The sequence below is a fragment of the Giraffa tippelskirchi genome, chromosome 1 (assembly GCF_054371585.1).
Source record: "Giraffa tippelskirchi isolate mGirTip1 chromosome 1, T2T-mGirTip1v1.2.pri, whole genome shotgun sequence".
Taxonomy (NCBI): domain Eukaryota; kingdom Metazoa; phylum Chordata; class Mammalia; order Artiodactyla; family Giraffidae; genus Giraffa; species Giraffa tippelskirchi.
In genome coordinates, this window is record NC_137275.1 from 69,744,052 (window position 1) to 69,816,140 (window position 72,089).

A 72,089-nucleotide genomic window follows, 5' to 3' on the forward strand; every position below is an offset into this window, starting at 1 on the left:
TAAGATTTGACTGTTTCTATACCAGGTAAAATAAATCCAATATTACTTTCTAAAGCCCCTTATTTATCTTCTATAGTTTCCATTTAATGAGTTAGTTATATCTTTATTATAGGAATGCCATTGCATTCTACTTTGAGTTTAGTAGGTAAAAATCTCATTGCATTGTGATTTTGTTTGTAGCTTGATTCACTCAGTATCTTGACACTGACTTAAAGTCATCTTCCCAGTGTACATTCAGCTGAACTAGCACTGCAAGCGCAGCAGACCATTGCAGCTAAGAGCAAGAGTACACAGCATGACAAATTGCAGATACTTGCTATAGCTAGATTATTAGACTCCTTATCTAAATTGTTTACATGTCAAGTTTCTTTGATAGCCCAGAATAATTTGGATAAATGAACGTCCCAGTCAGTAATTGCATTTCCCTAACAGTATTTTAGCGAATGTACATAAAAGGTAATAATTGCTTCCACCAGCTCTCTGTCCTGCAGCATGTCACAGCCCCGGGTTCTGATAGTGTCTGACACTTATTGTTTAAGTCATATATTTCTAAAAGCAGAGGCCTCTGCAAGGTCTTTTCCCAAATGCTACTGTCTCAAGCTGCAAGGAGTCAAAAACCAGATTATGTCTGCAACTTTCCATGGATGTCATACACATTTATGGGAAAGTCCAAATGTTTGGCCTCAGGAATTATCAAATGGACAACATGAAATAGAATCTCTAGACACTGCGAGGTGGGGAGGGGGAGGGAGCTTTCAACCTTGCGCTTCCTCTCAAGACATCGCCACACCCACCGAGAGGTTGTCTTGCCCTTTCCTGGATGAGAGTCCTGTTCTCCTAAGAGCTTGCTGAAATCCATGGGTATTCATGAGCAGGTGTTGTCTGAGGCAGATGGGGACAGGAAGGGAAGACAGTATGCTACAATTCTTTATGAAAAGAATAAAAAGAAAAATCGTTGTCTTACAGGTTTGTAAAAATTTATAAAAATCGACCTTATTATTCCCCATCAGCAGGCATTGGTTTCAGATTCCTACCATGTAAAATTCAGCAGTATTATAAGTTAAAACCCGTAGTTGTGTCTCCAGAGATGCCCCAACAGAACGCTTCCGTGTGCCAGTGTATGTTTGTGTGCGGCAGGGATTGGGGGGATGGGGGGAGTGTCTATATTAATAGGTTTGTGAAATTCTGTACATCATTTAACCCTTTTAAAAAGTTGCTAACACAGATTAATATACTTTAGAGTCTCTGAGAAATCCTCCAGGAAAAATTGTGTGTGTGTTTATTTAATCTGTTACTTCCCAAACAGGGTCCACTCAGGGAACAAAAATTACCCAGTAATTCACACTAAGAAATTTGATTATTCATGATAACAAGATTGGAGCAAAAATCAGGCTGGCTTCTAAAAAGTAAGGAAAGCTCCAAAGACTGTGTGCATTGCAGATATAAGGAGCGGCCATGGCTGTGGGGATCAAAGTGTTTATAGTAAGCCTCATCCTCCTCCTCAAGGCTGAGATCCAGATTGCATTGGGGGGTTGTGGAGCTGTTGAAAGTTACCCATTTTCTATGAAAAACATATTATCTTTAACATCAATATAGTTTTTTCCTATTTTTGGTTAAATGAAGTCACATAGAAATAGAAATAGAAGAACAATGTGTTGGAATAGAGTATTTTGGGATGGGTTTTTAAAACTTTTTAAGTTCATTTCTCCCGTTGACTATCATATGATATGAATCCTGGTAATAGTCAGAGCAGACGGCAGTAGATGGACTATGACTTTTCAACACTAATGTCCTCCTTCCCTTGATGCCACCTGAAGAGGTGAATATATTGAGGCAACAATGTTGCAGCGGAACAAGGGGAGTGGGGGAAGGTACTTGTTTTTAGGGATGAACTCGGGGAGGTGCCACTGAAGGGCAGGGTACTGCCAAGCTCTGACTTTGGGTGGATCTGGGCTGACTCCCACCTGCTATGAAACAGCTACGGCGACTCTGGGCAGCAGTAAATATTTTACAGCTACTGCGAGGGATAAATTTTAAACAGCAGACCTTCGGAGTAGCCAGAAAGAACGCAATAGGTAACAATCAATACTGTTTCTCTTCCTTCTTACCTCTATGGAATTGAATTTAATAATTAAGGGAAGACAAAACAGCTACTTAGTATGTTTTGAAGTCTGCTTAAAAATATGAAGCTATTATTTGAATAAGTTTCATAGTATTTTCCCTATTGTACATCATTTCATCCTAGAATGTGGCACTGGAAAGGTCTTCAAGTGTAATTTAGTATGATTAATAAATGGAGTTCAGTTGAAGTAGGTTATTTATCTTTCCCTCATATACTATATACATTTTGCATATGCCACAAAGTGAAAAACCAAGAAGTAATTGACAAACTTATGTTGTAACTAAGAACTAAGCCAAGTTTATAAAACCAAGGTTATTCAATTAAATTATGTGTGTGTTTGTGTATGTGTATATATATATATATATATTATATATATGTTATATATATAATATATATATATAACTGGAATTATTAGAACACAGTTGACCCGAACAACACAGGTTTGAACTGTATATGTCCACTTATATGTTATTTTTTTTAGTAGTAAATACTACAGTACTGTGGAGTCCAAGATTGTTTGGATCTTCAGATGTGGAACTGTGGATACAGGGGAATTGCAGATACGGAGGGCTGACTATAAATTACATGTGGACTTTTGATTGCATGGAGCCTCACACCACTAACCCCTACATTGTTCAGGGGTCAACTTTCTATATAAGAAATAAAGAATACTGGTTAACTCTTGATTCTCGAGTTTCTCATTAAGTGCTGAGGTCTGTCCTGCCTCTGAAGTGTGCCAGTACAGGGCTGTCTTATCTTTCTGGGTTTTTTGTTAATGTTTTGACAGAATAAAATGATAATATTGTGATAGTATTGTATCCCATAATAAAGTTGATCATGATTTATGTCCTGGATATCAGAAGACTGTGCAAAGCATTGCTAGTTAGAGATTTGTTCCCATACAGACCTGATAGTTGTTCACATCTTTGAATATTAACTATAAGTAAATGTATACATTTTCTAACATTTAGGGTATCATGGATGAAGGACTGGTATGGTGATCAAAAATGTTGTGGTTCAAGAATAACATAGAAATGAGAATGAAGATGGTATTTGTGGCACATTATTTTTGCCCTTTATCCTTTGAACTTTCTAGCCTACCTAACATGCAGCGTGGTTACCAATAAACTATTCTTCATATCTGCGTTTTACATCCAACTCTTTTCCCTCCCCTTCCTCTACTTCTTCCCTCAGCCTCCCCGATACTGAAAGGATATTTTTATGTCTAAGTGTACAGACAGAGATCTGCTACTTCTCTTAAAAATAGTAGCTCTGTGTGTGTGGTATGTACCTTCTTTTAACATGTGCAGGAGGCTAGCTTATACTAGAAAGATTTATAACAAATAATATTGCCTCACAGTAAGACAGGCTGTCTAAGCAATAATGGGGGGTTCAATCACAAGTTTGTCCGACATCAGGATGTATTTCTAAACTGAGTAGGAAAAAGGCCCAGGTGACATATGTGATTCCTTCCACTTACAAGGTCGTGATTCTGAACAGATGCTAATTTCAAAGCAAATTAGAATCAAAACACAATTTCAGTGAGCAGGTAACTAGACAAAGTTCTCCAGCTGTTCTATGAATCTCTTTGCCCATAGGGTTGGTTATCCTAATATTTTAATTTTTTATTTCTTCCTTCATGCCAAAACTAATTTTTTTTTGAGGTATCTTAATATTTCCAAGACTCTCAGCCTTCCATGCAAAGACTGTAGGCATTATTAGTAAGTATCCTATCTTGTCACTGGTGTGTTAGGGCTCCTCCTGAACCAGTCTAAAAAAGCTACTTGTTGTTGTTTAGTCACTAAGTCTTGTTTGACTCTTGTAACCCATGGACTGTAGCCAGCCAGGGTCCTCTGTCCATGAAAGAGATTTTCCAGGCAAGAATACTGGAGTGAGTTGCCATTTCCTTCTCCAGGGCGGGATCTTCCCAGCCTACGGATTGAACCCGGATCTCCTGCCTTGCAGATGGATTCTTTACTATTTGAGCCACCTGGGAAGCACCTGTATCCATTCATTCCTGAGCACTCAGGGCATATCAGCTGTGTGCCAGCACTGTGCTACGATGGCCATAAAGTTAAACACAAGACAGAATTCTTTCCTTCAAGAAGTTCACTGTCCAGAGAAAAAGATTTTAAGTGGTCAGATGATAATACTAAATGCCAAATGCCAATGAAGAGTTAAAAGATCAATGTAGTTAAGGGTTAGGACTTGAATCTACTTCCTCAATTTAATAACTGAGTGATCTTCAGTAAGGCATCTCTTTTTTCATTTTGAAATAATCTTATGTCCATATTATAAGATTGGATATTTTTGACATCTGCTTCCAGTAAAGATGGAGTAACAGGGACAATATTTACCTCCCAACTGAAACAAGTGAAAAACAAGCTAGACCATAAAATAACTGTTTTCAAAACAGGGCATCAGGCTATAGAGGGAAGTGATCCTGGGAGATGGGAAGTAAACTAGCAATGCTCTGACTCATGCTGGGTTTTCTGAAACAATTTTATCAGCAAACCTTACATTGTATCTAATTTATGATTTATTAAACTTTAATACATTAAATACTTTTCAAACAGTATTTAACTTTTAGAATGTACCAGTATTATCCATAGATGTTTATGTATTAGGAGTGTATTGTATTCAAATGGAAGTAGAAAATTTTAGTGTGTGAAATACATGTATCATTTATAAATAAAACTACTGCCATTTAAATATTTTCTTGGTTAAGATCAAAGTTTTAAAAGCCTTCTGATTTCTCTTATCCTTCCAGGAATTTTTTGGTGGAATGAGCCTTAAAAATCTCTCCAATATTTATCCTATTTGCAGCAGTATTAATGTTTATTTAATCCATTCATTTATTAAAATAGTTTGTTTTTAATTAATAAGCTATACTGTGGCTTCATAGAACACAACCAAAATCTTTAATCTGCTTTAATGTGAGTGGGCATGGTGAAATCTAATCACAGAAGTCTTGAACTTTGCCTTTAAGAAATTCTAGTGGAATAATTATACGCTTCTAATAAATTATATTCCCTGGATTAACACTGGGATCTGAAGATTTACCACAGTATCTCTTCTAAGTGATCATTGTTGTATTCCTTGTTCCTTTCCAATTTAGGCTAAGCATGGCAGATTAAATGCTTAAGTGTCTCTAATAATGAAATTAAGATTGTGTATCTAGTAAGATGCCTTGGTCAAAAGTATGTGACTAAACAAAAGGCAGTCAGGACCCTAATAATTCTTTTCCAGATATAGATCTGCAAGGGTTTGTTTATTTAAAAAGTATTTATTGAGGGCCTCATATGGATTAGGCACCTTACCAGGTGCTCAGCATATAGCTGTAAGCATAGAGATAAGAATTTGTTCACTCAGGAGCTTAGCTTCTAGAGGGGAGAGGCAAATAAATAAAGAAATGCAAGAACCAAGCATGTGTGTGTGTGTGGTGTCATATTACAATAAGCCAGAAATAAAATAAGGCAACAAAGGGGATAGAGAGTGTGCAGTGTGAGGAATTTTTTAATAGGATGGTCTGGGAAAGCCTCATCAAAAAGTTGACTTTTAAGTAGAGATTTAAGGGGATTTAAGTAGAGATTTAAGACAATGAGATCTGCTGCTGCTGCTGCTAAGTCGCTTCAGTCGTGTCCGACTCTGTGCGACTCCATAGACGGCAGCCCACCAGGCTCTGCCATCCCTGGGATTCTCCAGGCAAGAATACTGGAGTGGGTTGCCATTTCCTTCTCCAGTGCATGAAAGGGAAAAGTGAAAGTGAAGTCGCTCAGTCATGTCCAACTCTTAGTGACCCCATGGACTGTAGCCTACCAGGCTCCTCCATCCATGGGATTTTCCAGGCAAGAGTACTGGAGTGGGGTGCCATTGCCTTCTCCGCAATGAGATCTAGACATGTCCTTATCAAGGAGTTCCAGGCAGAGGAAACAGCAGGGGCAGAACTACTGAGGCAAGACATGTTCGTTGTGTTTGTTTGTTTGTTTTAAGGAGTTTCAGCTCTGTGTGAACCAGAGTTAGCCCGGAACCAGTAAGTGAGATGAAGTTCAAGAGGAATTGGAGACAAATGGTGACGGTGGTCTAAAGATTCCGCCTTTACTCTGAATGGGATAGGTAGTCATCGGAGAGACTACAACAGAGGTGTGGCATGATACAGATTTTGTTTTAAAAGGATCACTGAGAGCAGTTAAGAATAGACTGTAGGTATTAGGGTAGATGCAGAGAAATCAGTTAAGAAGCTATTACAATAAACAGGCCAAAAAAAAAAAAAAAAAATCATAGCAGTTTGGACCAAGTGGTAGGAAAGTCTTCAGCTTGTAAACACAGAATCCACATTATTTGCTGAAGGATTAGACGTAGAGTGGGAGGGAAAAGGTTTGATTTTATTTTTAGCTGAGCATATGGGAAAGCGATGTTGTCATTCACAGAGATGGGAAAGACTGCAAGATGTGAACACCTATGCAGCAAGAGATTTGGAGTTTGATTTTGATGACTTTTGAGGTGCCCATTACACAAATAATTAGCTGTGCTAATATATGAGTCTAAAGTACAGGGAAGAGACTTAGCCTTGAGATGTGTATTTGGAACTAGTCAACATTGCCTGGGATGAACTTACCTAGAATGTGAGTGTACACAGTGGAGAGAAGTTCTGAGACTGACTTTGAAAGACCACAGCGTGGGAGACTAAGAAAGTGAAGTTGCTCAGTCGTGTCCGACTCTGCAACCCCATGGACTGTAGCCCACCACCAGGCTCCTCCATCCATGGAATTTTCCAGGCAAGAGTACTGGGGTGGGTTGCCATTTCCTTCTCCAAGGAGACTAAGAAGGTGTGGCTATTTTGAGTAGGAGCAAAACCAGGAATGAAGCAGCATAGACACCAAGTAAAGAAGTATGAGGGTAATGCCTTGGCTCTTTACTGGTAATGTTCAGGATGTGGCTTTTATATAGGCTACCATTCTGCAAAACATGCTGGACAAAAGCAAATGACCATTTTTAACCTAGCATGTGACACATTTTATGTGCTCCAAGTGGTAGAGTGTTGACTGAAGACAAATTTGAGGAAAAAAACATTATCAGCTTACCATATTCTTGGCAATGTGTAGCACCAAACACAATATTTAGATCCTTCTTCCCTAGGCAGATTGAAAGTTTGGCTTGACAGAATTGAGTTTTACTTCTAAATAATGAAGCAATAGGCTTTCCCCAACACTGCAAAGTGGACTTGGAATTTAATAGCAGTGTTCTTATATATGATGAACAAAATCAGGATTGATTCTCTGATTATCTATGTTGTGTCTGGCACTGTGCTTGCCATCAAATGAGCAATGGTGAACAGCATAATCTCTCAGTGTGCAAGCTTTGGGGGAATAGTGTAGTGTGATAAGTGATTTATTTGTGAAAGTAGAAGGAACAAAGGATGCTCATATCAGGGACATGGAATCTAATCTTAAGGTCTAAGCAAAAACTTTCCCCAAAGCAATTCAAACACTGGCATTAAATACCAACATTCCTCAGGACCATTTAAATGCATATATTCCTGCTTTCTTAATTCTTGTCTGATGCTGATTTTCCTTACTTTTGCTCTAGGCCATTCCACAGTTTGGCAAAAATGTTGCTCAACCTCTTTTGCTACATGATAGGCATCTTTATGCCTAGACACTTCCACATTCAGTGTTTCATATGTTCCTTCTTCTTCTTTTTTTTTTTTTAGCTCTTTAAAATTCAGTTTATTAGTAAGCATGAAACATGCTTCTTTGAGACAATGTAAAGGCTGTTGAGTCTGGCTATTGAGGGAACAACTGCTTCATTGCTTGCCCCAGGAGCAAGTCATTTCAGTAGTACCATCATATTATTTATCCAAGAGGAGTCTGAAAGGAGAAGTAAACATCTCCAGGCTAATGGTATAATGATGTCCTAACTTCTTTGGATCTAAGCATCAAAATTAATGAAGTTATGAGACAATAACACCGTTATGCATAGACTTCTTACTCTCTAGTTTGCAGATTTTATGCAAATGCACTTGGTAGGAATCAAACTCTATCCATTTGTGTATTTTTAACCTACACATAGCATTCATTAGCTCTAGATTAAGAAAACACATATTGCCAAAGCAGGAGGAATTCTTTAAATGATTTCTAGAAATGTTCAAACTGGAATTTATTTTCTTCCACTTAAAGCAGGAGCTCCTTTTTAGTACAGCAGATCTTTGATTAATTAATTAGTAAAGTTATTTTGTATAATTTATTACGTGCTTGCTACGTGCCAGGTGCTTTGCTTGGAAATTCACAACTTAGGAAAAACACAGTTTTTGTCAGAATTTAGTGATGTTTATTGTACAGTTTTAAAGTGGAAAAAGATCCTTATGTAGAAGAAAACTATTGCAAAAAAAGTTTTTTTGGTGTTCTCTGCTTTCTCTTTTAGAGAAGATTCAATAAAATATCAAAATGATAAGGTTGTTTGTTTAGGCTATACATATAATCTGTTTACTTCTGATAAAGCAGAGATTGCTGGACTTTGTTCCAAAGTAACCCTCTCCATTTGTCAGAAGGTGGAAGGCTTATGTCTACTACTCTGCCAGAGTGAGGCATGTCAGAGATAGTGATTCTATCTTTGAATGTCTCTTTCTCTTCAAGTGGTCTACTGGACATAGATGATTTCATTTGCCAGCTTTGTAGCTGACTATTTTTCTTGCCTTTTTTTTTTTTTTACATTGAGCATTTTATGGATGACCTCTAGGTGTGAGTCTGAAAAATACAATTTTCCAGCCATACTCCAAAACACCAGTTCCAGATTTTTATTCACAAGTTGTGTGAATGTTGTGACAGTCAGTCTAAGGAAAAAAAAAAAAAGAGCTGGAGTTTTTCTCTGGAGATGGTTTTGAAATATTTACCGAGAAGACTGATTTTTGAATCTGTGTTTTGTTGAAGAGTTGTTGACTTACAAGAAACCTGCAATTCCTTAACAATAATATTAGGCATCAGAGCATTGTGAAGGCAGAGGTGTCAAACAAATAATCACTAAGATTTAGCACGTTTGGAGGCTGAATGGGGTTGAGTAAATACAGAGTTGGAGTGTTTTGATGTCTCACAGGAACTTTTATGAAGCTAAAATGATTACAAAGCAGGTCCAAAAAGGAAGGAATGAGGACTGAGAAGAGGAAACTCAGCAGATAATGTAGAGGAAAAAAGATTAGGCCAGAAATACAAAGTCCTTTCTGTGGCTTTTGGTTATGATGTGGATGGCATACTACCCAAATGCTGAGATGTAAAGCAAGCTGTGCCACTCACTCCTTGGAGATCTCAGATGAGGCTGGTGTGTTGTTTTATTCTTCAATGAGCGGCAGGTATTTACGGCTACCTTGAAGTCTTCATTAGCCCTTCACGCCAGAATAAAAATAACTGGGAGACGTTATGTGTGAGGTGTAATTTTTACTAAAGGAACACAAGCCTGCGTGCTAAATCTAATAATTTAATAGCAATCCTTAGGCCAACAGAAAAGAGTATTTTTTTTCCCTAGAAGTTTGAAGATAACCGGAGATGTAAAATGGGCCTCACAGAGTTTACATGGGGTGGGGACACTGTCAAGTGATGTTTTCTCACAAGCTATATGCAGAAATGCAGCACTTCATTTTATAGTCACAGTTCAGCTAAAGTTTTAGCTGCTGTTTATATAATGAGAATTCATGTATGTTGAATGTCAAGCATGCACTGTTTATCTCACATGCATTATTTATAACTCTTTTCACAGCACTTTAGGGTTATATATAGGTGGTCTTGAGACTGAGAAAGGCCAAGAAAATGTTATTTGGGTAAATAGTATTAATAAGGTGGAAAGCTGGAATTCAAACTCTGGCTTTCATGATTACAAAACCCTTTTTTCCTGTTTCTACATCTCATTGGTTCTCAGGAATCACTTATTACCTGGGCTCTGTAATAGTTGGCTCAGGTATGTCTGATCAAAGAGAAGAGATGCATGGGTACTGAATCCTCAAAACCATTTACCCATCATTTATAGAGGGTAAAGCGTCTGCCTGCAGTGCGGGAGACCTGAGTTCGATCTCTGGGTCGGGAGATTCCCTGGAGAAGGAAATGGCAACCCACTCCAGTATTTTTGCCTGGAGAATCCCATAGACGGAGGAGCCTGGTAAGCTACAGTCCGCAGGGTCGCAAAGAGTCGGACACGACAGAGCGACTTCACTTTCACTTTATACACACTCTATCCCAGTTCAGGACCTCCTTTGAATCTTTTCTCCAACCCATGAGACATTCCCCTATCCTGATGATCTTCCCTACAAGTTGTATCCTTATTCTGGCCCTTGCAGGATTGTTCATTGTTCAGTGGCTTAGTCATGTCCAAGTCTTTGTGACTCCATGGACTGCAGCATGTCAGGCTTCCCTGTCCTTCACTATCTCCTGGAGTTTGCTCAAACTCATGTCCACTGAGTTGATGATGCCATCCAACCATCTCATCCTCTGTCACACCCTTCTCCTCCTGCCATTAATCTTTCCCTGTATCAGGGTGTTTTTCAGTGAGTTGGCTCTTCATATCATGTGCCACAGTATTGCAGCTTCAGCATCAGTCCTTCTAATGAATATTCTGGGTTGATTTCCTTTAGGATTGACTGCTTGCTTGCTCTCCTTGCTGTTCATGGGACTCTGAATAGAGTATTCAACAGCACCACAGTTTGAAAGCATCAATACTTTGGCTCTCAGCCTTTATGGTCCAACTCTGATATCTGTACATGACTACTGGAAAAACCGTAGCTTTGACTATACAGACATTTGTGGGAAAAGTGATGTCTCTGCTTTTTAATACTCACCTAGTTTTGTCACAGCTTTTCTCCCAAGGAACAAGCATCTTTTAATTTCATGGCTTCAGTCACTGTCTGCAGTAATTTTGGAGTCTTAGAAAATAAAGTCTGTCACTGTTTCCATTTTTTTTCCCATCTGTTTGCCATGAAGTGATGGGACTGGATAGCATGATATTAGTTTTTTGAATGTTGAATTTTGAGCCAGCTTTTTCACTGTCCTCTATCACCTTTATCAAGAGGTTCTTTAGTTCCTCTTTGCTTTATGCCATAAGGGTGGTTTTATGCCATAAGGGTGGTTTTATGCCATAAGGGTGGTGTCATCTGCATGTCTGAGGTTATGGATATTTCTCCCAGCAATCTTGATTCCAGCTTGTGCTTCATTCAGTCTGGCATTTCACATGATGTACTCTGCATGTAAGTTAAATAAGCAAGGTGACAATATACAGCCTTGATGTACTCCTTTTCCAATTTTGAAGCAGTCTAGTACAAGGCCTGAATATGAAATTGAGTCAGTGATACCCTTGGCTCCTTTCCTATGGATTGTAATACAATCACAGCACATCAAGGCCTTAACACTATCACAGAGAAAAGGCCTTGAAAATGTAAACTCAAGGGAAGCAGTGTGTTTTTCATAGTGTAGACTCAATATCAAAAGGACCACAACCCAGTAATTTCCCTGGGGAGTCGGTTACATTGAAGTTGATGGAAGAGTCAGGAGGGAAGTCCTGCACTTATCTTGGAGAGTAGATTGTACGTGTGACCAGTAGTTTATATGTGCAAATTCTATAACTATATTTGTGAATTTCCATGTGTTGTGAATTTATGTGTGGTGAATTCTTTTTTTTTTTTCTTTTAACCTTGTCTCCTCCATTTCCCAACATGCTACTTCTCCATAAATAGACCAAGTTAAAGACTTACACCTAATATCACCAGCTGTGGAGTTAAAAACTTGTCAAAAGAGAAATTACTATACAGTAAAGGAGAAGCAGCAGTGACTATTAGCATAATGTTTTCCTGCAGCTCTTGTTTGCTCATTTGGGTCCCACAGACTCTGCCTGAGAAATTTGGGAAATAGATGAATTTTAGCAGCACAGGAAAAAAAAAAAATTTGGTTTTAGTAAAACTTTTTAAGTTTTTTACTAAGTGGGATCTGAATCAGCTTGTTTGAAGAACTTTTATTATCTTTGTGAACTTATGACCCCTGGAAAATAAATGAGATTGGGAACTAAGGCAGCAGATGACCCTTTCGATCTTTCTACATTTGCTTTATGAAATGTATATAAAGTAAAGATGTAGGTAAGTACATAGGTAGGTGAGTAGATACATATTCATACATACATGGACATATAGATGGGTTTCCCAGGTGGCACTAGTGGTAAAGAACTCACCTATCAATACAGGAGATATAGGAGAGGCAGGTTCAATCCCCAGGTCAGGAAGATACCCTAGAGGAGGGCATGGCAACCCACTCCAGTATTCTTGCCTGAAAAATCCCATGGACAGAGGAGCCTAGTGGACTGCAGTCCATAAGGTCCTCGAGAGGTGGACACGACAGAAGCAACTTAGCGCACACACAGACATATTGATGTAATGATCCTTATGGAACTTATTTTGTCTGAAGGTGGCCCTTTTCTTATGTGTTGCTAACACTGAAATCCTTTGGCCTCCTCTCTTTGACATTAGACATACTACAGATGTATTTATAGTTATGATAATTGAAATAATGTTTAATCATCAAGTGGCACAAAAATATTACCATGGGATGTGAAAATAGCAAAATGTGATATACACAGTAAAATGGCCACAGCAGCATATTTTCATGAGACTTCACAGAGATATAACAGCCTACCTGGGGTGGGGGTGAGGTGCATGGGGGTGGTTTCAAGAGAGTCAGACAGCCGTCATCCTCTCTCATATCAGGGAAATGCAGGGCAGCAGCCAGCCATGCAGTCTTGCCAAATTTGCTTTTACAGTTTGAACTGACTTGTGATTTCTCTCTTTTCAATGGAAAATTCTGGTGGTTTCCCAAATGGTATGTGGGATTAAACCTGCATAAGCTACTGAAAAATAAGAGCACTTTTGGCCTCCAGGGAGCTTGTGTCACTCAGTTCCCTTTCCCCTCCAGGTTCACTCATGTCTCTGTGCTATTGAAGTGCTGCTCTTTCCCTCTTCAGAATATGGGGTGTCCTTGCTTTCTCTTTTAACCACTTGCAAAAAGCCTACTCATTTTCCTAAAATTCATTGCAAACTCCTTTTAGTAACACCTACCCTGAACACATGGTCCCTCCTCTCCTCTCTCCATCTCACATCCCCAAATCTTGGATCTAGCCGCCTGTGATGCACTGGAGTAGTTTTCACATCTCTCTTCTCAATTGGACCATGAGAGTCAAAAATTCAGAGCTGGCTTCAATGCATTTTTATAGCTTTTTCAGTGCCTAGCCATAGAATGAATAAAGGAGTGGTATTTCATCAAATATATTTGTGTTTTTTTTTTTTCTGATGAAAGACTGAATAATGAGCTCAATGGAATAGTAATTTTACCGAATATGACATTTATGATCTTAAGAACTCTTTGGTTTTAGTGCAAATCAGAAAATGGATATCTTTGAGATAAAATAATCTGTCTCTTTTTACACCAGTGATGTACTTGCATAAATAAAACACATAGGCCATGCTTAGAGCACCTTCAAAGATAAGCATTATCTAAATGCAAAGTCATGTCTTACGGATATGACATGTAATTGGGAAGAAATTATCTTTAATATGGTCATGAGTATGACTTTATGTTGGTTTATTATTATGGAAGAAGGAAATGATTGTGTAGACCATGTGAATAATAAGTGCTGAGTTTATAACTAGGCTTTATCGGTATGGCAGAAAAACCGTTATTGGATGTATTAGAGTCATATCTGGAAGCTTGAGCTCAACAACATAATGATAAAACCCAAAAAGTGTTTGATAATTAGAAGGTGGGTGAATTTTTATGTGATATTTCTGCCAGTTGATTAATAACTTCAGCTCTGATACTTACTTGCCCCCCAAATTACTTATTTTCAAAAATTGTGTGGCTGAAATATATTTTATTTTAACTGATTAAAATACGCAAACTATGTTGATTAAAACTGACATTGAACTTTGTAAAGTGTATCACTAAAGGTGGTACCTAGTCTAATGCTTCCTTTTTACTTAATGCCTTGTTAATGCTTAGAGTTCCTTTGTTTGTTGTTGGAATCTTAGAATACTGAGAAATAAAAACACAAAGAAGAAAATATAAATCACCATCAATCCCTCAAGTGCAGAAGTGATTGTCCATAATCTTTTGATGCAGAGAAGCTGAGTAATTTGGCCAATGATGCACAGCTAGTAAAGATAAAGATGCATTCCCAGGCATCCATACTTTAAATCATTACACCACACTGCCTTCACTGAACACTTACTTTGTATGTAAACACTGGAATTAGCTTACTGAACAGTTTAAGGAAACATTGAATCAAGGCTTTAAAGTTGTTATATAACTTTGAATCATTCTCTTTTATTGTGAAGCATGATCATTTAAATCTGTGAGAATAACTTGATAATCATGGATAGATTCTTCTAACTGGGAAAAAAAAAAGAAAAACAGGAAAGAAAGGAAGGTTCTAATGAGTGAACAAACAGACATTCCAGCGTTTGGATATGAAAATCAAGATGGGAGAGTCTGGTTTCAATTTAAATTTTCTTGACTTCTATCAGCTGTGAGGCTCCATTTGTCTTTTGAAGTTTGAATACTATCTTTTATTCTCTTGATCCCTTTATTCTACTTATATTCTACATGGGGGCATTAGTGAAATATAGAGAATACTTCATGTGATATTTTATGTCATACTTAGGTGATTTGTGATATTTAATGAAATGTCCTAATGTACATTTCTTGAGAATGAAAGAGTTGTGTTTAAACAGAGCCCTGAATATTAGAAAAGAACTTTTATCACCAGTTGGTGAGTAAACTGGTGTTACAGATACAGAAGAGGTATCAAGTAACTGGCTCTCCTCCTACTGTTTCTTCTTCCTGCCACAAAAGTTTCTTTTCTCCACTGCTGACAAAGGGTCATGGTGCAGTGCTGACCTCTATTGCACCATCGATCCCTAGATGGCTTATGGAAAGTCACATTCATTTATTTATTCCACAAATGTTTGTTGAGCTTTTTGTTCAGTGAACTAGCTCCAAATTACTAGATCCATTGAGCTGGTAATACAAACCTTGGCCTTTATGAAGTACTGTTATTTTCACATTTACATCCATTCTCAAGACCATCACTCCAAGTTCATGCAAGGAGAATTGATAAGCTTTTCTCCCCATAGGTTCTCTAAGGAGCATCTGGTAGCAGCAGCTGCAGTGACAGCAGGCATATAATAAATTTAAATTGACTCCCTTATATGTCTTCATGTTCCTCCGAAATGAATGGGGTTCATTTCAGAGTATCCAGGGTATCTTATATAATTAGGTTTCCCTCTATCTCCTTTCCTTCTCCTCTCTGACTTCCTTATATTCCATCTCCTATATTGAATATGATTCATTGATTTCCAACATTAGGTACCATAATGATTAGTAACTATGGGGTTTCCCTACAAAATATTTCTTCTTTATTGATTCCTTATTAGCTTCCCTGGTAACTGAGATGGTAAAGATTCTGCCTGCAGTGCAGGAGACCCAGGTTCAATCCCTGGAGCGGAAAGATCCCTGGAGAAGGGAATGACAACCCACTCCAGTATTCTTGCCTGGAGAATTCCAGGAACAGAGGAGCCTGGTCGGCTACAATCCATGGGATTGCAAAGAGTCAGACACAACTGAATGAGTTTCACTTTGACTTTAGGATAGCAGTTGTGTTGTGAAACTTAGTATGTATCTTTGGCATGTTTTGTTTGTTAAGTTCTTGATTCTGAGGGCTGTCATCTTGAAAATGACTAATGCAATTTGTATCACTGATGATGCTGCAAGAGATTAGAATCTGAAAAGTGCAAATTCTGACATCTAAAATTAAGATGCACTAACCCAGGCAACAACAAACTGGAAAATTCTGAAAGAGATGGGAATACCAGACCACCTAACCTGCCTCCTGAGAAATCTGTATGTTGGTCAAGAAGCAACAGTTAGAACTGGACATGGAACAACAGACTGGTTCCAAATTGGGAAAGGAGTACGTCAAAGCTGTATATTGTCATCCTGCTTATTTAACTTATATGCAGAGTACATCATGCAAAATGCCGGGCTGGATGAAGCACAAGCTGGAATCAAGATTGCTGGGAGAAGTATCAATAACCTCAGATATGCAGATGACACCACTCTTATGGCAGAAAGTGAAGGAGAACTAGAGCCTCTTGATGAAAGTGAAAGAGGAGAATGAAAAAGTTGGCTTAAAACTCAACATTCAGAAAACTAAGATCATGGCATCTGGTCCCATCACTTCATGGCAAATAGATGGGGAAACAATGGAAACAGTGAAAGACTTGATTGTTTTGGGCTCCAAAATCACTGCAGATGGTGACTGCTGCCATGAAATTAAAAAACACTTGCTCCTTGGAAAAAAAGCTATGACCAACCTAGACAGCATATTAAAAATCAGAGACATTACTTTGCCGACAAAGGTGCATCTAGTCAGAGCTATGGTTTTTCCAGTAGTCATCTATGAATGTGATAGTTGAATCATAAAGAAAGCTGAGCGCTGAAGAATTGATGCTTTTTAGCTGTGGTGTTGGAGAAGATTCTTGAGAGTCCCTTGGATTGCAAGGAGATACAACCAGTCCATCCTAAAGGAAATCAGTCCTGAATATTCATTGGAAGGATTAATGCTGAAGCTGAAACCCCAATACTTTGGCTACTTGATGTGAAGGGCTGACTCATTAGAAAAGACCCTGATGCTGGGAAAGATTAAAGGCAGGAGGAGAAGGGGACGACAGAGGATGAGATGGTTGGATGGCATCACCGACCTGAGGGACATGAGTATGAGCAAGCTCTGGGAATTGGTGATGGACAGGGAGGCCTGGCATGCTTCAGTCCATGGGGTTGCAAAGAGTCGGATCCGACTGAACAAAAGAACTGAACTGAACCCAGGCAAAACTGAAATTTGAGGATTCAGGAAGGGTTCATTGCAAATAGGTTTGCTCATTAACGTAATCGCTTAGTTTTATTTATACCTTGGTTGGAAAGTTTTCAGAGTGATTACACAAACTTCCATCATCATTTAATATTCTTGTGTTCCTGCAATCATAAGAATATCCATGTTCAAAGGCAGAACTTTTTAAATACTTAGCAAAATAGAAGTAAAGTCTTTTCATGAAAGTTTAGATGTGCTTCCTTTGAAGGAAGCTCTCCTAGTTTGTATGAAGTGTTTTCTTGTGTTTCAGAACTTCTTCGAGTTACTTGGGTTGAAAATATAATTATCAATTTTTGCCTGTAAAAATAGCCATTTTATGTGATTCAATCTAATAGATATAAATACAAATTTGATAATAAATATGTTTAGGTCAGGTGGTATTTTAAATAGGTGTATTTTTCAGATAACCAGAGCTCCCTTCTAATGTTATAACTTCTCTGTTAACCAGATGAGATGGAACTCTCTCTAAGCACAGTACCTACTTTCCTCTCTTCCCAAGTAGAATATTCCTAATTTTTTTATCAGAGGCCCCAAATTATTACTACAAATATTCTAATCATAATCTAGTGTGATGATGTTGTATTTTCAAAAGTTTTGAAGTCTGAAGATGTGTATCTGAGAATGTGTTCTTGGTGTTTTACAGTTTTTTTCTTTTTGCCCCACTAGTAAACTTCTCTTACATCTGTGTGTTCTAAGTGTCTCTGTCATACCACAATATGGGAAGATTTAAGACAAAAGAGACAAAAAGATGCCAGAACTAGGAGAAGACTTGAACTGATCCCAAGTCATGTTGATGATACACTGCAAGACAAAGAAGCAATTTGTTAATCACAGATTCAGAGTACAAAACAAACTTGAAATGGAAACTGTATTAAAGAAAGAACTAGAAGCAGAAATAGAGGGCTCATGTATGTGAACACTGATCAAGGGTCTTGAACTCAGAAAACAAAGGAAATAAGGTATCAGGTTAAGTTAATATGTGTAGACTCTCATCAGTTCAACCCAGTCAAGAAAAATAAGCAAGGTAGCAGAAGTTAAGTGAAGTACTGTTGCCTCTCTGTCTCAGTCTTAGGCTTCTGGTAGAGTGCAGGTGGTCAAAAACTTGCAAGGTGGGTTTTCCATCGGGGAGAGTCCCATTGGTTCTGATATAGTTAAACTCTTGCAAAGATAAAGACTCAGCTTTTCTAGAGGGTCATACAATGCTCAGTGCATTTAACTTACTGCTTATCACCTACTAGAGTCTATGGAGCTACTTAGCTAATATATAGTAAATTATGCAATTTTGTTAAAATCAAATGTAAAATCTGAGTCACTAGGGCTCTAAGCAAGAATCCACAGAGATTTCATTAATCAAGTCATAGCCATGAACCAATGGTCCTTCCTCAGGAGGCATGTTGCTTCCCCAGGAGACATTAGGTAATGTCTGGGGACATTTGAGGTTGTCACAATTCGGGGAGTACCTCTGATATTTCATAGGTAGAGGCCAGGGATTCTGATAAATATCATAGAATGCACAGTAAAGTCCCTAACAAAAATTATCTGACCCAAAATAGTATAGTATCAAGATTGAGGAACATTGGCTTAGGAAAACTGAGTATTAGAGAAGAACATGAAATCTGCAAGCACCCTTTGAAGCCTGTAAAACTTCATGGTTTTAGAGGTACAGGGTGACATAAACTAAGTAACTCCAATCTGATGGTTTCACCTTTGGAAGGACAGTAGGCAAACTGACCCAGCACAAAATCTTGCCTCACCACCTTTATCTGGGTTTGTAGAGAAGTGATTTCTTAGAAGATTTTCTAAACTGACTTATTCTGAGCTCTTAATAGTCAGTTACCTGAGAAAGGAGGAATAGCAGTTAGTAACTGAAAGACAGCAATATTTGGTCATAGCTGGTTACTCCCATCAACAAGCCATTTTAGGAAACAGGGATGAGTCAGGACCAACATTGGAGGTAAGGAAATTTGAATGTTAATCAGACTGGGAGGTGGAGGATGTGTTCCCAACTGATTTACTTGTTGAGGTATGTCTGTCAGATCATCTTATGATTAAGTTCCCTAAAGTCACCTAATAATGAATCCTTTAAGGAACCAAATGTCTCTGCCTTTTATCAGAAGCTTGACACTATTCCATGTTGCCCCCATATATGAACTGAATTACTTTGGCTAATAAAGTTGGGGGTCTCTTAGACCACTATCTTACCATCAAATCTGACCAAGAATGATTTGACTTATTCTTAGCCTTAGCTGTTCCCCATAAGGTTGAGGTCATTATAGAAGAGGCTTCTACATGGCTGTGTTAATAAATTTTGCACCCTAATTTCCTCCAGTTTGATGGATCCCTCTACTTTAATGCTGATCTTAAAGAAACCAGAACTATATCAAAGTAACCTGATTTTATAGTTCCTTCCTTAATAAATGTTGGAATGAATGAGTGAATGAATAATGTAAAAGTCACGTGAAATATTTTGTAATGATGGTACCTGAAGCACAAAGAAAATATTAAAAAATACTTATTATGAAAACTGTAAATCTTTTCAAGAGGAAAGCAAATTAATTTTAACACAATAACTTTTTTCCAGTTAGTACTTTTTTGACTGATGCAGTTCACCCTTGACATTTGTAGTCCTATACAATTTCTAGAGCAGATGTAATTCATGCACTTCTTGGGCCTGATATAAGGAAAGCCATATGACCCAATTCACATTTGTTAAACTGAGTGGAAAATAGCTTATATCAGAAATGGCAATGATACACTATCTAAAGTTCTATTAATTCAAAAGAGAAATAACGGAATAGAAGGGATTTTTTTTTCTAGTTCACCAAGGAGAATGGAGAAGGAAATGGCAACCATTCCAGTATTCTTGCCTGGAGAATCCCAAGGACGGGGGATCCTGGTGGGCTGCCATCTATGGGGTTGCACAGAGTCGAACACGACTGAAGTGACTTAGCAGCAGCAGCAGCAGCAGCAGCAAGGAGAATGTGGCCCTCTCATCCATTCTGAAACAAATAACTAGTTTGGCAATAGCTAAAGAAGAAGCACACACTACACTGATGTATGGTATATAGTAGCTTGATACTATAGTATTGTATAGTAACTTGATACTATAAAATATAATACTTTAAACAGGCAAATTATTTTAAAATTGCTGTATTAGTCATAGGTGATTTTAAAATGTCATTCATAGGTAGCTTTAAAAGCTGTAGATCAAATACTTCTTTATCTCAGAGAAAATGTGCTGAGTGGGTAAAGGAGTTGAGGGGTTTGGGAGAGCTGTCTCTCAGAAACCTACTGCCAGAAGCCACCAAGTCATAATCTCTCTTCCCTTTCTTTCTCTCCCTCTCTCTTTCCCTCCCTTCCTTCCCGTCCACTCTTTTTTCCTTCCCTCCTTCTCTTTTTCATCCTCTCCTCCCTCTCTCTTCAACCCTGTGTATGAATCTGGCCTCTCTGTCCCATTTTCCTTCCTTCCCCTTCCTCTTTCTTTCCTTTCCTGTTCATGCCCTAGATGGCTAGTGATCAAGAAGGGCTTATTCTTATGACCTCACGAAGAAGACGGGAGGTCTGAGAAGGGATGGAGATCAATGCCAGGGGAGATTGTATCCAGAAAGGGAGAGAAAGGATCATTTCCAGCCTCTGTGAGTGAGAAACTGCCACTAGGAACCGTCGGTGATACAGTCATTTCAACTACAGTTCATCTTAAGAGGAAGTTTATAATTTTCAGATGTTATCAAAGGGGACAGTCACCCCCTGCCCAAAAGATGACTAAGCATGGCACTCGATTGTATTTTATAGTTTGGTACATTCCTCAGTTGTCTAGAGGGAACAAAATCTGATGACATAAATTTTTACCTCAGTATAACTAGTGTGTAGTAGAATCACATCTTATTTCTAAACTGTTCAAAACTTCTCAGCATTGAATGGAAGCACTAAACTCTTGTCAAAAATGTGTACATACTCATACCATTTTATAATCTTTTGAGGTCCCTCCATGGATCTGTCCATACTCTTGAACTGTGAAGTACAATTGTTTCAGCAAGCTTTTTCCCATCACTGTAGTCAATGTTTAGATGATAGAGAGAATGCAGATATATTCCTATATTGTTTATAAAGTGATATTAACTCCTATTATTATCCAAATGACCTTCATAGCAGTATGTGAGATGGTTCTCCTAAGGTACCTGGAGGAACTTTAGATGCTTCCTCCAACTCTATTTGATATTTGCTTTGAAAGATTTCCTTCTGGATTTTGGATCTAAAAGTAAAAGTACCAGCAGCAACTTCCGCTGATGTGATATCTGCTATATACCAGATACTTTCCAATGTGTTCAATATACATTATGTCATTCAATTCTCATAAGAATTTTATTGGGTAGGCTTATTCTATGGGTGTCATGAATTTCCTTACACATGATTAAAATGAGGCATAGACATTCTAAAGTGACATGGCCAAAATCATGGATAATATGTTCAAGGTGCTGGCATAGGAATCTCAGATGGTCCAAGTCCTTGGTTTTTGTTCTTTACACGATGTCCAGTGATAGAGTAAGTACACGTGTGACCTTCTCTTCTGTGTGAAGAATGCTGACAAATAAAAATAGATGAGAATGAAGACTGAGTTGACTGATGGCTGCTATGGCCAGATTTTTTTTCAGGTTTCTAAATGGAAAAATTGCCCTTAAATCCCACACAATAGCAGCCATCTATAGCACCATATGAAACGTTGTAGAAATGAATCTGTGTTTTGGCAGCAAAATGGAGATTCTGGGCTAATCTCAGAAGAAGGGTATTGAGAGAATTTATCTTGGGAGAAAGCTATATGAGAAAGGTCTCAGGAATCATATTGTAAAAGATAAAATCCATCTGTACTCATAGACGATGAGTGAATTTTCAAAATGTGCCTAAATGCTCATAAACAGTATTTTATTAAAGGAAAAATTATAAAAATATTGAAAACATACTTCTCAGACTGATTAAAGATTGGGGAGAAAAGGTTTTTTCCCGTAAACTTTCTTCACTGACACACAAGTAGTTACTCTATAGGACTAATAGTAGACCTACCTCAGTTGAAATTAAATCCTGTTCAAGGATTTGCCAAGCTCTATCTTATAAAATTCCTTAAGTGTAATATAGTATATAGGTCCCTCTATGAAACTATAGTATCCATTAAAAATATTTCAGAGTAGTAAAGATTATATTATTCAATAATATTTGTTATTTTTCTAAGCAATTTTGTTAACTTTTTCTTTGAGTACTTCTCACACATAGTGTTTGTCTGTTGCATTTCAGCGCTCCCACTGTAGAAAACTGTGGTACTTTTGCTCTAAGTCATAGGAGTGATACATGTGGGTTTGTCAGGCTCCATGGCAGACAGAGAGTTGGACACTGATGTCCCATGATGCTTCAGCACATGGATTTGGGGGTCAGGCAAATGGTAAAATATATTTAGGATATGATACTTGGGCTCCTGGTGGCTCAGTGGGTAAAGAATCTGCCTGCGATGTGGGAGACCTGGGTTCAATCCCTGGTTTGGGAAGATCCCCTGGAGAAGGGAACGGCTGCCCACTCCAGTATTCTGACCTGGAGAATTCCATGGACTGTACAGTCCATTGGATTGCAAACAGATGGACACGACTGAATGACTTTTACTTTGACTTTCTTTCATGGTGCTTAATATCACAGCACATTTAGGAGAGTTAGTGAATCACTGCCTCAGTTCCTCCATCCTTTTTGAGGAGAAAACCTACCTCAGAAGCTTCTTGTGAAGATTAGATAACTGGACAGAATTTTCACAGTGATGGCCTGCCCATAAAAAGTGTTCAATAGATGCCATTGGCATTTTGCAAGCATAGAACCTGTAAGAGAAGTTCATATTACAGATTTATTATTTTCTTCTTTTGTCTATATGTTACTTCTGTCCAAAAACAGTACATAGAAATAGCAGAAAAAATTTGCCTATGTTTCCTATAACTTCATGAAACTAATTTTTCTTTTAATCTACGTATCTTTCTCATATATGTATATTAAAATCTTTCATATTTTCATAAATTCTATAGTGGTATATTCCCAGTGTTAGCACTGTACCATGAGAGCAACTGTTTTGTGACAGTCTCCTTTTTTGTGTGTCTTCTGTTGTCTCCCACCAACAATGTAGGTTGCCATTCTTTGCAAATGATGTAGAATACAATGATATATAGATATACACACATGTAGAGTATGTAGTTTTATTTCACAGAATGGGTCGTATTACATACATGTCTCTGTAACTTGTTTTCTATCTGAACATAATGTAGTAGGCATGCATCTGAGTAAATGATATAAATCTACAGCAATAAAAACTCCATATCATAAGAATGTATCTATAGGGTTATTTATTCTAGTATTGTTTGCAGTAGCATGGAAGGACACCTGAAAAGTCCTGAATAGCTGTCAGTAGGAGTACGGTAAATAGACTGAATTACATTCATATTATGAAACATTGTATGGCTATTAAAATACATATTTTTTAGATCTCTTTGTGTAGACATTAATTTTTTTGAATTAGAAAAGAATACAGGGATTATTTAATCCAGTGCCATTATTTTACACAACAGGGCATTGAGACCTGAAGCAACTCACTCAACTCTGGGCTTTGAGAAATCCAGAATGCCTGCTAACTCTCAGTCCAGAGCTTGTCTCACAACCTCCCACTCTTGCCGCATGAGCTACAGAGTTAAACATGGAGCAGGGGGTCAGCTGTGGATGGATCTGAATATGAATTTGCAGCATGCATTAAAAAGGCTTTTAGTGTGACTACTGCAGTGGAAATTGAATAGTACAGTTACTGTCCTGGAGAGTTTGTTACATGAAAACTGCATTAGGTGGTTTTCGGTTACAGCACACGGTTAGTGTCACCCATTGTCACGTATTTGTTCCCTGACTGATTTTCCTGCAGAAGGTCAGAGTCCTGTGTTACTCTGCTCGACACCACCATGGCAGGATCCTGAATATTTAATTGCGCTGCTCTGATGGGAGGGGGGTCTGGCAGCAAGTTCCAGGGGAGTCTGTGCAGTGTGATCCTCTTCTGACTGCTGTTTGGAAATGAATCCGTGGAGCGCACTCAAGGACATTCAAGAGGCACAGCAGATTCTGAGGCATTCTTCTCCTTCAGCTAGTCAAAACTGAACTTAGAACTGAAGTCCTAAAAAAGTCTTTTTTAGAAAATGTTATTTTATTGTGGTAAACGTCATATAATATCCATCTCCTGAATTTTTCACTGTCCTAAACTGACATTCCATCCCCATTAAACACTAACTCCCTCCCCACTTTCCACCCCTCTGCCTCTGGCCCCTGCCATCTACCAATGTACTTTCTGAGTTTATGAATTTGATGCCTCTAGGTATCTCATATAAGTGGAATCAAACAGTTTTTGTCTGCACCTAATGTATAGTGGAATACATTTTTAAGGTTAACTTAATATATATCCTACAAACAGATTGTACCTTCTTTGTTTTTTTCCCTGTGCTACACAGTAGATTCTCATCAGTTATCTATTGTATACATAGAAGCATGTATATGTAAATCCCAAGCTCCTAATTCAGCCCACCTGCCACGTCGCCCACACCATTTCCTCATTTGGTGTTCATGTTTGTTCTGTCTGTGTCTCTATTTCTGCTTTGCAAGTAGGTTCATCTGTCCCATTTTTTAAAAATTTTGAGTATAATATATTTTGCTTTATGTGAATGAAAGCAGGAATATATAATTTGGAAAGAATAGCATCGATTGTGTTTTGTTGTTGTTACATTGCTTTTCCATAATGGTGTGCCAGTGTGTGCTGTCCTGTCAATTTCATCTGAAAGTTGCATGTCATGGCAGCTCTCGTGGTTATCATGGCATGATGGAAGCAATTATTAGCTTCAGGACTAGAAGATGTGCTCTTTTTTTTTTGGCATTTGGCCTATAGTATTAGTGTAGTTATAAAATCATCAATGGAAACTTTAACAGGAATTTTGCAAAACAGAATCATAAATGTGTTAATGAATAAATATGTTTCAATGATTGTCTAATGCCATTACATATAATATTTCTAGCTGTTTAAATAAGTGAGATGGAGAAGGAAATGGCAACCCACTCCAGTATTCTTGCCTGGAAAATCCCATGGACAGAGAAGCCTGGTGGGCTACTGTCCATGGGCTGGTAAAGAGTCAGACATGACTGAGCGACTTCACTCACTCACTCAATCACTCAAATAAGTGAGAAATCCTTTTTTGTTGAACAAATCAAGAAAATTTCAGATTTACTATCACTTATTTCTCATAATCTTTAGACTAGTTCTTTGTTTTCTTGTTTTTATTCTAAGTTCTTTGATTTTTTTAAGTTTACATCTTTTTTAAAAAGAAACTTTTATAATAAATATATAGTGTAAGGCAATTCAATCTTGAATGAAAAATAGGGCAAAGCCATTTATAACTGAGATGCTGTGACAACAGCCTTGTAGGTCACCTCTGTGTCCTTTAGGAGTTCCATCTGTAGTCAGCTTTAACTGTCACTTCTACATGGATGACTTCCACATGTAACCTTCAACCCTGACCTTTCTTCTGACAGCTAAGCTCACATTTCTAAATGCCCATTATGTACCTTCACATCATTTAAGAGTGAATTACTGACCTCTGCCTGGAAAGTAGTAAAAAGTCAATAATTTCTTTTTTTTTTCTGAATCAGCTGATCATCTGTATGTGTTAGTTGAGAGTTAGGATGAGGCCAATACATTTATTGCTCCTTTCAATTTTTTTAAAATTATGCACTGCCCTTTAGCTTGTTACCTGAGACTCAAAATGATCTTTTATGATATCTCACCTCACAGGAGAATGAAGCAGAAAGTGCTGTGCTTCTTCCGTATGAAACAAAAACAAATATTGACTGGATCAGTTTACTCATAATTATATTCACCAAATTAAAGAAAAACACATGATAATTGGAAAAGAAAGACTAATATTCAAAAAATATAATAGTAGGTGGGAGGGAAGAGAACTAGCATGTTTTATCCTAATCCAAATCATCTTTGCAGCCTAATTGTTTTTAATTACATTGGCCATTCTAATAAATTGTTGTACATAGGCATTTTCACCATGCTTATGTGTGCCCATTAGATTTAGGACAGCTTGTGGTTGACGACTTTTGCTGAAGCAAAAATGAGCAACCTAATTGTGTTAACCCATCCTGTTGATTGTCTCTGATATAAGAAAATGAAGCTTCCTTCACTCACATGTAATTTGTTTTGAAATGAAAAGCAGGGGATGGATTACCAAGACGATATCCAAACCTCTCAACAATTGCAGGTGACTTTAGGCTGCCTGGTGGATTATTGAAACATTCATAGAATCATAATTTTATCATCTTCAAATTGTAATTGACTCTTCTTTGACTTCATTCCAGGGTAGTAGTCGGCTTAAGTTGTTTTGATTATCAAAATTCTGCTTTTGAGGACTCAGGAGATACTAAGTTTGTAAGATTTCCTACCTGAATCCGAGGATTCTAAGTATGTTGAAGGTGGGGGCCAAGAATTCTTTTAAACGGGCATTCCAGCTAGTTCTGATGAAAATAGGCCAAAGACGTACTTTGAGACAAACTGTAGAGGAGTGTGGATAAAATTGAAGTAAATAAGTTCCAGGGATCTCAATAAATAAAAGCATTTATAAATGAACACTTTAAAATTGATATATATTGTAGGGTATTGTTTTATACTCCCAACATATATTTTTTTGGGCCAGAGATTACACAGCTGCTTAATAGTAAAATGAGTTTGAGTAAAAGTAAATAACTTGATATTTAATTCAAGTGCAAAATTAGAACCCAGTTCCTTACTCTGTGGGCTTCCCTGGTGGCTCAGGTGGTAAAGAATCTTCCTACAATGAGGGAGACCCAGGTTCAACCCCTGGGTTGAGAAGATCCCCTGGAGGAGGAAATTGCTACCCACTTCAATATTCTTGTCAAGAAAATCCCATGGACACAGGAACCTGGAGGGCTATAGTCTATAGGGTTGCAAAGAATCAGACATGACTGAGAAATTAAAACTTTCACTTTCCTTACTCTGTATGGCCCATTAGAAGAAACTCTGGGGGTGTGTGTGTGTGTGTGTGTGTGTGTGTGTGTGGTGGTGGAATCTATCGTAAGGAAAAGAAGCTAATATAAATTTTTTCCACCTCGTACTTTTCAGTCTAATTTTTGAAATAATGGGCCTTGGGACTCTTCACGCTGTCCTTTTTATAATCTGGGAGTAAATCTGTGGCTGAGAAAGTGGCAACTTTCATGCAGCTAGCACCTCAGTCTACCAGCCTTCCAAGTTCTACATGCTGACCCAGAAACCCATTTCCATGTCCACACCCTCAACCGTCTCTACTGATGAGGACTCTTCAATGTGCTTTTATTTTCTTTGAAGAATAACACATGCCTCTGACTAGTACTTTCAGGGCTCTCCAACAGCAAAACGCATCTATTCCTAGCTCCCATGACAATAATAATAATCAAGCTTTCAGACAGGGCTCTGGGTAGATGCAGCCCTAGTTAGGGCGTCCTCACTCAGTCCTGGCTGGCACATATTTACAATGGACTGTTTCCCTAAAGTATGTCATAAACAATTTTATACTTACCTCTCAAGTCTCATGTATGAAAAATTATGGCTCTCCCTCTTAAAAACAAGACAAAAAATAGCTGGAAATTCAGCTGTCTGGGTTTTTAAGACAAACCATAATTTGTCTTAAATGCATACTTTTATGGATTTATTTGCATGTCAATATTTGTAGTGTTATCACCTCCTTTATATTCCAGTATAATGCAGAATTCTCATATCTGTTGGTAGTTTTGGTCTCATTGTATGGCGGTAAATTATGTATGCGTGTATGTGTGCTCAGTCGTGTCCGACTCTTTGCTGCCCTATGGCTGTAACCCGCCAGGCTCTTCTGACCATGAAATTTTCCAGGCAACAATACTGGAGTGGGTTGCCATTCCCTTCTCCAGTGGATATTCCCAACCCAGGGATTGAACCTGCATCTCTTATGTTTCCTGCATTGGCAGGCAGGTTCTTTACCACTAGCGCTACCTGGGAAGCCCAAATTATGGATAATTTAGTGTATTATTATATTATCTAGGTATTACCTAGAATACTAATTCATTGTTTTTTTTTTTTCATTGGTTCAGCCCTGGGCATATGTAATGGGTATATTTCTTACCAGCATGTTTGATTTTGGCATGCTTTGTATTCTCAAAGCTGTTTGCAAAGTTGATGCAAAAGTTATAGTGTGTTGATATGCTCTGTATTCATTGAAGTAGGTGAATAGCGATGTTTCTGGAATAATAATGGCCCTGGCATTGGCACAGTCCTCTCTAACAGACAACTAGCTAGTCTGATATTTTATCAAGACCCACTTTCAAAACCTGTGACTTTGCCGCAAGGCTCTGCTCTGCTTCTCTCTGCAGCCCCATGGTGAGCTATTTTTAAGCTGCACATGTTTAATTTGCAACTTGTGACAATTTGAAAAGCATAACAATGTCTATTCCCACTGAGAAACACCGACTACACCAGAATGTATTGAGGGGAGCAGCATTTGGGGAAAAACTTCACTGGGGCAAAAGTCTTCTTGGGAATCATTGGGTTCTCTCTTCCTTGAAGGAAAGCCAACATTTTTCCCTTAACCAATCAATCATGTTTATTTTTCAATTTTAAGGATCAGTGAGGGTCACCCAAGTGTATTTAAGACTTGCTTTGCCTGAACTTGGGCTTCTCAAGAAGAGCTCGTCAGAAAAATAAATAAAATTCCAACATGTAGCTAGGAGAGATGCATCTTGAAATGAGCCTGCATTTTCACATTCCCCTGGAACTTAACAAGACCAGTGGTTGGTTGTGGAGTCATCTGTCATCTTAAGATGTTTGGTTTTTACTACATGATATACCACTTGCCTTTCAATTAAATTTAGCTGTATCTAAACTGCAAGAAGCTTTAGTACCCTCTGTACCACGTGCTATCAGTGTTAACTAGTTTGTTCATCTAGAAAGTCCTTGAGCCCTTGTGAGCAGTTGTAAAGTTTGCTCACATTTCTCTGTAAATAACAGTGGCTTTTACTCAAGCACTTTGGAAACATTAAGGATATCTGTTGTTTTTGAACGTGCAACCTTGGTTATTGATATTGTGGGAGGTAATGGTTTTATTAACCCAAATTAGCTGATAATTAAGAACACTTTTCTTTTTTCCTTTCTAATGCTCTGTGACATTTTGTATTTATTTTCCTAATTATGTTTCGTGTGTTCCTGAGGATAGCAATAAGCAACAATATTTTCGTTACATGCTCCCAGCAGTAAATAGACACAGGCAGTGGATTCACCAACAAAACTGGTGACTTATAGTTGCCTTTCCTAGAGGAAAAGTTGGTCAGATGGTGCTGTGTACTTTAACATCAGAAATGAGACATAAAGGCTGATTTCAAGAAAGTTCCCTAACAGAGTAACTTGCAGAGTATATTAACTGACTGTCCAGAGGTTGCAGAAAGATACATATACTGAGAAGGTACCCATATGTGTACTCTAGGTATTCATGTGGCTCCTTTTTGCACCTCCTTCAAATCTTTGCTCAAATATCACATCAATGAGGATGAAATGATCACCCCATTTTACTTGTACCACCATTCCCTCCCTCCATTCGGCATATTCAATTCTCCTTGCCCAATTCTACTGTCTCCCCTACACCATTATAATATGTGTGTGTGTGTGTGTGTGTGTGTGTATGTGTGTGTGTGTTAGTTGCTCAGTCATGTCCAACTCTTTGTGACCCCATGGACTGTAGTCTGCCAGGCTCTTCTGTCCATGGAATTCTCCAAGCAAGAATACTGGATTGGGTTGCCATTTCCTTCTCCAGGGAATCTTCCTGACCAAGGGATCGAACACCAGTCTCCTGCATTGCAGGCAGATTCTTTACCATTTGAGCCACCAGGGAAGCCCCATTATAATGTAAGCTCCACGAATCACTGGTTTTGTTTGGTTTTGTATATTCAGAACCTAAAATAGTAATGTATAATAGATGTTAAAAAGGTATTTAAAATTTTAAATTTAATGTTTAAGTGAACTATTTAATTTGAGATAATTGTAAATTCGTAGCAATTAATTGTAAGAAGTAATACAGAGAGATCTGTAGCAAAGTAGTTTCTCCCCATGGTAACATCTTATAAAACTCTAGCAGAGTATCATAACTAGGATATTTACATTGACAGTAATCAACGTCTGTTAACATGGTTTCCATCAGCATGTATCATTTGCACATTCACTTTCCTCTGACCCCTACCCTTTTCTTACTCTTTGGAATCCACTAATCTGTCATCCATTTTTATAATTTGTCACTTCAAGAATGTTGCATACATGTAATCATGCAGTATGTAACCTTTTTAGATTGGCTTTTTTTTTTTTTTTTGGTCAGCATAATCTTCTTGAGATTCATCCAGGTTGTGGATACCAATAGTTCATTCCTTTTTTCTTGCTGTGGGTGTTCCACCGTTTGTTTAGAGATTATTTCCAGTTTGGGGCTGGCAAAAATGCTATAAGCATTTATGTAAAGATTTTTGTCTAAACATATATTTTCATTGCTTTGGGATAAATGCTCAGGAGTGCAATTGCTGAGTTAAATGTCTGATATATGTTTAGAATTTTTTTTTAAAAAGCTACCACCATGTTTTTCAGAGTGGCTGTACCATTCTGCATTCCCACCAGCTGTGTGTGAATGGTCCAGTATCTCTGCATCCTCACCAGCCTTTGGTCTTGACAATGGTTTTTCACTGTAGCCATTCCATTACACATCGGATTTGTAATAATGCCTCACTGTAGTTTTGTTTTGCATTTCAGGAATGACTAATGGTATCAAGCATCTCTGCTTGTGCTTCGTTGCCATTCATATATCTTATTTTGATGATGTGTCCTCATGTCTTTTGTTCATGTTCTGTTTTGTGTGCTTCTTACTGTTGAATTTTGTACATTCTTTATATGTTTTGTTTAAATAGTAGTCAGATATTTTGTCAGAAATGTGGTTTGCAAATATCTTCTCCCACTCTGGAGCTTGTGTTTTCATCCTCTTAATGAAATCTTAAATGAGCGAGAGTTTCTAAATTTGATGATATCCAGCTTAGAAATTTTTCTTTTATAGATAATGATTTTAGTGTCAAGCCTAAAAAAGATCTTTGCCTAGTCCCAAACTGTAGATATTTTCTACTTTTCCTTAAGCTTTTATACTTTTACATTTAATTCTGTGATCCATTGTGAGCTAATATTTGTATAAGATGTGAGATCTTGGTGAAGTTTTTGCCTGTAGATGTCCAGTTGCCCCAGCACCACCTGTTGACAAGCTTTCTATCCTACATTGATTTTCTCTTGGCATCTTTGTCAAAAATCGGTTGTGGATAATTGTGTAGATTTATTTCTAGGTTTTCTGTTCTGTCCCATAGGACTATGTGCCCATCTCTCTACCTATACTACAGTCTTGATTAGTGAAACTACATAACTTTTGAAATCAGGTAGAATTATTTCAAGACTTAATCTTCTTTTAAAAATTGTTTCAGCTATTCTAGTTCCTTTTTCTCTTCATATAATCCGTATGATCTATTCTGTATTAAAAATAATCTTGTTCATATTTTATTGAAAATATGTTGAACCTGTGTATGAATTTGGGAAGAATTGGCATCTTTACTATATTAAGTGCTGTAATACATGAACACAGTGTCTCTCTGTTTATTTAAATATTTTATTTCCTTCAGCAGAGGTTTTGTAGTTTTTGGCATACACATTTGCTACATGTTTTGTTAGATTTAAACCTCAGCATTCATTTTTTGAGCCATTGTTAATGGTACCATGTCTTAATTTTCAGCATCCATGTTTATTGCTAGTATAGATGACTTCTCAGTAGTACAGGTAATTTTTAGCTAGCATCCTGTGACCTTGCTAAACTCACTATTCATTCTAGGAGGTTTTTTTTTTCTTTAAGATTTTTTCCAGTATTTTCTATGTAGACAATCATGCCATTCTCCAACAGGATAATTTTATTTCATTCAGTCCCTCATCAGTAAGTATAATGTGACTAGTAGATTTTTGTAGACATATGTGCTTTATCAAGTTAAGAATGCTGCCCTCTATTCCTATTTCACTGAGGTTTTTTTTTTATTATGAATGCGTGTTAAATTTGTTACATATTATTTCTAAATCAATAGATATGACTATGACTTTTTTTCCTTTAGTCTGTTAATGCAGTAAATTATTTTGATTATTTTTTCCTTGTTAACTCTTTCAGTTTCATAGCCTTAGACTGTTCCCTACTTGGTTGTGGCAGATAATTCTTTTTATATATTTTTAAATTAATTTCTTAATGTTTATTAAGGATTTTTGAGTCTATATTAATGATAGATGTTTGTCTCTCATTTCCTTTTTTGGTATTGCCTTTATTAGGCTAATACTGAGTTCATAAAATGAATTAGCAACTGTCACTTCCTTTCTATTTTCTTGAAGATATTTTGGAGAATTGATGTTAATTATTCTTCACATTTTTGGTAGAATTCTCCAAGGAAACCATGCGGTCTGAAGATTTCTTTTCGGGGGACTTTTAAAATTGTACATTCAATTTACTTAACAATTTAGGGCTGTTCAAACTATTTCCTGTTGGGTAGCTTTATTTTTAAAGACTGTCCATTTCACCTACATTTGCAAATTTATGTTTATAGAGTTATATGTAGTATTTTCCTATTATCCTTTGATATCTGAAGGCTCTGTAGTGAAATTCTTCTTTTAAATACGTATGTTTGAGTGAATGAGTTAATTGAAAAATATATCTCAAATTTTGTATACATAATACTCACTTTCTATTTTGTTTGAACAGTCTCCATAGCATTCATTCATATGTGATATTTTCTTATTTACTCTTTGTTAATTTGTTGTTTTCTGATCTGAGGTGTAAACTCTGTATGCAGAAGCTTTGCCTTTCCTTATTACTGCTGTCTCCAGCACCTAGAAATCTAAAACCATGTATAGATCATAACAAGTGCTCAATACAAAACTTCTGTATAAATGAATGAAAGTGCTGTGCTTAATGCCATCTACATTATATCATTTAAAAATATATATTTATTTGATTTATTTAGTTGGCTGTGCCAATGGCAACCCACTCCAGTGTTGTTGCCTAGAGAATCCCAGGGATGGGGGAGTCTGGTGGGCTGCTGTCCGTGGGGTTGCACCGAGTCGGACACGACTGAAGCGACTTAGCAGCAGCAGCAGCAGCCAGGTCTTAGTTGCAGGACTTGGAATCTTGGATCTTCATTGCAGCATGCAGGATCTTTAGTTGTGGCATACGAGCTCCTAGTTGCAGCAGGTGGGATCTTGTTCCCTGACCAGGGATGAAACCTGGGCCCCCTATGTTAAGGGTGTGGAGTCTTAGCCACTGGGCCACCAGGAAAAGTTCCTACCATATCTAACTTTCCAAAAATGAACAAAGTGTCCTATTACCCATTTTATAGATTAAAAAGTGGGGCTTTAAAGTAATTAGCCCCAGCTATAGAACTACAATGGTATATCTCTTCTGCTTCTTTACGATTTTGGGATACTAACACTCATGGGAAATGCTTAGGAGAAAGAACTTTAAATAAAGTATATTGCTAGCTTTTTTGTATAAACCTATCCTTTTTTTAAACAATCTCAGACACTTTCAACTAAAGTTCTGAAAATTCTTGGAAAACATGCTTCATTATCTCATTCAGATGATTCTATCACTGAGTCTTGTGGGACTGTGGGAGAGCTATAGAAGAGAGTGAGTTACTACTAAATCTGGTTATGTCTATGGTTCCAGGACTACTTTATTTATTGTAGAAGGATATCATTTCATGTATAGTATTGTTGTGAAATATTAGTTCCAAGTAGAATTACGACATTGTCAGAAAAAAAATGGCCTGTGTATTTAAAATATAGAGGGTGCACATTCACATATACTAAATACCAAGGAGGTTATATATATACATACATACATACACACACACACACACACACACACACACACAACAAGCAAAAACAAATAAATACGCAAACACCATAAGAATATAAATTAGAGTGCAGAACAAATCCTAGAAACTGCTCGAGCAACCAGGAATGAGAAGCAACAACAACAAAATATCCCCCAAACTGCACATTCAAAGAAGACAAGCCTGTAGTTTTCTAGCTTTAATAGCAACTTCCTACCTTTGTAACACTGTCTTTAATAAAAAAAGTACTTTGTGAGAATTGTGAGCTCTCACAACTGTTCTCACTATTAAGTACAATTGGTAAGGAGCTAGCAAGTTGCATTTTGCCTTTTAGAAATGTGAGGAAACTGAGGCAGTCTTTCTTTTAGGATAATGCAGTAAATTAGTGTTGGAGCTCTGTTGCATGGATGCAAGCATAAGGGCTTAAGAGTTTTGATTTCCAGTCTATTGTATTTTAAATTAAACAGTGATTTTTTCCCCCTAATTTTCAAATCCCTGAGCCTGGACAGTGCAGAAAACACAGCCAAATTTAGGTAACAGCTTATTTTTCAACCCTGTGCCCATGAAATGGAATATGTTTATCGGTGACAAAGGAACTTGGTCTCTGTTTGATGGTAAATCTTCAACTCTGTCTGTTTAGAATCAGGGTCAGCTTCTCGAATGAGCCTTTTCACCATTTAGGCTTTCTGAATCTGGTTAACACTGTATCAGGGGATTGTCTGGTATCTGACCTTGAACAGCATGCTTTCCTAGTTGCCCTTCTGCAGGGAGTGGGGATCATTTTGCAGTCTCGGACTTCAGATCCCTCTCCAGCAGGCTCAATTGCATTAGCAAGCTCCCTTTACTGATATCCAAAGGGTTTCAGCCCCAGTGACCTGTCATCTGTCCCCTCACCTGCTTACATGCTGATTCATTGATGAGCTGGCATCACAGGCCCCGCCTCCCACTGAATGGTCTGTGAGGTTGCGATTGCTGCTGGAGAGGGGATGCTGAGCTGAGCCACAGTGGGTTACTACAAGTGTGAACCGGCAGCCTATCTGTTGCCACAGAAGAACTTGGTGACCAAACCGAGAAGCAGCCCTTTCTTACCACCCTGTTACTGTGCTATCTGTATCCGGCTTCTCTAGCTCTTTAAAGGAATTTCTGATTCAGGCACTAACAGCTAATTCCACAGGAGTTGTAAGGCAGCCTGTGACATAAACTGAGACAGAAGTTTTCCCTCAGAGACTGTCTTTTTTTTTTTTTTTTCCATTGGCAAAGACTTCTGGCTCTTCTCAGAGGAATACCTTGTTGCTTAAGATGAGTGGCTGTAGAAAACGATGTAAACGTGAAATATTGAAATTTGCCCAGTACCTTCTCAGACTATTAACAGGTTCTCTTCATACAGGTAATGACTTTTTTTTTTTTAATAGAGGCTGATAGAGCATGGTACCGAAGTTGAAAGAGGAAAGGCTCACTATTTCTGTGTTGTGTTTATTTTTGATGTTGTCAGTAAAATACAATCGTGAGTGTTTGCTGAGATTCACGTTTCTAAAAATGTGTGCAGTGCAGCTCTGATTTGGGGATAGAACTGGAATCTGTGGATATATCTTTTATGTCTTTTTGGCAGTGTCACTGTTAAATGTGCTTCAATTTAAGGAAGCGGTGTCTGCAGAGTAGGAAGATTTTTTTTTTTTAAAGCATGATTGTGTGAGGGGTTTTTCCCTCTCTCCTGCTTGCTGCAGTTTGCTGAAAAATCACAAAACTGGTGTTCCTGCAGGTATTTAGAAATTCTCTAGAACTCTTTGATCATTATAATCCATAGATCATTTCTAGCATTTGATTGTAGAGCTTAGTAGTGAAAGAGTTAAGGACATTTCTTTTGGATTTCTGAATTCCTTGCAAAATGTGAAAACAGTTGAAGAGTATAATGTCCATGAGAGCTTTGATATTTGTTTCATTGCAGTGGATTTTAATGTTTAACAACTTGCACGATTGAAATAGAAACTCTATTTAAATCCAAGTGTTGATAGAAAATATTTTTAAGATGTTCCAAAATTATTAGCCTAAACCAGCAGTTTTGCTGCCCATGAAATTCCTAGGCAATGCTGTCATTAAGATAGTGACAGGTGGGACCAAAACTACTTTGGCTTTGATAATAGATTTTTTAATGGACCGTCAAACTTATGCGGAGCAAAGCTGGGTTGATATAATACCACTCTTTGATTCCGGCTATGAAGAACTATTGTTAGCTTTATTTTTTCAACTTACATTTATCTTCTTAAATCTAAATCATGAGAAAGAAGAGTTAGTAAAAATACCTATACACCATGGTGCAAGGGTGAGAGATGAACTTGAGCAACATTTTCTTTAGAAAGTACTCCTATGGTGACTAGCAGAACTTCATATAAAATTATGTTGACAATCTGATCAGGAAAAACAGTTTTAAGAGGATAACTGTGAAAATCAAATGATTTCTGAGAGCATTATTAAATATTCATAAATATTTTTAACAGATTTTTATCAGATGCTAATCTTTAAGCAGTGAAAATTGTGTTGGCTTTTGATGCTTTTCAGAATAGTCACTGAGAGTCTGTACCTGCCCTTGGTGAACTGGGAGCTCTGTTGTATTTTTTACCCAGTTTTTACACTTCTATTCTTAGTCGCAATATGACTTTGCTGTATCATGTCTATTGTGATCAATGGTATCAATGTATTTGCTGTGAACATTCAGTTACGGATGGTGTGCGATTTATGAGACCGTGTCTTATTGAACAGTGCTCAATAGGGGGTCTTTCATCTTGCTATAAAATTAGAGAAATATTTTATAAAGAAAGCTTTCCATAGTATGTACTTTGATAAGGTAATTTTAAGATTCTACCTGTTTCTTACTGGATTTGGGTGCAGGGCTCTGCCCTTTCTTGCTCAGTCTGTTTGAGTAGTTTTATGAAACTCTGATTTCAAAGAATTTTATGAAGATGGTAGATGGTTGTGACGTCATAAACGTAAGCATTGAATCCAAAATCTAGTGATTGGCTAATGACTGCGTGGTAATTTATAATATGAAATTTATGGAGAGCTAGTATAGCAGAAATATTTTAAGCCTATTTAATGCATATTTAGAAATCAATATAGGTAGAATTTCTTCTCTTCTTTCTGAGCCACGGGAGAAAAACATAAGAACTTTGAGAAATAGATTATTATAAAGTAGTAAGTTAGATTTATGACCCGGGAAATGTGATTACACCAACTTGTTTCTTGTAAAAATTCTTTTCAGCAGAGTGTCTAGTACTAAACATTGTAAAAATCTAGCTAGAATCTTTACAACTGCTCAAGATGCAACTTGGAAAAGCCAATTTATGCATTTACTAGATGCTGTGATAATATACACTGTTCATATTGCAGAATCTAATGTAAAATTCATTAGAGCACTTCTAAGTCCCTTAGCTAGCAATTAATGAAGAAATAGGAAGCAGAGTTGAATTAGTTTAAAAATTTTGCTTTAAGGTTGAATATGCAAGCAGTTGCTAATTGTATCCTGAACAATCAGCATATGTCTTTGTAGTTATCAAAAATTTTAAAAGATATGAATATGCCATGGATGCTTTTTCTTTTTTTTTCATTTTACAACAAGGCCTTTATCTTCACTTCTTAAATTGAAGATGTGATCTAATGAAATAGTGATTTGGTTTACATTTGGAAATAGGTTACTTCTATAATACATAACCTGTATTGTTGGCAGTTGCCTTTCATTTGATATCAAAATGCCCATTTCCATGCCTTTATACAAACAGAAAATTTGAAGAGCAAGGAAATTTTCATGGACACAAACTCTCCTTTGATGTGTCTTATTAGTGTTATCACAAGTTAGAGGAAAGCCGTTTCCTTTTCTGGGAGATTTTCATACAACTTTGGCAGTGCCTGGGATGGCTTACAAATAAATAATTCAAAATCAGTGAATCATTTTAAAAAGTATTCTTTGTTAAAGAGTGCAATTCAATAATAAAGGTTTGTCCAGATAAAATAAGATGCTTTCACTTTACCAGAAACTTTTTACATATTTTTATCATGGTGAATCATTTGCCAAAGAGTGGATTTTATAAACACATGTATTGGCCTTACCTATTATGAAAAATATAAGAATTTTAAATGATTATTTTGTATATAATAAATCTCAGAAATCTATATGAAAATATTAAAAGTTAGTGGCTACCATGTTCAGTGTAGTAAGGTGTGATACAGGATCAGTTATCCTAATTTGTTTTCAATTTAAGACCTCCATCTTCTTGTACAGTATTATATTCTAATCTAAAAGAGTCTCACAATAACCAATATGTTTCTGTGCATCTAAAGAAGTGGAGATGATTTATGAGGATTTTAGTCTATTAGTATGAGACTTAACTCTATCGATGGGCAATTTGTATACTATAGGAATCCAAAAAACACCCTGTCATATAAATGCTGAACCATTTAAAAGGGTAAATAATGTTACAGATATTGAATTTTAAATTGTTTCTTCTATATGTGTGAAATTTAATATTGGAATGTTTTATGGTTCTTTTAGGGAGGTTGTTTGGGCACATCAACTCTCTGCACGTAGTTTTCTTGAAAACTCAAGACCTGAACACATTTTTCTATTAGCAGGAATTCCCAAAACATATGTGTGAGGTAGCTCTTGCCTGGAGTTCTGTTTCAGGCTTCAAGATGACAGGCTACAGGTGTGATGAAGTTCAACTCTTCACCCGAGGGCAACAAAAGCTTCAAACCAAAACATTCTGTTAAACTTTGAATTGCTGTTTAAGTAGTGGGTTACAGTACTTCAGGTGTAATAAAATTATATTACTAAAAGCATGATATAAGCATTCATCATTTCATCAAACAGAGGACTTTAAAGAGAGAGAGAAAACGGTTTGTTTTACAGATATGCATAGAGCTGCGTCCAGTCTTATCATTGTTGAAGGGACTGTGGATCAAGCCATTCACAAGGCTAGTGATTTAAAGATTTAGATTTTTGCTTTTTTTATGTTACATTTTTAAAGTGTGAAGAGAAAATAAAGGGCGATATTTAGCCAAATAATACACTTAAGAAAACCTGTTTCTAGCTACTATGCACACTTCCTTCTTTTCCCTCCTGATTACAAATCACAGAATCATGTTTTCAGTCCCCTTTGACCTCATTTTTTTTAATCCCTGTTTTCATCTGATGCATATCATGCAAAGGATGCATTGCTGAAAATGTCACAATTAAAAATTCATGAAACTCAAATTTCTTCCTGGCAAGGTGACAAGAGTTTTTATTTCACAGTTCACGTGGCCCTGACATGTGACAGTTGAATAAACAGTTCATATTCACTTGGCCTGCCTGCTTTGAAATTATGCTACTCTTGATTACGTCTGCATTTCTTAATTCATTCAAACTTTGCTGATAAAGGGAGAGTATATTTTTTATAGCACTGTGCAAAATTTGCATTATTGAAATGCACATATAATGCCACCGATTTTTATTGAATTTTCTTCAACTTCTGCTTTTGAAACCTGCACTCAAGTGAGAAGAAAGCAAAGGACAATGTTTTTCTTGACTGTCAAAGAATGTATGTAATTGTGTTGCTTTTCCTAGTTAGGGTTTACATTTTAAACTTTATCAGAAGAAATATTTTGGCCTCTGTTAATAAATTTGATTTTATGGGATATTTTGAAGGCTGCAGCTTCTTGCCTAATCTCAAATTCTGCCGTTCCCACCAGATCTGGTTAGAGGATCCCTATGTTCAATGGGTAAGCCACCCATATATGCAGAATATTGGTTACCCCTTTCATTTCTAAAGAAAATCTGCATATTAATGATAACTTTGTATTTTAGGTTCTTTACCACTTAATTAGTGCATTAGGTAAGACTTGTAGGGCTTGAAGACTTACAAAAAGGAGATTGTTTTGATTATTGTGAGAACTTCAAAGTAGTCAATGATATGATTTTATAGTCATAGTCATGTTAAACTCTTAAAATGCATTTCTTGACTCATGGACAAAATTAATCACGTGGTCTCAAGGGACGAGCTCACATTCATAGAAGGAACTGTATTTGCCCCTATTTTTTAAGGTAATCAGAGATTCCTGAGCCACAACTTTAAAAGTTACACATCAGTGCCTCATTTAAATATGCAAAGAAATATTGAAATTTCACTACACAGGCTGTTGAGGCTATTATACATTGATTATGATATGTATCAGTTATGTTCCTGGCAGGAAAGAGATCTCAAAAAAATAATGTAATGAAGGGGCCATGCGTGTGGGCAGAGTAAGGAAATCAACAAGGGGAGCTGGGGTACTGGAGAAACAATGAGTGGCTGAAGGGCCAAGGGATGGAAAATGTTTCTGAAGCTGGGAGAGGGAATCTGTGGGCAGAAGGCTGCTTGACAGGAGATGTGGCCTTCAGTCCAGGGACACAGCCAACCCGTGCTGACCTGAGAGGAAGAGAACACAGGGGAAAAAAAAAATTGCTGGTCTTTCTCCAATCTTCAGATTGTTGCTTATGCTTTCATTGGCTGACCCCATCCTAGAAGCCAGTGGGAAAACTATTCTAAGTAGGAGAAATATGCTCATGGCCATGTTTATTATTTTATATTCACCCACTAGCACTGACAAGGCTTTCTTTGTTTAAAGTTACTAACACTGGTCATGTTGTTGCCCCACAAAAGATATTGAAAGAGGAGCAAGCAAGCTCATATCCTTGGGGTGACTTGTAAGATTCCTGTGAATCTAACACATCCTTCACTATAGTTGTTTAATATTTACTTTGACCATCTAGCTTCTGTCCAAAATTTCTCTGTGTCTCTTAAACTTTAGAAGTAACATAAACCCACACCTTTAAACAAATGGACTATGTTTTTTGAGGAGATGTCACCATGATCAGCCATGTTAAATGACACATGAAGTCAATGCTATGTTTCCTTTAAAGGTAGATGGCATTACACCCCCAGGATGGTATGGTTATGGTTGGTGCTTGCTGAGCACAATAATGGATTTTCTTTCATAAAGCATGTTTTCGTTCCAAGCTTCTTATTCCAGCATGGGGATACATTGTGGGTTTGCAGGGAAGGGATCAAGCTATGAGGAACGGTGCTTTCTTGAGTAAGAAGGCAAAGTCCAACTGCCCATGGTGGAAATCAACATTGATATATTTTTTTTCAGTGTATGACAAAAAATTTGACAAAGTAGTTTTGATCATTCTTTGCAAACAGTTGCTCTGTGCCTACTATTCTCCACTTCTTCTACCTGATAAAGATAGTTTAATACCATAAAAATGTCTCAAGATGTTCTTTATGTGGGACAAGTGTTCACTTTACTTTTTAAAATTAATTTTTGTTGGAGTATAGTTGATGTACCATATTGTGTTGGTTTCAGATGTATAGGAAAGTGAATCAATTATACACATGTCCATTCTTCTTTAGTTTCTTTTTTGCATATAGATTATTACAGAATGTTGATTAGAATTCCCTGTATGGTAGGTTCTTATTATTTATCTACTTTAGATATATTAGTGTAAATATGTTTAAAAGGTGAATTCATAGGACTCTGCAGCAGATCAACATATATTAATAGGTGAGGAGGGCTGACTAATTATTATTTTCAGGGAAAGTGAGTCAAGAGAACTGAATGAGGGGGCCAAGATAGGAGGAGAAGAACTATGCCAAGTTTTGCTTAGAAGAGTTAACTCGTGGAACGCATTCCATCATTTGACATCCTTCTTCATGTATCTCATGTCTGGCTCACTCTCTGGATCTGTTTTACTTCCTCTAATGTTGTTTCATCATAGTCTTAATGACTATAGTACATTAAAACAAAAAATAATAATTCTTAGAATGTGTTTCCAGGAGAGCTGTTCTCTGGTCAACATCCAGCTGTGCTTCTGGAGAACAGCAGCATGCCTAGGGGAAGAGTTAGGAACCTTGTGTTGGACTTGCAGCTCTCTCCGTATTGCTACAACTGTGAAGGTCATCCAGCTGCTCTGAGCAGGGTCAAATCCCTGTAAAATGGAGATATTCCTACATATATTTCTCTTCCTGGCAAACATTCAATAAATGGGTAGCTTTTCTCATTATCACTAGGCTGATATCCATAGGCTGTTCTGTTTTCAAAATAAATTTTCCCTGAAAGTAATTGGATGCCTAATCATTATTATGCTGCCTGGTAATTAGGAATAAATATAAAGTAACCAATAAAATGACTGCATTTTAAAATATTGCCTTTTATTATGTTAGTTTTCACTGACTATATTTGCAATTTATTGATTCAACTAAAATGTATTAAGTGGTGGTTAGGAGCTTGTGTTTTTGTAAGCTATTTCTTCATGTTTCTTGCCTGCTCCACATTACTCTGCTAGTGCAGCGAATAAATGCAGGACAGTTAACTCCACAAACCCACATGTGCTAAAATTTCCAAAAGAAGAGGGCAGCTTCTTGTCTCTTGAGGTTTTAGCCAAGGAGAGCTGAGGACAATGAGCAACCTAGATGAGGCATTAAGCCTATAAAATATGTTCTGCTGAAAAAATTAGACGGAGAGAAGCCAATGAGAGGAGAATCAAACAAGGAAGGTGAGAAAGCATCTGGGAAGGAGAGAAACTGGGGGATTATTTTCAGAAAGAAGTTTTGCTGTAAAGCTAAATTGCCTACAGTACCAGATTGCTGCAAAAACTACCGGCAAAACCCGTCAGAAGGTTCTGTTCCTTGTCCAGGCAAGTGGTTCTGTGGCTTACTGAGCAATTAGGTAGTGAATCAGTTAAGCACCTGTTCACACGCTGTTTCTCCTCCACCCTCTTAGATCTGTCTTCACTCTCTGATATGCACTGATTTCATTCCCTTTTGAGCTCTCATAGTACAAGTTGTCTCTCCTCCATTGTTTGGCATTTAATTACTCATCAATCTTGTATTATTTTATAGATTCTGGTGTTGGAGTTGTATTTCAAGTAGACCTGAGTCTTCTAAGTGACATAAGATATTTAATTATCTAGCATTTACCTATGCATTTATCTATGCAGTGTTTATTGCATATCTGTTCAAAAATATAGATTTGTGGCAGGATATTATAAATAAGTATCAGTTTCTTTCTCCATATAATTTAATGTGTTCCTTTCTGACTCACATTATCGGACTTAAATGATACCACTTGAGCATCCCATGGGAAACCTAGCCAAATCCAGGATGTGGTGGGACTAAGATAGAAAACTAGATTTGGCAGAATCCAAACTGTATCTCTCTTTCACTATACAGTTCTCTCTCCTCAAACTCATACACATTCTGAAGACCTGTGTGATGACTTTCTCAGCTCAGACATATCTTGTTAAGTCATTTCCTGTTCATCCAATCCAAAATAACCCCTCCTACAATGACTTTCTTTTATATCACCTTTTTGAAATTTCTTTTACAGACAAGATGACCAAAACTGGGGCACTTTGGAGGGTAAAAGGAGGCAGCCTTAATAATCCACAGCAGGAATACCGGCACAAACCAAGGTGGTTCCCGACAAACCGGATATATGGTCATCTTCTCCACAGAAATGATCATTATCTAAAATATTTATTTATAATTGTCTAAAAATATGGGATGTGAACTTCTTTTAAAGGATCCTGTTTATTTTGTTCTTTCTTGCAATCTAGTGTGTAGATCATGCCTGGCACATACTAAATATTTAATAAGTCATTGGGTGTTTGACTAAATTGCATACCAGTACTTTTTAGGGAACAAAGCGCTACAACATCTTAGACCTCTGTTTCACTATGTGTCTTCCCCAAAGTTGCTAGGCTTGTAGTTGTTTGCCTGCATCGCTTCTGATCTCAGCCATGTCAGCTACTCATTCTAATCTCTGGTGTAGTTCTTCTGCTTTCTTATCTCTGCCCCGTACTTCTTCCCATCATAGAAACTGCTATAGATAATCCAGAGCCCGCAAGTCTGGACTCTCTCTAATTGTACACTAAGGAGGTAGAACTACACATTTTAAGATCGGGGCAGGTAATGTATAGTTCTCCATTTGTTTCAAAATCATATATCTTACGAGTGATTTATGTATAAAGTTCTGTGTATTTGTATTTTCTCATATCTACAATGAACATAGTATACATGTAATGATTGCACTTTAATGTTTTTAAAATAATAATATAGATGTTTCTAGATTTTTTCAACCTGAAACTATGATAAACCTCCTAGAACAAAAAAGGATACCACCTTGAATGTACTATAACTAGATAGATAGATATAGATATAAAATCAGGATTTCAGTTGATCTGTTTTGTATCTACAGTTTTCTTCTCCAGTTTGAATATATGTTTGAAAAAGTTTTAAGTTCTCCTAGCTTAGTATTGGGGCTTCCCTGGTGGCTCAGCAGTAAAGAATCCGCCTGTGATCTGCAATGCAAGAGAGGTTATTTAGATCCCTGGGTCAGAAAGATCTCCTGGAGAAGGAAATGGCAACCCACTCTAGTATTCTTACCTGGGAAATCCCATGAACAGAGGAGCCTGGTAGGCTACTGTCCAAGGGGTTGCAAGAGTTGGACATGACTTTGTGACTAAACTACCACCACCAGCTCCGTATTGCCACAATGGAAAGATTTCCATTTTGCACAGTTACCAGGTTAGGATAAGAGATTTAAAACATACCAAATCAGTTATGCTTCTATTCTGTAATACATCCTTGCAATACATACAGCCTATTTTATTTCAAGGTACACATAGAAGAGTTTCCTAACCATTTTATAATTCTCCGAGCCAAACAAAGTCAAAAGCCTTCAAAGAGCTATAAAGCCAGTTCTATAAAAGGCTTTAAAGATCAGTTTTATGCTGTGTCTTGTAAAGATTCCTTAAGGGAAACTATATAGCCTACTGCTGGGCAAATACCTAAATACATGCAAATGTGTCATCCATTGATGCCCTCCTAGCCCATCTCCAAGTAAAGCCTTAGTCTGTGATCTTGAACAGTTAAGAAAGTGAAAGTGAAGTCACTCAGTCGTGTCCGACTTTTTGCGACGCCATGGACTGTAGCCCACCAGGCCCCTCTGTCCATGGAATTTTTCAGGCAAGAATACTGGAGTGGGTTGCCATTTCCTTCTCCAGGTGATCTTAACCCAGGGATCGAACCTGGGTCTCCCGCATTGCGGGGAGACACCTTACCATCTGAGCCACCACAGAAACCCTAAGAAGCTTGTTCAAATTCTATACAGTGAAAAGTACACAACACAATGACAATAATAGAAACATTATGTAGATTATGCTACTTATATAAATAGTTGTGTTGGAATATGCTATTGAATCATTGATGTGTAAAATCTCAGTGGATCATAAAAATGTTTAGGTCTGACTTCTTTATTTTCAGAAGAGAATGTTAAGGTCAGAGTTACTCGAGTGATTTTTATCAAGATTGTGGGAGCTGGTCAGTCCTGTTAGTAGTCCATTACATTACTATTCCAGAAGACATTGTTCTTTTAGCCTTACATCGTGATAAGCGCCTATGGTGATGTCTTGCTCTGATAGAAATACTTGGTCTTGGCAGCCGAAAAGATCTGAACTTAAATCTTAGCACCGTGTTATTTAAGTAGGTGACCTTGAGCAAGTTGACATTCTTCCCATGACACTTGCTTCCTCATCAGAAGAATTGGGTGATCCCAATTCAGGCTGCTAACAGGTACTTTTTAAAGACAGCATTTTCTAGGACAGTAGTTGAGATCAGTACTCAGTCAAGTTGTCTTAAACCCTGTTTTGGATACTGATGTGTGCATGCTAAGTCACTTCAGTCATGTCTGACTCTTAATACCCTATAAACTGTTGTCAGCCAAGCTCCTCTGCCCACGGAATTATCCAGTCAAGAATACTAGAGTGGCTTGCCATGTCCTCCTTCAGGGGATCTTCCCAACCCAAGGATCAAACCCATGTCTCTTATCTCCTGCATTGTCAGTGAGGTTCTTTACTGCTAGCACCACCTGGGAAACCCTTTTGTTGTTGTTCAGTTACTCAGTCATGTCCAACTCTTTGTGACCCCATGGACTGCAGCATACTGGGCTTCCCTGTCCTTCACTATCTCCCAGAGTTTGCTCAGACTCATGTCCATTGAATCGATGATGCCATCCAACTATCTCATTCTCTTTTGCCTCCTCCTCCTGCCCTCAATCTTTCCCAGCATCAGGATCTTTTCCAGTGAGTTGGTTCTTTGCATCAAGTAGCGAGAGTATTGGAGCTTCAGCTTCAGCATCAATCCCACCCCTGTGAATACTGATATATCAGAGCAAAGTATAGCAACTAACATCATTCAGTTGTATTCAATTCCTCAGAAAAGGTCAAAGTGTGTTCCATTCATATCAATTTAAGTTTTTTGAAAAGCAAATAAAATATGTAACTCAAAGACATTCTTCAAAAATAATAAAATGTAAGAGCTGTATACTTGAAGGGTTTTGCTTAATTATGCTTTAGTGTTCTTTTATAAAAAATCTTCTTCTATCTAAAAAGAGTCCACAGCATTTGTGTATTGCTTTAGTATGTGCAACAGAGATATTTTTGCTGAAAATTCATGAGTCTAAAGTCCTTAAATTTTTAAAAATTAGTAAGTAAACCTTTTCTTTCTAACCAAAATTAAGAATTGTATGTATCAATCTTGACTGTTTCCTAGGATATAAAGTATAGTAGAGTTTAAAAACAACAATGGAAAGTAGGACTTGTCTACTTCAGAAGTCAGTATTAAGAACTTGCTGATTTTTAAAATTCTTAATGAAATGTTATAAGGTGATGGGAGGTATGCATAGGTATCAAAATTCTATCTTTAGGAAAGTCATATTTATTTCATACAACCCATTCTTTTATGTTTTAAGACTTCAGTCATTACAAAGAAAATAAGATTAATCTGAAGAGGTATACTATTATGACTTTGAATTTTTAAAATTTGAATTATTATATAAACTTGAGAAGTGCACAGCCACTACTTTCTTAGAATTCAGAAGAAGAAAAGTAGTCACTGGAAATGTGAAGTCAGTTCATTCAAGCCTCTAAGAATTTAGGTAATGACATGCTTTCCTTTGCCTTCATTTCATTTAACATGATACTGAAATTTTTATTTCAATGTAAACATTTTATTTTCCTTTTTGCTTGTGAATCTGTATATTTCCGATCTTGACCTTTATAGACTGTAGACCTGTGTTTGAAATCTGGCTTCACCACTCATTAGCAGGGTGACCTTGGGCAAATTACTTCACCTCTCGTAGGTTCAGTGACATCATCTATAAAAGGGGATGACAGTGCCACCTTCATACAGGTTTGCTAATTTTGCAAATAACTTGAAGACAAGATAGAGCCTGGCACAGTGTTATTGCTCAGTAGCAGGTGTTTCTGTGATAATAATGCATGGAGTAAGCTCACTAAACATTTATTATGCTTCAACTTCATGTGCACACTCAGTGGGTATGGTGAGGAATTTGAAGATGCGTGAGATACCAGCTTGCACCAGAAAGAAGCTTGTAGAGAAGTTAAAACATATATAATAATCTTGTTACAGACTTTAATTGTGAAATAGCAGGAGAGAGGTACAGATTGTGTATTAGAATTCAAAGAGGGAGTCCATTTTTTGCTGATGTCTAGAGAGACACTCTTAGCAGTGGTGGACTTTGAACTGGGTTTTAGTAGCTATGCACTTGGAGATGCTCAATTGGCAATTTGGTCTTTCCAAGAAGAAGACAGAAACAGAGGAAGGAGATATATCAAGATAATGTGTTGTTAGATATCATATATCCAGCAGATATTTGTGAAGTGCTTACCTTTTTGGTAAGCACTATTCTAGGAATTTGGAATACATCAGTAAATGAAAGATCATTGCCCTCAGGTAGCAGGGAGATGATAATAACCATGCTAAGTTGTTTAATTAATAGTATGTTAGTGGGAGATAAGTGTTCTGGGTAAAAACAGAACAAGGTGGGGTAGGTTTGGGAGGGCTGTGTAAGTTAGGGTGTGTGTTAGTTTGCTACAACTTCCATAACAAAATATCACAGATTTGGTGCCTTAAACAAGAGAAATATATTTTCTCACGTATGTGGATCCTGGGGTCTAAGATCAAGGTTTTTGGAGGTTTGGTTTCTTTGGGGACTGTCTCCAGGGCTTGCAGATGGCCACTTTCTCACTCTGTCCTCACATGGCCTTTGTCCTCTGAGGATAAGCCTCTGATATCTTCCTATGTGTCCAGATTTCATCTCCTAAAGATACTAATCAAATTGGATTCGGTTTCACTCCAATGGCCTCATTTAACTGAATCACCTCTGTAAAGATGTTATCTACAAATACAACCACATTCTGAAGTATTAGGCATTAGAACTTCAGTATATCAATTTTTGGAGAACACGGTCAACACACAATAGGTGGTCAAAATTTAAATTGAGTGGTCAGGATAGACTCTTCGAGAGAATGATGTTAGATCAAAATCTCAAAGCATACAAGAGCTCCACGGAAATATATGAGGAAAAACAGATACCAGGCAGAGAGGCCAGCTAGTGCAAAGACCATGGGGCAGGCTTGTGTTGTGTGTATTCAAGAATAAAAAGCAGGGTAGTTAGCTGGAGCAGAGCAAAACCAGAGGGTAGCTAGAGTAATTGGAGATAAAGGCAGAGAAGTAAGATCAGAATATAAAACGTTTTATTTAGGTCATTGTGAAGACCTGGACCTTTGCTCTGAGTGGAACTGGGAGCCATGGCAGAACTGAGTGAAAGTTAAATTTAAACATGCTAACAACTGGTTGCTTTTTTGAGATATACAATAGAATCAGTTCAGTTGCTCAGTCGTGTCCGACTATTTGCGACCCCATGAATCACAGCACGCCAGGCCTGCCTGTCCATCACCAACACCCAGAGTTTACACAAAACCATGTCCATCGAGTCGGTGATGCCATCCAACCATCTCTTCCTCTGTTGTCCCCTTCTGCTCCTGCCCCCAATCCTTCCCAGCATTAGGGTCTTTTCCAATGAGTCAACACTTCACATGAGGTGGCCAAAGTACTGGAGTTTCACCTTCAACATCACTCCTTTCAATGAACACCCAGGACTGATATCCTTTAGGATGGACTGGTTGGATCTCCTTGCAGTCCAAGGGACTCTCAAGAGTCTTCTCCAACACCACAGTTCAAAAGCATCAATTCTTTGGTGCTCACCTTTCTTCACCGTCCAACTCTCACATCCATACATGACCACTGGAAAAACCATAGCCTTGACTAGATGGATCTTTGTTGGCAAAGTAATGTCTCTGCTTTTAAATATGCTATCTAGGTTGGTCATAACTTTCCTTCCAAGGAGTAAGCGTCTTTTGATTTCATGCCTGCAATCACCATCTGCAGTGATTTTGGAGCCCCCAAAAATAAAGTCAGCCACTGTTTCCACTGTTTCCCCATCTATTTCCCATGAAGTGATGGGACCAGATGCCATGATCTTAGTATTTTGAACATTGAGCTTTAAGCCAACTTTTTCACTCTTCTTTCACTTTCATCAAGAGGCTCTTTAGTTCTTCTTCACTTTCTGCCATAGGGTGGTGTCATCTGCATGTCTGAGGTTATTGATATTTCTCCCAGCAATCTTGATTCCAGCTTGTGTTTCTTCCAGCCCAGCATTTCTCATGATGTACTCTGCATATAAGTTAAATAAGCAGGGTGACAATATACAGCCTTGACATACTCCTTTTCCTATCTGGAACCAGTCTGTTGTTCCATGTCCAGTTCTAACTGTTGCTTCCTGACCTGCATACAGGTTTCTCAAGAGACAGGTCAGGTGGTCTGGTATTCCCATCTCTTTCAGAATTTGCCACAGTTTATTGTGATCCACACAGTCAAAGGCTTTGGCATAGTCAATAAAGCAGAAATAGATGTTTTTCTGGAACTCTCTTGCTTTTTTGATGATCCAGTGGATGTTGGCAATTTGATCTCTGGTTCCTCTGCCTTTTCTAAAACCAGCTTGAACATCTGGAAGTTCATGGTTCACGTATTGCTTAAGCCTGGCTTGGAGAATTTTGAGCATTACTTTACTAGCATGTGAGATGAGTGCAATTGTGCGGTAGTTTGAGCATTCTTTGGCATTGCCTTTCTTTGGGATTTGAATGAAAACTGACCTTTTCCAGTCCTGTGGCCACTGCTGAGTTTTCAGATTTGCTGGCATATCGAGTGCAGCACTTTCACAGCATCATTTTTAAGGATTTGAACTAGCTCAACTGGAATTCCATCACCTCCACTAGCTTTGTTCGTAGTGATGCTTTCTAAGGCCCACTTGACTTCCCATTCCAGGATGTCTGGCTCTAGGTGAGTGATCACGCCATCGTGATTATCTGGGTCGTAAAGATCTTTTTTGTACAGTTCTTCTGTGTATCCTTGCCACCTCTTCTTAATATCTTCTGCTTCTGTTAGGTCCATACCATTTCTGTCCTTTATCGAGTCCATCTTTGCATGAAATGTTCCCTTGGTATCTCTAATTTTCTTGAAGAGATCTCTAGTCTTTCCCATTCTGTTGTTTTCCTCTATTTCTTTTCATTGATGATGGTAATCCAAGTCTGTATCACAGTAATCCAAGTCTATGCCCTGACCAATAATGCTGAAGAAGCTGAACTTGAACGGTTCTTTGAAGACCTACAAGACCTTTTAGAACTAACACCCAAAAGACATGTCCTTTTCATTATAGGGGACTGGAATGCAAAAGTATGAAGTCAGGAAACACCTGGTGTAACAGGCAAATTTGGCCTTGGAGTACAGAATGAAGCAGGGAAAAGGCTAATAGAGTTTTGCCAAGAGAATGCACTGGTCATAGCAAACACCCTCTTCCAACAACACAAGAGAAGACTCTACACATGGACATCACCAGATGGTCAACACCGAAATCAGATTGACTATATTCTTTGCAGCCAAAGATGGAGAAGCTCTATACAGTCAGCAAAAACAAGACCAGGAGCAGACTGTGGCTCAGATCATGAACTCCTTATTGCCAAATTCAGACTTAAATTGAAGAAAGTAGAGAAAACCACCAGACCTTTCAGGTATGACCTAAATCAAATCCCTTATAATTATACAGTGGAAGTGAGAAATAGATTTAAGGGACTAGATCTGATAGACAGAGTGCCTGATGAACTCTGGACAGAGGTTCGTAACATTGTACAGGAGACAAGGATCAAGACCATCCCCATGGAAAAGAAATGCAAAAAAGCAAAATGGCTGTCTGAGGAGGCCTTACAATAGCTGTGAAAAGAAGATTAGTGAAAAGCAAAGGAGAAAAGGAAAGATATTCCCATACAATAGAATAGGAGTTGGTGAACTCCAGTCCACAGATCAATCTAGCCCATTGCCTGTTTTTGTATGGTCCATTAACTAAGAAGTGTTTCTGCATTAAGTCATTGAAAAGAAGACATCACAAGAATAGTATTTCATGACTCAGGAAAACTATGTGAAATTCAAATTTAGTATCCAAAAATAAAGATATAGTGGAATTTTGCTCATTCATTACACACTCCCTAAGGCTGATTTTTACGTTATAATGGTAGAGTTGAGTGGTTGTAAGGGAAACTGCTAGGGCTTCCCAGGTGGCCCAGTGATAAGGAATGCACCTGCCAATGCAGAAGATGTGATTCAAACCCTGGGTCAGAAAGATCTCCTATAGAAGGAAATGGCAACCTACTCCAGTATTCTTGCTTGGAGAATCCCATGGACAGAGGAGTCTGGTGGGCTATAGTCCATGGAGTCGCAAAGAGTGGGACAGGATTGAGTGGCTGAGCAAACACACAGATAAGGGAAAGTGCTAGGCCTGCAAAGCCTCCAGTATTTGCTCTGTGACCCATCCAGAGTAGTCTCTGACTACTGCTAGGGAGAGTCAAGAAAAGAAATAGGTGGAATGTGGTCAAGAATATAAACAGAGTGATTGCTTCAATCAGGATTATAGCAGTGGAAGCCAAAGTGGGAGTTGGACAGCATTGTTAGTGAAGCAAAGTGTTCGGGAGAAATTATTGGATATGCACTGGGGAGAAGTTTTAAGGTTTGAACATATTACAGTGAAACAGAGTATCCTGCAGTCCTTTGAATAGAGATGTACCACCATGTAGCAGTGTTTTAAGAAGCCTACTTGGCAGCAGATAGCTACAGATGACTGTGATGGTAAAGTCAAGAGATCCTGATGGCCTGGAAATGCAGAGACCAGGGCAATCAAAAGGTAGATTCAAGAGCACTATGAACACATTGAGCAGCTTTGCCATTTTCTGTGCCAGAAAGGAACCTTCTGTGATAATATAGTAGTTTTCAAACAGCTTTAAAAATGTATTGAAGTGCTAAAATACTAGTATTCTAATTATATATTCTTTGAGTTAAAATAGAGTTCTTCAAGTGAGTCAGGCCGGATGCGTTTTACAATTTAAGCCTTTGGACGAGTGATGTTGAGAATATGGATTCGAAAGAGAAAATGATCGATCAGTAATCTGTTAGTGGCCTGAGAAACTCCCAACCTGCATTTCTAACATATTTGATTATTTACTGGTTCAAAGAAAAATCTTTATCTTTATTTTTCTGTTTTGTTCTATGAGTTACTTTCATAATTGAATTCTTAACTGTATTTTTAAAGTACTTTTATAGATATCCATTATCTTTGCTAAGCCTACTTGAGTCTTTTTTTTTCCAATATGTATTTTGGAAGATTGATAGGTAAAAAGACATTTAACTCAATCTTATGTGTCCCTTGAATCATCTCAATCATATATATTCACAGAGAAATTTGCTTCTTCCTTAAAAATAATCATTTATTGTTATAAAGTATGATTGCAATATTAATTATATAATCCCATCTGGAATATTTAAAGAAATGTTAGTATTTCATGCACTATGTCCAAAGTTATGCAAGTTTGCTCTCTAACATATATATTCCCAGTTTATTGAGCCCCATCTTCCCAAATGCAAGTGATGATAAGTAAGGCCAAATCTGAAACACTCAAATAGAATAGAGTGCGATAACACCTTATAAATCTTCTTTAAGAAATAAAAAGTTACAAAGCATAAAATAGACCTCAGACTCAGAGATGATTTATTTATAAGTGAAGGAGTATAACATTCCTTGAATGAATATATTTCTGTTGACAGAATTTCTTACAGATAGCTATATTCTGAGTTTGGACTAGTTGAAAGAAGCATGAAATATCTCCTCAGCAATGAGGAAAGGATAGGAGGATCTCCTGTTCATCTAAAATAATCGTTGTTTACAAAAAACACAGAGGTACTTAAGGGTCCTTACTAGGATTTCCAAGAGAAGAGTCATTTTCCAGACAAGATTTGAGGATGACTTCTCCAGGTTATGATGTGATTTTGGAAATGCCACTCTTAAGCTTATAAGCAGATGTTTGAATTAGGAAGATGATAGAATTCATTTCACATGCCCTGGTTTATCTTTGTGTAAAGGGGGGTTCTTATGTGTTAGAAGTTCCCACACTCTGGGAACTAATAGACAGAAGTGTCACAGATGATGATAATGAAATGAGACAGTGAAGACAATGAATTCCAGAGCCCAGAAATGAGGGGCAGTGACTTTCTGATCCATTCCCTTCATTTGGCAGAGGAACCTGAGGTCCCAGGAGGCCAAGTTCATTGAGGCCCTTGATTCTTGGCATAGTTGTCTCAGTATATCTTTGTTGTTGGACCAAATTTACCTAACAATTTAGTGTTCATACTCAGGATAAAATTCCATTCTCAGGCTAGGAACCCCTTTCTCTATCTGTAGAGTCTGGTTTACATGTCCTTCAAGTGTGTGTTACTTACATTGGTAGATGTAAGCTGACTTTACATGACTCTCAAACTTGGCATTAAAATGCACTTGGAACACATAATAAGGAATCTGATCTTTTTTGTTTTATATTTCAGTCTTTTTATATCATCAGTGGACATCTTTGAGTTAACTGCAAATATGTCTTTATTACCATGCCAAAACTTATTACTCTACAATTTTAACAAGAGAACAAGACAATAAGATAAATCTAAATTTTGAGAATGTACTTTCATTTTGTTTAGAAGATATTTTATGGATTTCTTCCATTTGTGGCAAAATAATAATTTTATGAGAATTAAATTTGTATTTTATAATACATTTATGTAACTAAAAATAATTTATCTTTGAAACATCAATCCAGAGGCTACACAGATACAGTAAAACTCATGAAGGAGATAGTAGGTAGAAAACAGATCTATACAACTCTGAATGGGGTCCACAGATAACCAAGCATTAGAGACATTTTTCCAGACATGACCAAGGCTCTCATATCTAGAGATACAAGTGGTACAGGATAGGGTGAAAACCTATGGGATAAGAGCAAGAAGACATGTTCTAATTTTTGATTTATTAGTTAAGAATGCACAATCCAAGCTTCATTTCTCAGAGGTACAATAATGGAGATTACGGTTGGGAAGAGCTAAGTAAACTGCTGTTCTGCATTCTAAAATAATTTCCAAAAGTGATAACACCACTTTTTTTTTCAAGATGTAATATTCAAAACAATTAGGTAACATTAATCACTCATCATAACCATTAGGGACTAAATTGCCCCAATAATCACAATACACTATTACTGCTTCAAAGTTACTTTTACTCAGAAGTATACAGATCAATTTAACCCTCCAGAAAGCTTATATGAATTACATGTAGAAAAAACTAGCATCCATGATCTTCTAGGGGCTTCCCTCATAGCTCAGTTGGTAAAGAATCTGCCTACAATGCAGGAGACCAAGGTTCGATTCCTGGGTTAAGAAGATCCTCTGGAGAAGGAAATGAAAACCCACTCCAGTATTCTCGCCTGGAGAATACCATGGACAGAGGAGCCTGGCAGGCTGCAGTCCGTGGGATCCTGAGAGTCAGACACGACTTAACAACTACACCACAACCACCCACATGATCCTCTAGAAAAGGTAGAAAAGTACACAGGTGTGCATACACACACACACACACACACACACACACACACACACACACACTAAATCTTGCTTGATCTGTGAGCTTCCATGTCTCCCAGGGCCACGTTTCTGGTTACTACTCTAAGAAAAGATTTAGATGTGGATTTAACTCAATGAGTATAACAAAAAGCTGTATTACTTGACCTCTGCTGACAAGTCATTAATATTCTTCATTCTAAATCTGATATGTTGGTAGAATTTTCATGCTAAAGTGTTTGAAAGATTCAGTCTATTTTGATAGGACACAAAGAGTCGGACATGATTGAGCAACTGAACTGGAGTTTTATCTTCATTTCTGTCTGTTTTCGAGCACTTCCTGCAAGGCATAGAATAGATGCTAGTGCCTTTCAATCTGAAAATGAGCTGAGAATTTGTTGGTTAACTTTCATGAAAACTTAATTCTTCTGTGACATTGACTACAACTCAGTAAAGTAGAAATGATGGACTATCTAATCAAGTAATAATTAGATAGTGCTTAATACTTATGCTAAAATCAGCTGTTTAAAAAAACTGTTTAAAGTTGGCTATTTCCTTGGAATAATGTAAGGGGATAGTTCATTATCTATTATCATTAGCTAGTTCAGTATATACAGTATTTTAGTACTATACTAATTGCTAACTCAAGATTAGAAAAATGGTTTTAAAGAGAGTGCACTTCTCAAATATAAAATTGTTTAAATATGTTTAAAAATTTTTGTCAGAGGTGTAAGTTAAATTTTTAGAATGTAGGATTGGAATAAAGTCCAATAATATTGTTATATTAAAGAATTCTCTTTTTTTCTTTAAAATCTTTCATTAAAAAAAAAAAACCCAGCATTCTTATCATTATACTCCATTTTAATTAACTTACATTGTTTTTATTTCAAAAGTCACCTGCCCCTCCCTCTTACCCTTGTAAGAAACCTTACAGTATCTGAACTAGACAGAAACAAATTAGAAAGGCTTCCCTGGTGGCTCAGAGGGTAAAGAATCTGCCTGCAATGCGGGAGACCCAGGTTCAGTTCCTGGGTTGGGAAAATCTCCTACACAACGGAATGACAACCCACTCCAGTATTCTTGCCCAGAGAATCCCAGGGACAGAGGAGCCTGGAGGTCACAAAGCATCAGACATGACTGAGAAAACAGTTATCCCTATCCACAGATGTATGCTAGGCTGATTAAAAACAAAACTGTATTTAATATATACTGACCATTTTTTTCCTCTCCAAGTGATAAGTAAATTGTGATCAGAAGGTTATTACCTCAATTAAAGTCCCCGAGCATTCTAGGAATAGATTCTTTTATCCCCCTTCTCAAAAGAGGAAGCCAGAGCTGGCAGAGGTTAAGGAATGATCACAGGGCAGAGTTGGTCTACATGCTGCTGCTGCTGCTGCTAAGTCGCTTCAGTCGTGTCCGACTCTGTGCGACCCCATAGATGGCAGCCCACCAGGCTCTGCCATCCCTGGGATTCTCCAGGCAAGAATACTGGAGTGGGTTGCCATTTCCTTCTCCAGTGCATGAAAGGGAAAAGTGAAAGTGAAGTCGCTCAGTCATGTCCAACTCTTTGTGACCCCATGGACTGTAGCCTACCAGGCTCCTCTGTCCATGGGATTTTCCAGGCAAGAGTACTGGAGTAGGGTGCCATTGCCTTCTCCGGTTGGTCTACATACAGTGTCCTAAATCACCTCTCTCTCCTATGGCTACTTTGTATGTTAAGTAAGCATCAGTCAGGCTCTAAGAGGTCAGCCAATTACACAGCTTTATTGTAAGGTTCTTAGTACATCCAAAAGAATTTACTTCAAGCTTCAGATCTGGGCCCCAAGGGAATGTGTTTGCTCGAAGTCTGGCCTTTGAGTAAGAGGGGCATTACTGGGGTATCACTCAATTTTGCAAGTATCTAACTTTCTTTCTGGAAATCATTAGACTTTTAAAATGAATGCTTACTTTTGCAAGCTATCTGGGTTTTTTCCCTGTCCTTCCTCTCCAACTTGTGCATTACAGTGTTAAGTACCAGGCTTAGTACTCTGGTGTAGAGTTCAAAGTACTGCAACACGCCTGCTTCTGAGTAATGTAAACAGAAGGGGAACCATAAATCATATAGACCCATTAATAGCAATGAAAAAATGATGAAGTATAGCCAAGTGAACAAGTAGATTCTGTTGACAGTTAAGATGTGATGAAGATTCTGTGACAGACATAATATAGGAAGAACATCCATGTAAAAAATAACTCAAAATGGGCCAGTGGTGGGAACTTTCCACACACTTACTTGATCTCCATTATAATTCTAAAGTAGACCCCAATGACTTTGTGATGGGAATTATATCAGGCACCCATGCAGAAGGAAAAGTCTTCCAAAAGCATGTTATTGGCTTCTGAAAAACTGGCATGGTAACAGTTATGGCAGTTCAGAATCTTCTTGATCCCTGTAAGAGTTTCTTAAATGTGGCTGGCTATAGCTAAAGATTATTTGTTTGCTTTCATAGCCAACTATCCTTGTTAGATTTGGGAAATTCAGTAAGCTCTGACTAGTCATAATTCAAAATCTTAGTGACACATTTTTAGGTTTCTAAATTAGTTTTATGAGGCATGTGATAAAAATAAAATCAAAGTCTGTTGAACACTTATGGTGCTCAGTCAGCTCTGAATATGACCTGTAAGAAACAGTAGAAACAGAATGACATCGAGTAACCCATTTTTATTTCATTTTTATTAAAAGAAAAAGAATGATTAAACCGATGGCAAACATAACAAGCCACTAAAATTTTTTAAAGAACTTTTTATTCATGAAGTTATGTCTACTTATTTTATCAGATGTGGTTGAGGTGCTAAATTTAGATTAAATGAAATTGATTTTCTTTTACATTAAGAAATACATTTACTATGTTGCAGTTTGCTTTCAGATGTGTACCTTGTTTGTCTTGATAGCACATCCTAAGTGAGGATTATTTTACTACCAATGAGGAGAAAAATGGAATCTTATCAGTTATGCCGAATTGTTATAGAAAACTAACAAATATTTTAGCGTAGACAAATTCTATCATGGAATATTATAACTCTCACTTACTGAACATAATACATATTTCCCCTTGCATCCATGCCTTCATATAGCAGGTATTAAAAGTCCATCCACATCACACATTTAGGGTGAAGTTCATTTTTTAGATACAGAATGTAACTCTAATATCCGCAGCATCTTTTTTTAAGATGTATTTATTTTTATTTATGGATGTGCTGGGTCTTCATTGCTTCATGCAAGCTTTCTCTAGTTGCAGAAAACAAGGGCTACTCTCTAGTTGTGCATGGGTTTCTCATTGTGGTGGCTTCTCCTGTTTCAGAACATGGGCTCTGGGGCACATGGGCTTCAGTAGTTGTGGCTCTCAGGCTCTTGAGTGCAGGTTCAGTAGTTGTGGGGTCTGGACCTGGTTGTGCTGAGGAATGTGGGATCTTCCTACAGCAAGGATAGAACTGATGTCCCTTACACTGGCAGGTGGATTCTTAACCTCTGGACCAGCAGGGAAACCGTATCCATCAGTCTCAGTTGTGTCCAACTCTTCACAACCCCATGGACTGCAGCATGCCAGGCTTCCCTGTCCATCACCAACTCCTGGAGTTTACTCAAACTCATGTCTGTTGAGTTGATGATGCCATCCCACCATCTCATCCTCTGTCGTCCCCTTCTCCTCCCACCTTCAATCTTTCCCAACATCAGGGTCTTTTCCAAGGAGTCAGTTCTTTGCATAAGATGGCCAAAGTATTGGCGTTTCAGCTTCAGCCTCAGTCCTTCCAATGAATATTCAGGACTGATTTCCTTTAGGATGGACTGGTTGGATCTCCTTGCAGTCCAAGGGACTCTCAAGGGTCTTCTCCAACACCACAGTTCAAAAGCATTAATTCTTCAGCACTCAGTTTTCTTTATAGTCCAACTCTCACATCCATACATGACTTGATAATGTCACATTATTAGGCGTTCATGCCTGATCTGAATAAATCATTCATTTTCCTTGCCATCTAACTGAAAGCAATATCTTGCCAGGTAGCAGAAAAGTAACCTTGGCCGTGTTCTTGTTCTGCATGTGCAGGAAGAGTATTGTTTGTAATCCAAGCTTCTATCTACAGACCATTTATTTCTCTCTGTCTCTTTTGTGAGTGTGAATTGGAATGTAATAACATTGAATAGTGTGATATATAAACCTTGCCTAACCAGGCACACACAGATGAGCAGACTTGCAGTAAGAGGGTGTCTCACTGCACAGCCTGTGCCACTGTAGAATTTTCTCTCCTATCAGGTACTTCTGTGCTTTACTGACATACAGTCAATGTGCCCACTAAGGGTTAATGCAATTTCATTCTCTTTTTAAAAATAAAACATTTTTCGTAATGTTATTTAATAATATTTTCCTTCTACACCCATTGTGGAGACAACCAAGTTATAGAATAAAGAAGCAGTTAATTGTCATCTCATCTTTTTCCAGAATAAGCTTTACTTGTGTTGTGCACATAAGGAATCATCATGGATTTGAAAACTTAATACAAAAACATAAAATCATATCTGGGCACATGGTTACTGAGTGGAATAGCACAGCACCCTGTGCAAACTCGTATTATAGTACTGCTTTTCTATTTTTTTTTTTTTTATCCCTGGCTGTTTTTCCAGCATCTGCAGTGTAAGGTGTCCCTCATCCTCCCTCATGCAACCCAACCCCAAGATCCAGAGTCCAGTAAGGGTAGTGATTCCATTATTTATATACTGTGTCTTTAATTCTAGCAGAGCATATTATACATTTCCAGTAGATCATTTTTTAATTACTGAACATGTGCAATCAAGAATAGAAGTAATTGAGACTCCAGAGAAATATGTACCTTCCCTCTGGACAAGTGTGAAAAGGAGAATTGGAAAGCTCAAGAGAGATGAACAGCAATTATATGAAGGTGTCACTGAGGTCTGAATGTTAGTGTCCCTGCCAAATATGTGTTGAAATCTTAGTGCCTAATGAGATGGTATTAAGAGGTAGGCCTTTGGAGGAAGTTTAGATCTTCAGGAAGGAGTGGGATTAATATTCTTATCAAAGAGACCTCAGAAAGCTCCCTAGCCCTTTCCATGTGAAGCACCATCTATGAACCAGGAGGTAAGCCCTTGCCAGCTGCCACAGCCAATCTGCCAGTGCCATCATTTTAAGACTTCCCGGCTTCTAGAATGTGAGAAATAAATATATATTGTTTATAAGCTACCCAGTTTGTGGTATTTTGTTACAGAAGCTCAAAATGACTAAGACAGGCCTATGAAATCATGGAAGCTTTCTGCAGCTTTTCCCTTTCATGTCTTACCACCTCTTTATTCTATGAAAGACCTGAAGGAATGTCGAAAGGAGTTTCCATTTTCGTTTTTTATCTAAAAGACAGCTTTGGCATTTTCACTTAATGTCTATAAAAGTGCTCTGGAGAAGTACCATGTGAAACACAGAGACTAGTATTGTTAATTTAATGCAGTGAGCTTAGAGTCTTTATAAGATCATCTCCTTTTGAACTTTATGTTTAAATCAGTAGAGACCAGAACAGAATTTTTTTCCCAAAGAATATTAACTTTGCTACTTCATATGTCAAGCAAACAGAAAAGCCAAAGAAAATACAAACACTTGGGCTCTAACATTGGCATAAATTACACTGATATATGGGAAAGGAGGCCTTTTTTGATTTGTTTTTTCTCATAAACTGCTGGGGAAATTGGATGAACTTGCTCTATGGATAATGGATACAGTAATTCGGAGAGATGATCTGTTGCAGTGATACATATGCAAATGTTCTAATGAGGTAAAGACTCAGCTCAATTGATGACATGAAGAAAACAAAAGTTATTATGGACAAAATACCGTATATCTTATCGTCAAGCTGTTCCTCTGAATCAGAGAGAGGCAGTGTTACCTCAGTGCATTATGCTCTCATCTTAAACAAGTAACAAAGCTGAGACATTCCAGTTTTATTTTTATGCATTCCCTTTGAAAAGTACTCTCTTGTTTTGGCTCCAAGAAAATGTTTGAAAAGACTGTGATATTCTCCTGGAGGTAGGAATGAGTGCCATGTAGGTACAGTCAGAGAAATGCTTTGAGCAAAATGTCGGCCAAAGAAAATAATGAGGCTTTTTTGTCAATGATCGTTTTGACTTGTGAGTATCTTTTACTACATACATTTTAATAAATTATCTTTTATTTACATTTTGCTACAGCTGATGCTAAAGTTAGTTTTTACCCTCCTCATTTACAATAATTGAAAATGATAACAAAGGGACTCCATGTGTGGTTAGGGGCCAGATCAGGACTTCAAGGCATATACATAATTTGCTGCAACTGAGCTTATACGTAGGAAATAAAGACCTGGATAACTAAGGTCTTCTGCATTCAGCATCCCTGCACAAGTTTTGCAATGTGGTTAATCCGCCTTTATGATTTACCTTCTTGCCCATTGTAAACAGCAATTCACAATGCCCCTAAAAGAAATTTCATTATATGAAGGGTCATTAGTTAAGAGCCTGTTTGTCTAGTGGATACTCCACTTTGAATTTCCATATCTGTGATTCTTCTTGGTGTCATGAAGTGTTTTTGGCTTTCATTCCAATGAAAGGTGAAAGTGAAAGTGTTAGTTGCTCAGTTGTGTCAGACTCTTTGCAACCCAATGGACTGTAGCACACCAGGCTCCTCTGTCTATGGAATCCTCCAGGCAAGAATACTGGAGTGGGTAGCCATTCCCTTCTCCAGGGGATCTTCCCTACCCAGGGATCAATAAACTTCTACTGAGAAAGTGTGTATAATTATTTAAAACATGGGAGTGAGGGAGGGGCAAGACTGTGATGGAAAAAGCAGTAGTGACCATTCTGCAGCTTTTCCTGACTTCTTTCCAAGTTTGCAATTTTTTTTGTACACCCATGGTGGATTCATGTCAGTGTATAGCAAAACAAATACAATACTGTAAAGTTAAAAAATAGAAAATAAACTAATTAAAAAAAAAAAGAGGTTTATAACTGTACTACCTACTGTAATATGTTTAGTCCCACACTCTTGTTTTTTATGCTTTCTCTTTCCACTGTTCCTAGTACTGAGGAAAAAAGAGAGTTAGTGTTGCTCTATCTTAACCAGAGAGGCACAGGACATGGAAGAGTCTGTGGAAGTTTATAAAATTCTCACTTCAGATCCTTTACCTTAAATTTGACAGTACATTGGCTAATCAAAGAACCAGTAATAGACTCTTAAAAGAGTGATTTTTCCTTGCTGAAAAAATAACAATGGCAGTGATTGATCGAGGTCCTTTATATTTTATTTAATATTCACCAAAAAATACTATATGGTAATCATTAATAGCCAGCCCATGCTATAGATGAAGAAAGTAAGCATCAGTGTGTTTAAGTCAGGATCTTCCAAGGACTAGAAAGCTGTGTCATGTTCATCTGTTTTGTTTTTTTTTTGAAATATTAAAAATTTAAGAAATACCAAATAAAGTCGCAAAAGATTTTGAAACTATTTATGTTACAAAATAAAAATTTTAACAGTGAAACAACGCAAAAAAGTTTCTAATGCACAAAATCTTCACAATAGGCATATCTAAAAAAATTAATCCATAGTATATTATACATGGCATGGTTGGATAAAGGAACAGGACTTACGTTTATATTATAAATGTCCTTTTTTAATCTCTTATGTGTATCTCTGAGAAGCAACTAAGATACAGGGGATTAAGTAAGCTGCCCTTAGTCACACAGCTAGTAAATAACAAAGCCCAAAGATGAACTGAGGTGTCTGACCCCAGAGTCTATGCTTTTAACAGCTCTGCTAGACTGTTTCCCTAGGTAGGTTTACATCTGAACATTTTTATTCACCATAAGATTATTCAAGCTTTTAGATAGCGAGAAGATGAAAATAAGTATTTTTTTGGATTAAATATATTATGAGAATAAGTATGTTCTCAGTTTCGTACCATGTCTGTGACTGTTTAAGTATTAGATTATAGAGGACATTTCTTTTGCTTAATGACCTCTGTTTCTTATTTACAGGTAGACACACCAAAGAGCATTTGTGGGGTAGTTTACATGTCACCAGTGTGGTTTAGGGGCACTAACCAATGGATAGAGATCCAGAGAATCTGGGTTCAAATATCATTCTGATGTTCTGTGCCTTGGATTTCTTACCTGCAAAATAGTGGTGTTGTGGGGAGATTTCAGAAGCTGAGTAAATGTTTCTATCAATAACACAGAGACATCAGTGTATTAGATGTCAAACTCTTCTAGAATGGATTTGGTCAGAGGTGGTCCCAAAGTATGTGTACAAGTATCTGCAGGAAGATTGGTGGATTCTAAAGGATCTTTCAGAAATGAAGGAGTGTTAATCTCAACTCAAAGGTATTAGACCTTAGCACAAGCAAGGTCATGATCACAGGTTCGAGACCTGTATGGCTCAATTAACAACAACACCTAGAAGCTATTTATAAGACCAGTCCTGTGCCACTGAAGGCATACAGAAAGCAGGTGCAATAGCTTGGATGTAATCCTGGCTGCCACTGAGTAGACAGGAGATAGCAGCCATCTCAGTGCTCCCAAATTCTCATACCTCCCCTCTCCCCTATTCCCTACTGTGGGCCAGGGTCAGCTTTTCATAATTAGGAGACTGTCATGAAACTCCACCTTACATTTAACCAAAAGGGTTTTAAAAAAGAAGGTGGCAGGCTCCATGGTAGGATATATATTTTTAATGTCACCCGTGTATACTTTATTTTTTAAAAAGGATCAAGAATGAAAATGAGTTTCAAACTACTATTGGCAAGGACACTTTAACAGTTTAAAAAACTCATTAAAATCATTTTATAAGTCTTGATGAGAAGAATTGCTTTATCTTTTTCACTGATATTTCTAAAATGGCCCTCACTCTAGGTCTTAACTTTCGCCCACTTGCCTGCCTCAAATAAGATTGTTTTGAAACAGTTCCTTGGTAAATAGCTATTATAGCAACATTTAAAAAATAGTCAATATGTCTCTTTTTCACATTGTGTTAATTATCAATTTAAAATATATCTACTTTGTGTTTGGCGGCTGCACGGTGCTGGAGTGGTGGCTCCGCTGTGCGGGAGCGGGGAACGGTGGTCATAGCAAACACCCTCTTTCAACAACGCAAGAGAAAACTATCCATGGACATCACCAGATAGTCAACACCAAAATCAGGTTGATTATATTCTTTGCAGCCAAAAATGGAGAAGCTCTATACAGTCAGCAAAAACAAGACCAGGAACTGACTGTGGCTCAGATCATGAAAGCCTTATTGCCAAATTCAGACTTAATGAAGAAAGTAGGGAAAACCACTAGACCATTCAGGTATGACCTCAATCAAATCCCTTATGATTATACAGCAGAAGTGAGAAATTGATTTAAGGGACTAGATCTGATAGACAGAGTGTGCCTGATGAACTCTGGACAGAGGTTCGTGATATTGTACAGGAGACAGGGATCAAGACCATCCCCAAGAAAAAAAAAAATGCAAAAAAGCAAAATGGCCGTCTGAAGAGGCCTTACAAATGGCTGTGAAAAGAAGAGAAGTGAAAAGCAAAGAAGAAAAGGAAAGATATACCCATTTAAATGCAGAGTTCCAAAGAATAGCAAGGAGAGATAAGAAAGCCTTCCTCAGTGATCAGTGCAAAGAAATATAGGAAAACAATAGAATGGAAAAGACTAAAGATCTCTTCAAGAAAATTAGAGATACCAAGGAACATTTCATACGAAGATGGGCTCAATAACAGACAGAAATGGTATGGACCTAACAGAAGCAGAAGATACTAAGAAGAGGTGGCAAGGATACACAGAAGAACTGTACAAAAAAGATCTTCATGACCCAGATAATCACGAAGGTGTGATCACTCACGTAGAGCCAGACATTCTGGAATGTGAAGTCCAGTGCCCCTTAGGAAGCATCACTGTGAACAAAGCTAGTGGAAATGATGGAATTCCAGTTGAGCTATTTCAAATCCTGAAAGATGATGCTGTGAAAGTGCTGCACTCAATATGCCAGTAAATTTGGAAAACTCAGCAGTGGCCACAGGACTGGAAAAAAGTCAGTTTTCATTCCAACTGCAAAGAAAGGCAATGCCAAAGAATGCTCAAACTACCACACAATTGCACTCATCTCACATGCTAGTAAAGTAATGCTCAAAATTCTCCAAGCCAGGCTTCAGCAATATGTGAACCGTGAACTTCCAGATGTTCAAGCTGGTTTTAGAAAAGGCAGAGGAACCAGAGATCAAATTGCCAACATCCACTGGATCATCAAAAAAGCAAGAGAGTTCCAGAAAAACATGTATTTCTGCTTTATTGACTATGCCAAAGCCTTTGACTGTGTGGATCACAATAAACTGTGGAAAATTCTGAAAGAGACGGGAATAAAGACCACCTGATCTGCCTCTTGAGAAACCTGTATGCAGGTCAGGGAGCAACAGTTAGAACTGGACATGGAACAACAGACTGGTTCCAAATAGGAAAAGGCTGTATATTGTCACCCTGCTCATTTAACTTCTATGCAGAGTACATCATGAGAAACGCTGGAGTGGATGAAGCACAAGCTGGAATCAAGATTGCTGGGAGAAATATCAATAACCTCAAATATGCAGATGACACCACCCTTATGGCAGAAAGTGAAAAAGAACTAAAGAGCTTCTTGGTGAAAGTGAAAGAGAAGAGTGAAAAAGTTGGCTTAAACCTCAACATTCAGAAAACTAAGATCATGGCATCTGGTCCCATCACTTCATGGGAAATAGAAGGGGAAACAGCGGAAACAGTGGCAGACTTAATTTTCTGGCCTCCAAAATCACTGAAGATGGTGATTGCAGCCATGAAATTAAAAGACGCTTACTCCTTGGAAGAAAAGTTATGACCAACCTAGACAGCATATTAAAAAGCAGAGACATTACTTTTCCAACAAATCTCTGTCTAGTCAAGGCTATGGTTTTTCCAGTAGTCATGGATGGATGTGAGAGTTGGACTATAAAGAAAGCTGAGCACTGAAGAATTGATGCTTTTGAACTTGGTGTTGGAGAAGACTCTTGAGAGTCCCTTGGACTACAGGGAAATCCAACCAGTCCATCCTAAAGGAGATTAGTCCTGAGTGTTCATTGAAAGGACTGATATTGAAGCTTAAACTTCAGTACTTTGGGCACCCGATGGGAAGAGCTGACTCACTGGAAAAGATCCTGTTACTGGGAAAGATTGAGGGCAGGAGGAGAAGGGGACAACAGAGGATGAGATGGTTGGATGGCATCACCGTCTCAATGGACATGAGTTTGAGTAAATTCCAGGCGTTGGTGATGGACAGGGAGGCCTGGTGTGCTGCAGTCCACGGTGTCTCAAAGTGTCGGACATGACTGAGCGACTGAACTGAACTGAACTTTGCGTTTGATTTTCTTTTTCAAGTACCCCTCACTCTATTATTAGAGCTACTGCTTAAGTTTCTCATTGAATATACTCAGGGATTGTGTATTCCTCCTGCCTTTTCTCAGTTGTAACAACTGTTTATTTGTGTAATACCACCTTGTACCTTTTCCTTGGTTAATATTTTAGTCCTTCTGTTGGTTCTGTATATGGGATCTGTGGTTCCTGAGAGTGAACACATGTAACTGCAAAGCTGTTACAATCATTTTTATATAGAAACAATTATTTTAGACCACAAACCAAAATTACATGAAGATAATGTTATGTGGGAGGCCTAAGTTGAAAGAAATAGGGTCCTAATTAATGCTGCTTTTGTGCTATTATCATTTTTCTGGGTGGATTACATAATGCTACATTTATAACAGGAGACAAGTTCCCAGTGCTGTTTAGCAAGTCAGTTTATAGGGAGATGTTATAGTGTGCCATCTTTCAGGCCAGTGGGCAACATTTATTGTATTCCATGGTGTTACTGGGCAGGGAAGAATGTATCTTGTGGATTTTAACAGGAGAAACACTATATATTCAGAGAGTAAAGCATGTGACTTTGGAAAGATTTTTATGGACAGAAATAAACAAAAATGACTATGTAGAAAAAATAAAGAGCATCTGTATTTTCCATGACTGGAAAAGGTTTTAAACAAAAATATAACAACTGTCAATATCTCCCCAAGCTCTATAGTCCTGCAGAGTCAGAAATATCTCAGGGCATTCCCACCTCTGCTTTCTGTTCTTTTCAATTTCAGGATGAAGGTGACAGGGTGTTTAAAATACCAGAAGCAGTCACACTTTTGCTAATATACATTGGTCCAAAAGAGGAAGCCCTATCACACTTCTGAAAAGGAGCTTCCGACTCCGACTTTTCGGAAGTGCCTGCAGACTACTAGGGCTGTGTTATGCCATCCCTACCAGGATGGGAGAGTTCTCCTTAACAGCTAGAAAGCCTCTCCTCAGCCTTAGGTTCAGACCTAAAGCATTCATCTTTTTTTTTTACCTTGAGAAATAAAGGCACTCAGTAAATTCTTATACCAAAATTATTTGATGTATTCTCCTTTGCCTTTTAGCACTGATTTAAAGATAGTATTGCAGATCTGCTATTTTCTTTTTATTGTTGTTGATGTTACTTTCCTCTCAACATTCCAGGGATATCAGTTGGGTAATAAGGATGAAAAGAATCTGTGAAGTGTGGTGTACTAGGAGGAGAGTGGGGGTTGTCAGAGAATAATGGATCTATTAGTAACTTGGGGTCAGTTTGGTTAGTCAGTCTGAGCCACAGAGTTCTCACAGAAAGGACCGATTTGATAACAACAACCTCCCAGAATTGGGTAGCAGTACAAGTAAGAAAGTGAGAATGCTATGAAAATCAGAATAATGAGTATTGTTGATATGTTTTCATCTCTACAGCCACTACTGGAAAGTGGCACTAGGTTTCAAGAATAGGCCTTCTTTGGACTTCTGGCTAGGGACTGCTTGAGCAAATTAGGGTAGTGGTTGGAGAACCAACCCCAAGCACAGTGAGCCAGCTCTGACCTCCATGTCCAGATTGATGGTGCTAGCCTCTTTCCTTCTGCTGAGTTGTTTTGTTGTGTTCTTAATGTCAGAAGCAGAGCACACGAGTTCACTGTGGAAATTCCTCTGAGCTGCACATACTCCAGTCTTCTCCAACTGTCCTCTGTAACTGGCCTAACCCATGATTCCACATCTTCAGGGAAGTTTTGAAGAAATGTGTGGGCAAATCAATAGAAAGTTAAATACTATTATGCATGCTGCTTGATGTGAAATACTCCTGAATGTATTAATAGAACTTACTTTAAATGGAAAGTAAAGAGTTATATAATAGAGTCTAAAATATACAGAAAAATCATAACATAGTTAACTCAACCAAAGTTTATTGAATATTTCTAATGTGCAGGGCATTTGGAGTAGGTAATTTAAGAGACATGAAGAATACCATGTCCATTCCTGCTTTTTATAACTTACAGTCTAGATGAGGGGATGAAGAGGTATATATAAATAAGGAGACTATATACAAAGATTGTATTTGATATGATATAGGGGGATATAGGGGGCTTGGAGGTTATTTCTTAGTAAAAATTCCCTGGACTTTTAATAAAAGATACATCTTAAATGAGTCTTTTATGATGAGTAAAGATGAAGCTACAGGAATTCTACTTGAGGGACTAGCCCAGAAAAAAAATTGGTGGCAGGAAAGGACAGCTACAATAAATAAACAGTGACTAGCCTGAAGCTAGAGTATAGAGTACATAAAAGATGAAAGAGAATGAAAAACTCTTCTTGCTTTTTTAATTAGATTACCCTCATTAATTACTTAATCTAATTACTTAATCTAATACTTCCTCTAATCAATCATGTACTATCATTAGCTTACAAATATAGAAACCAGAGCCCAAGGAGATTAATTTATCTCTCTGAATGAAAACAAGTAGCTAAAACATTTAGGATTTGACATCATAAATGTTAGGTGTCAAACATCTAACATCAGATTTTCTTCTGTTACAGTAAACATACTTTTTCTGCAGTGGAGTTGCCATAACAATAGTACCAAATATTGTGACTTATTTAGTCCCTACTGGGTGCCACAGTTTTCCTTTTTTTAAACTCTAGGAAGTACCTAAAATGTAACAATTATTATACAGATATCCATGTGCAGAAATTAACTCAGAGAATGTATTTGGTATATAAAATAATGGAAGTTAAGATTGAAAAAAAGAAATAGAGATAGAAATGGGATAGGTTTCAATACTTGGTAAATTTTTCTAGCCCTGTCAGGACTAAATGAAGAAATGAAAGATCCTTAGTAAAACTTTTTAATGGATTAATATTCAGAATACACAAAGAACTATTAAAATTCAATAAGAAAGCAACCTGATGAAAAATGGGTCAAAGACTATAATATTCAATAGATACCTCATAAAGAATATAAACAGATGGCAAATAAGCATATGATAAGATACTCTACATCATGTTATCAGGGAAATGCAAATTAAAACAACAATGTGATACCACTAACACCTGTAAGAATGACCCAAATCCAAAACACTGACAACATCAAGTGTGGGCGAGAATGTGGAGCAACAAGAACTCTTACTCAGGGTTGGTGGAAATGCAAACAGTACTGCCACTTTGGAAGACAGTTTGACAGTTTCTTACAGAACTAAACATACTCTTACCATACTATTCATCAGTAATGATCCTTGGTAGTCATCATTCTTGGTATCTACCCAAAGGAGTTACAGACCTATGTCTATACAGAAACCTTCACATGGATGTTTTTAACTGCTTTATGTATAAATGTCAAACCTTGGAAGCCATCAAGGTATTCTGTTGATGAACAGAAAAGTAAACTGTGGTAATCTAGACAATGGAATATTATTCAGAGCTAAAAATAAATGAGCTATCTAGCTGCAAAAAGACATGGAAGAATCTTAAATGCATACTACTAATTGAAAGGAGTTGATCTTAAAAGGCTACATATTGTAAGATTCTAACTATATGACTTTCTGAAAAATGTAAAGCTATGAAAACAGTAATCAGATCAGTACTAGGGATTTGGGAACCAGGTAGAGATGAATAGGCAAAGCATAAAGGATATTTAGGGCAATGAAAATGCTCTGTATGGTAACATAGATACATGTGCATCTATGCAAACCCATAGACTGTACAACACCAAAAGTAAGCTGTAATGTAAACAATGGATTTGGGGTGATTATGCTATATCAATATAGGTTCATCACTTGTAACAGAGGTACCATTCTAGTGGGGGCTGTTGATAAAGAGGGAGGCTATGCTGTTGGGGGGTAGACAATATATGGGAAATTTATTATTTTCTAGTCAGTTTTGCTGTGAACCTCTAACTGTTCTAAAAACAAGTCTTAATTTTAAAAAATGGAATTAAAAAGTGATGGCTGAAAGTTGAATAGAACCAAATTTCAGCCACTATTCAGGTTTTAAATATGTTTAAAAATTATCTTCCCATCTTAATATGATTAGGCAGTAAGATGTTCTGGTAAAATAAATGTGTGCACTAAAATGGCAATCATACACAGATCATCAGCTTTTAAAGAAAATGTACTACATTATTTTCTTCATAACCAGTTTTTGAGTGCCAATTGCATACAAATTACCCAGAGTTGAAAGTATGGTAAGATTTCTGGCCTCCTGAGGATGTAAGATCTTATCATTTCTGGAAGTTTAATTTGTGATATCCATGTCTTTACCTCAGATGTAGAGTGAAAGTGAAAGTTGCTCAGTTGTGTCCAACTCTTTGTGACCCCATAACTATCCAGTCCATGGAATTCTCCAGGCAAGAATACTGGAGTGGGTAGCCTTTCCCTTCTCCAGGGTACCTTCCCAACCCAGGGATTGAACCCAGGTCTCCCACATTGCAGGCAGATTCTTTATCAGTTGAGCTACAAGGAGAGTAGGCTCTCAGTAAAAGTCATTGATTGAATATATCAATGAGAGGGTGAATCAATCAATCAATCACTGATTCTAGTGATTATCATTTGCTGAATAGCCATGCTTTGTTCTCAATGGTATTGTCAGCTTAAGATGAGGCATCATCAATACCTTGGAACATAAATATGTTATTATCTTTTCTGAAAATGAAAATTATATTTTAGACAACTCCATTTTATATTTCTGTAGTTACCAAACCAATTAAATGAATTCATAAAAGATGCAATGGTAGATTTTCTAAAAATTACTTTTATCTAGTGTATCATACTGATGAAATGTTCAGGCTTCAAAGAACCTTGGATTTGACTTAATATTAAGTCAGCAGTATTTTTAAACTATTTTAAGGAATAAACTGTCATATATGTTATTAGTCCAGGCTAAAATGTCTAGTTGATTCCTCTTTTACTTAGATTCATATTAAATATTAATATAAATATCTGTATTAAATATAGAATCCAAAACATTTGTATAATATCTTAGTTACTTTTTTTTCACTGAAAAATGAAGACATTATATAAATAGGTTTTATTCCATTTCTTACATCCACACTTCATTATATTAAACTACCCACCTGATTGCAAAGCAGCTCAAGTTAAATTTTCCCAGATGGATTTTCAGGTGAAATTTGTGAAGCCAATCTGATAATCAGTGGACTACTTTGTAAACTGTATATAAATTATACATATAATTTTGAGAGACTTTAAACTCGTCTATTCACTGATTCAGCTTTTTCAATAGGATACATTTGCAAACTGAGTGTTGTCATTCCACGCATTACCAACCTCTAATTGGAGAGCACTTACAGAATCATGAAAGTATTAAAGCTTGTGAGAAGGTCACAGTGCAATACAGGGAGAGGATATAGGCCTGTTACCCTCAATCTAGTGCTCATGACACTCTGCTGCCCCTCCTTCCCTCCCAAGACCAAAGTGTGTTATATTAAGAATACGTATTATGCGATACTCTAGAGCTTTGTTATGTCTTCCTGTGTCTGTTAAAGCACTGGTCACATTATTTAAGATAAAGTGGTGAATTCTTCACATTAAATAAGCTATCTACTTACCTCCTACAGACATAAAAGTGTTTAATGGGATTTTTAAATGTGTTGCTTCTGGAAAGCCTATTTGGTAGTAGTAGGAGTTTCCTTATTTTCAATATTTCT

The 72,089-nt window shown here is 37.5% G+C and overlaps 2 long non-coding RNA genes across 2 annotated transcripts; one reads left to right on the forward strand and one right to left on the reverse strand.

The window, feature by feature from the left end:
• Window positions 1–21,414: 21,414 nt before the first annotated feature.
• LOC145528881 (uncharacterized) lies at window positions 21,415–26,355 on the reverse strand. The gene is made up of 2 exons (XR_014070777.1): window positions 22,813–26,355; window positions 21,415–21,649 (listed from the first exon to the last, which is right to left on the reverse strand). It is a non-coding gene; the product is annotated as an uncharacterized LOC145528881 (long non-coding RNA).
• An 8,698-nt stretch (window positions 26,356–35,053) lies between these two features.
• LOC145528851 (uncharacterized) lies at window positions 35,054–38,908 on the forward strand. Its single transcript, XR_014070749.1, has 2 exons — window positions 35,054–35,465; window positions 38,702–38,908. It is a non-coding gene; the product is annotated as an uncharacterized LOC145528851 (long non-coding RNA).
• The last annotated feature ends 33,181 nt before the right edge of the window (window positions 38,909–72,089 follow it).